At 39.3% G+C, this 72,089-nt stretch overlaps 1 protein-coding gene and 1 pseudogene across 1 annotated transcript; both read left to right on the top strand.

The window, feature by feature from the left end:
* The first annotated feature begins 17,182 nt into the window (after nt 1-17,182).
* Nucleotides 17,183-32,505, top strand: GSTT1 (glutathione S-transferase THETA 1). Its single transcript, XM_087686640.1, has 7 exons — nt 17,183-17,443; nt 17,618-17,691; nt 21,699-21,759; nt 31,285-31,338; nt 31,424-31,503; nt 31,622-31,827; nt 32,069-32,505. Exons 1-7 carry the CDS (start codon nt 17,376-17,378, stop codon nt 32,267-32,269), a joined length of 744 nt encoding a protein of 247 aa, XP_087542766.1. The 5' UTR covers nt 17,183-17,375; the 3' UTR covers nt 32,270-32,505.
* Nucleotides 32,506-52,478: 19,973 nt separating this feature from the next.
* Nucleotides 52,479-56,170, top strand: LOC148030330 (serine acetyltransferase 3, mitochondrial-like; annotated as a pseudogene).
* The last annotated feature ends 15,919 nt before the right edge of the window (nt 56,171-72,089 follow it).

Genomic DNA, 72,089 nt, shown 5'->3' with positions numbered 1-72,089 from the left:
CATTGTCCCCTATCAAAGAACTCATAATGCATTTTACCAAAATCAAATATAGGCATAATGTCTTTCTAATGAATGTGGAATAGCAAGAAGAGATAAACTTGAGAGATTACATATCTAAGTTAAAAACCTCTATAAGAGACTTCCAATAAAGGAAAGGTTGAATACTAAGGTTATCATTAAGGCTTGGATGATCAAGGGAATTCATAATGTAAGAATTTATGAGATTGTGGCAAGAAATTCAGCCTTGGATCTATCCAACATCAACAATGTGCCACATGAAGAAATTTAGATTGATAACATCTATAGGAAAAGTAACAGCTCAAACAAAAAAGGTTGTTATAGCTAAATTGGTTGATTATGTCAAACTAAAGTGTTAATTACCAATGATTGATAAGGTTAAGCATTGGGTGGAGGGGGTACTTGTTGAGTTGCAAGAAGAGAAATCAATGGAAGGCATGAGTATGATTGGCTTATCCAATATAGAGCCTTTATTAGCCCCCATTAGTCCCCATATCTTCGAGAATACCTGGTTTGGAACCACTTGTTTAAGAAGAACTTTAGGGCATAACCTTATAACAACATAGCCACAATGTGAAGACTAGAAACTTCCAATTAAATCTATGCATTATTGCAACCTTGGCCTCCACCAATGTAATAAACATCATGCAATCCTTCTTATGGAAGCTCTAGGAGACTTTGTACAAAAGGTGATCATTGATACTAAACTGGGAATTAGCATTATACATCAAGGATTTCTTGAAGCTTGGGGAAAGCCTCCAATCAAGGTGCACATTAGCTAATTGATTCAAGACCCACCCTACTAGGAGTACTAAAAGACAAGTTGACATCAACTATAGGCATAACTTCTATGTTTACTTTGTGCTCATGGAAAATATACATTTTTTCTTTACTTTTTTGACTAGTACAAAAGCTTGATTAGAAACAGACATAATGGATCTAAGATATTTGATATTTGTTGATAGACTTTTCATAGAGCCGCCCTCATTCATATGTTCTCTCTAATTGTTTAATTGTTTACATAAATAAGTAATATGGATCTCATTTCTTCCTTGATACAAACATGCAAGTATATCCCAAGCATGTTTTACATAAGCAAATGTGTGGGATCATAGTATGTTTAAAAGATAATGCAATCAAAGAATAAGCTTGCAATCAAGGCATGAGCTCACACTAATCAAGGCATCTTTAATAGATATTGAAATTGAGGCACAAAGTAGACTATAGAGGCTTTTACTTGAAAAATTGAATGCTATCAAAAAGGAAAAAATAGCATGTACAATATTAGCAATCATGCAAACAAAGGCTAAAAGGAACCCAAATAAAAAATCCTATGATACAAACTCCTACACCCACATTATTTGTCAGCTTGCAAAGGTTCCTCAAATATTTTTCCAATCGGAGGAAATTGAGTGGAGGGTTTTGACAACTCTGCCCAAGAGGTCAAAGCCCATTCTAATGCCAATTGTTGGATTTAGGATTGCAAGAATACACATACACAACTTGGAGGAGAAGATGCTTGAGAACACACAACATGAAGAGTATTGAGAGGTATCAATAGAGAATACTTACAAGACTATGTATGTCCTAGAGTGAATAGGCATATGTATAAGATCAAGGCAAAAAACTCTCCTAAAGAGGGGAAAAAGTGCCCCAATTGTCCCCAAGTGTATTCACACACATCACTCAGAATATAGTAATAGTTTAGGCACGTATACCACATTTATCCCTTTTGCCTAAGCATAGCCCAAAGCCTTGTCCTTTCTTTGAGTCAAAAGTGAGGTTGTTTGCCTCACACACTTGCTTGAATTGCTCTATGAACCTATAGGAATCATGCCCCATTCTATACTTATCTAACTACTTAATAATCAAGGGAATATTAGACTACTCTTTTGCTCCTAGCATGACACCCAACCCTATGAGCAAGGTGTCAGTCATGTGCAAACCTTCTAGGAGTGCTCGAGTTATCAAGTGGATTTCTCTAAACAAGGTTAGGCAACATATCAACAAAAGATCTAGCTAAACTCATTCAAGACAAGTCTCCAAATGTTATATATATCTCTTTGCATCTCCACTATTTGTTCATGTGTGATTATTGTGAGGTCTAGTAGTCTCTTCAAAGTGCCCTTGCCATCATCCTTCAAGATCAAGAGTCTTTTCTCCATTGCTTCTTGCATCATTTTAGCAAGAGCAAAGTTTGCAAAATTATGAAAGTTGTTTAGGGACTCTTATAGGTCTTATTGTATGTCTCTCAAATCATTTTCCCTATCCATGGTGCTAGCTTTAAGTCTAGTCACTATTACTTGATCAATGAGTTGGATGAGTACCAATTAATATAAGAACTAGGGTGGCTTCAATTTTAGGTTCCTCTAGAAGCTTTAATCTTAACAAGCTTGTGTTTGTGTGTGATTATGCTATATTCAATCCTTGTTCCCTTGTTTGTCCTCGAGTTTTTTCCCTACTTCAATATCATTCTTGTATGATTATTAGCTAGCTTTTTCCCACCCATAAGCCTTGTCATTTTAGGGTGTTTCATCTTTTAGTTCCAATTTCGATTACAACTCAACATGAAAGTCCAATCAATCCTCATTTCTTCAATACATTGTGTACTCTCTTTTTGCAACCCCAACTCATGGCTCGGGTCTAAATAGAATGAGTGTGATGAGTCCAAGTGAGTTGACACTAAATGAGCCTTAACCTAAAAGGTGGAGCAAGAGTGGAAGCACAAGAAGAAGCCAGGGTAGTTGGAAGGAAAAATGCCATAACTTGGGGTGTCCATGTCCAAATCTAGCAAATGAGGTGTCACTAGAAAATAGATACCATGTAGAAGCTTTTTCATCCATAAAGATGACACTTTGACCCAGTTAGGGCAATTGCGATAGAAATTTAATATTACAAGCCATGTTCAAAAATTCATTGTTTGTCCTGTAAGAGTCAAGGAAATGAATTAAGATATGAGGATGGCTACCAAGTAGACTCTTCAAGAGGTAACCCCCCCCCCCCCCCCCCCACTTAATAAGATATTCCAACAATGTTTGGTTTCTCAAAACTTTCTCTCACTTCCCAATGAATTTTTCAAGCTCGTGGATGATAAGACCATTTTCATCCATGGGAGACAATTCTTCCAAGACTTGAATGGCTGAACTCACATACTTCTTTAATTAAGAAACGTGGAAGATCTCATGAATGCGCATTGAAGAAGGCAACTCAAGCTTATAAGCAAGTTCTCCAAATATTTTGAGGATTTAATAAGAAACATGAAACCGATGAGCTAGCTTATTATAGTTGCCTTTTAAGGATGCATATCTAGACTTAGGCATCTTGAGAAAAACCCAATCACCTTCTTCAAATTCCAATGGTCTTATTTTCTCATTAGTATAAGTCTTTGTGACATCTTGAGCTTTATGAATATTTTCTTTGCATTAACTCATCAAAGCTTTCTTCTTCTCAAGTTTACTCTTAGCTTGTGGATTCACGTCTCATTGAAAATGACAAAAAGTATTTGCACCTTATATCCATAGAGTGCTTCAAATTTTGACATGCCAATACTCATGTGATGAGTGGTATTATAGCAAAAATAGCCAAATGTAACCATTGGTCCCAACAAGCTTGAGTATCATGCTTGCAAAAGTGATGAAAATAGACTTCTAAACACTTATTGATGTGCTCCATTTGTCCATCGGTTTGGGGGTGATAGGCCATACTAGGAGTCAATTTGGTGCCCATATGAGAGAATAGACTCCACCAAAAATTGCCCACAAATTTAGTATCACAATCAAACACTATCTTTAGTGTCATCCCATAAAGCTTGAGCATGCTCTCCATAAGCTGATCAACTACTTGTTTGGTAGAAATTCAAACCTTAATTGAGACAAAATGGGCTGATCTTGGGACAAAATCCATGCTTATATCAGTCCACTTCCCTTGAAGAATAGGTAATGGAGAAGTAAGCCATCAAGTAGAAGTGTGGAGTCTTTATTTTGTTGATATGGTAAACATTACATGACATAATCTTTAACGTGAGGAATGCATTTCTTGTAAGATGATATACTTGAAGGATATTTGAGGTGTCAAATAAACCCATCCTTTGTACCATAACAGTCCATTATGCCATGAAAATTTAGGATTCTCTTCACCTCTTCTTTACTGAAATGCTCTCATCGTAGTGATTGCATTTTCATCAAGAAAATACTCTTTCTATATGTCATGGACGTTAATCCCAATGCAAAGAAAGTGAAAAGAAATCAAAGAAAATAAAAAAGATGTAGGACAAAATGGAAAGAAGTGGCCCAACAGAAAAGTAGAAGGAAAAGGGTCAAAAGCACAAGAAGCAAACTTAAAAGTCCAAGGGAAGTGCAAAAGGGAAAAGGTGTACTTTAAATATAAAAGCACACCCTAAATCCTTGTAAAAGAGTGCCAGGCTCCCTCTTGTGCAATTTATAAATATAGATGGACATGGGTGAATGAACATGTAAATAGAAAGGGAAAAGGAAAAGAGGACCTAGGCTAAAATGGTTGGCCATGTTAAAAACGGGATGGGTGCCCAAGAGGAGTAGGGCATGTATAAAAAGCAAAAAGTAAATTAAGAAGCTCATTCTTGTGTGTACCCAAAACTGGCTCTCTTCTTCTTTTTCTTCTTCTTCTTCTTCTTGCTTGTATATGTGCTTGAGAGAGGGAGTGCGAGGGAGTGAAGGAGTGAGTGTGTGAGGGTGAGGGGCCATGGTGGATAAGCTCACCATCTTCTCCTCTCATCTTCTTCTTTTCTCTTCTCTTGTCTCACACATAGCAATGGAGCTTAGAGCTTGGAGCTTAAGGATCGAGCTTGCACCTTGGATCTTGGAGCTATCAGAGATCTTGTGGGAGGAGGCAGCTCGATCAAGCATGAAGGTAAGCTCACTACATTCATAGGTGTGAGAGTGCGTACACCTATGTGAGAGGTAGCCATTGCACTTGGCTTAAAATGCTTGAAACAATAAGCAATCTGGGATCTTGGTGATTGAGTGAGAGCTCCCACATTTTGGTTCTATTACCCCACGACTTGAACCCAGGTCACTTAGGTGAGAGTAAAAGAAGAGAGGAAGGCGACAGTGATGGAGCTAAAAATAGAAAGGGAAATATTCTTGGCCTACCAACTCGAAAAAACACGCCAAACAACCACCTACCAGAGGTAGATAAGTGACCTAAGAAAGGAGTTGGAAGCCAAATAAGTACCGGAAGGAAAGACAAAGAAGAAGGATGTAAAAGAACCCCACAGTGAGGAGAAAGGAGAACAGATGATGTTGGAGGAGGACTTTTTGATCCTCTTGCAACAAAACAAGCAGATACAAGAATACCTCGACTAGCTAAAGAAGATCAAAGTTGGAGTTGGAAAGGGTTAGGACCTAGGCCTATGTAGAGTGCAGAAAGGAGAAACATCAAGAGGAACAACTACACAAGGAACTACACAAGGCTAAGGCACAGAGGGATGAAGTGTTGTCCAAAAAGCTTTCAGAGGTGGAAAACCAACTCCAGGTGTCCCTCCTGGAGCAAGAATGACTGCAGAGCAGCTAAACAGCCTCAAACAACAGAAAGAGAAGATGCTTAAAATTTGGAGAGAGCAAGAACAGATGGTCTCATGATTCTATCTCAATGCCAGCATCTGGGCATGGAGAGGATGAGTGAAAAGGCCAAGGCCTGGGAGGAAAAGACTACTAGAAGACTTAGAGACCTCGATGAATGCCTTGCCTTGGCAAAAACAAACGAGTCATGGCACTAGCAAGGGTGGAAGCAGTGGAGGCAGGTCTTGAAGTCCAATATAGCACGCCTTCCTCAACACGGTCCTGCATGTGACCCAAGCGGAGGGCGAGGATACCATAGAAGGGCTGAGGAGGAAGCTAGAACTTACAAGACGAGCCCTGATATATAGCCTCTATGAAAAAGTACCGAAAGAGAGCACTAGCCTAAGGATGGAGCAACATCAAAAATATATGAGGCAGGCATGACTTTCAATGAGGGAGCTGGAAGGGTTAGGGTTTGGCAAGCCAGAACAACCAGCTCGACCATCCACTATAGACTCAATGGAACTGCCAATAGAAGAAGGGCTAGACTTGAGTGAGGCTAAGACGAAGAAGAGAAGTCACATGAACCTCGCATAGCATGTGCAAGCGCAAACAAAACAATAGAGTGAGAAAGCTACTCTTGAGAGAGTTATGGAAAGGAAGCATAAGGAGAGAGAGCTGGTGGAGCTAGCACAAAGAAGACTCCAAGCAAGGCCACAACAAGTTCTCGAGGTCCATATTTTGCAACGAGAGGAATACTATCCTGTAAACTGGGCCCAAGATCTAACTGTCTCTAGGAGCAATAGGAAAACCAATGCCAACCTTTTGAGTTCTCTTTCCACTACCCTTGTTCCTAATACATGGTTCTATCTCTAAGGCTGGTGAGGCAGGTGATCATGCTTGTGTAAAGGCTAGGAAAACAGATGGATAGAGAGGAAAGAGCAAGACACCCCCATAAGGTGGTGGTAGAGAGAGCCTGCAGATTATTGGCAAGACAAGGTTTGGGAGATTTCAAATACCAGCAGCAGCAGATATGAAGCCCAACCAAAATGGCGGTGATGTGTCTAGGACTCCAACCTTGATGCTTAGATGGCCTTCTATAGCACCATACTAGACGAGCATAATGATCCCACCTACATGCCATATCCATGGAGAATAGGGATAGATTACAACCCAGATATGCATGGTAGGTACGACTTTCCAAGGGTCTACAACATGAATGCAAAAAGTCTAGAGAAGTGCCTAATCTTCACTGAGTGGGATATCCACCCATCTATCACACACTTCCTTGACCAGTTCTCATCCTATCTCGACCCCACCTTTATTACTACATGTAATTATCTTAGGGTACTTAAGATTTTTCTCAACCAAAAGCCCATGATGTAAGAAGTCCGACTCCCACCACTCTTTTTTCATCTAAATGCAGGAATTGATAGCTATGTGATTGCCCGGCTCCTACCTTCTTTTTGCATGGCCATCCTTGAAGATATGAATGATAGCCACTTCACCAAGCACAACCACCCCTTTCTATTAATGACACCTCTAAATGTATGCATTAACATAAAGGGCTACTTGTAGAGCAGACCCTTCTTTACTAAGTCTCTTAGGCCTCCTTGCAGTGTAGCTTTTGAAGAGCATCAGGATAATGTCTAGCATGCTCCCTCCCAATGTATTAAAAGTTTTTTTTTAAAAGGCAATGAAAGTACAAAAGACAACACAAGAAAAGGACAAAACGGAATTCTCATATACCATCTAAATGCCACAAACACTGCACCTAGGGACAATTATATCCCTAGCCCCTCCCCCACTTAACATTTAGGGCACACCAAGTGCAGGACACACCTAGGGAGTTTACACTCACCTAGGGTTAGACCTGACCCCTTAAGTCACACCCACAACACCTCCCCTCCTACACAAACTAGGTCCTCAAGTGTGGGATAACACCACGAGCTCGATCCAAATTCGAGTTCCATTGGCATAGACACCATGCACTGCACAATGAGGTAGACACCCCCAGGTAGTGCACTTCCTTTTCCTTTACAGGTCCATTCAACAACTTGCGATCAACCACTAACATCATCTAGGAGGGAGGGTAATGTTAACCTCGATGCAAAGAAAGCAAAAAGAAAAAAAAAAGCAGGACAAAATGGAAAAAGACGGCCCAGTGGAAAAGCAAAAGGAAAAGAGCCAAAAGTACAAGAACCAGACTTAAAAGTCCAAGGGAAGTGCAAAAGGGGAAAGGTGTATTTTAAATATAAAGGTGCACCCTAAATCCTTGTAAAAGAGCAACAGGCTCCCTCCTATGCAATTTGTAAATATAGATGGACATGGGTGAAGGAACAATGTAAATAGAAAGGGAAAAGGGAAAAAGGACCTAGGCTAAAATGGCCAGTGATGTAAAAAAGGGGATGGGTGTCCAAGAGAAGTAGGGCATGCATAAAAAACAAAAAGTAAATGAAGAAGCTCATTCTTGTGTGTGGCCAAAACTAGTTCTCATTTTCTTCTTCTTGTTGTTCTTACTTGTGCTTGTGCTTCAGAGAGGGAGTGTGAGGGAGTGAGTGTGTGAGCGTGTGAGGGTGAGGGACCATGGTGGAAAAGCTCTCCATCTTCTCCTCTCGTTTTTTTCTCTTCTCTTCTCTTGTCTCGCGCGTGGCAATGGATCTTGGAGCTTGGAGCTTTGAGCTTAAGAATCGAGCTTGCTTGAGCTTGCACCTTGGATTGTGGAGCTATCATAGAGCTTGTGGGAGGACGCAACTTGATCAGGCATGAAGGTAAGCTCACTACACTCGTAGGTGTGAGAGTGCGCATGACTATGTGAGAGGTAGCCATTGCACTTGGCTTTCTTCTATCAAGATCACAATGAAAATACAAAAATTAGATCAATTTGGAAATCCCTCCCCCATCACCAACAAAAATACCATGACTTTCTTGATCTCCTCTTGTAGCCAAATGTAATAAAGCCAATTTCTCACAACAAAGAAATACATGAAATATTTAAGAAATATGGAAAGCTCTGATAAAGATAACCATAGCCAAAGATCAAATTAATATGTTGAAGCATTACATTAAAGGAAAATAGTATGACAGTAAGATATCCACCTCTTGCAATGGTGGAGTAAGGTAGTCACCTTTTAGTTATGGTGGGAGGTCCAAAAGTTAGGAGTTGTTAAGATGAAAGTGATTAATGTCTAAAAAATAATGAGCATTTTACATTTTAGCTTTATATACTCTTCCCTAAACCTATGCTTTATTACAAACCTACCCGGCCTAGTCCTCAAAGCTTGAAAATGATATGCCATGTACAATGGAATATACAAAAGAGCTTTAGAGAACATATACCCATGTTGAGAATGAAACCCATAATTTGAAAAAGGTCTGCCTTAAAGCAATAATTGATAAAGAAATGAAAGAATTGATGTAACATTCACATATTTTTTTAATGAAGCAGTGATAGAAAGAGGATAATCCAAGAAAACCTCTCAAAGAAGTGGAACTAGAAGGGGATCTTGATACATTGCACCTTCTTTGGGTCCACTCTAATCCCACTTTCACCGACTATGTGGACCAGATATTCCACCTCATCCTTCATAAAAGAGCACCTTGATTCCTTTGCAAAGAGTTGGTGCTTTTTTAATATGTCAAAACCTCCCATACATGCCATAAATGCTCTTTCTTGGAATTTCTATATATGAGAATGCCATAAAAGAAAACAAGAAATGTTTTGAACAAGAATGACTACAAAATGTTATTCATAAGCGCTTGAAAAGTGACTCCAACATTTAATTGTCCAAAAGGCATAACCAAGAATTGAAACAATCCCCTTTCAATTCTAAATGTAGTCTTGTACTCATCTTCCTCTTTCATGTGGATTGATGGTATCTAGAACCTAGATCTATCTTGGTGAAAACTCTTGCATCCTTAAGTCCATCCAAGAGATCATTGATGCGAGAAAGGGGGTATCTCGAACATAGATCTATCTTGGTGAAAACATAGATCTATCCAAGAGATCACTGATACAAGAAATGGGATACCTTTTTTTTATGGTGGACTTGTTTAACTCCTTGTAATCAATGCACATATGGAATGCCCTATCCTTCTTCTTCAATAATATCATTGGAGAGGCAAAAGATGATTGACTTGGTTGGATCAATTCCATTTGCAGTAGCTCTTTGATTTGCTGCTCCACCTCATCATGCTCAAACTCAAACAATTGTGGCTTGTTGATAGGTTTAGTATTAATGACCAAGTCAGTGGGTTGATCAACCTCTCTCTTGGGTGGTAATGAAGATGGAGACCAAAAAGTCTTTATATTTTTCTAACAACTTACTCAATGTTGAATTCTTGTTCTTTGTAGTGGGTGTGGGCTCCACTTTAGAAAGAAGAAGAGCAAAACATAAGACTTTGCATTGATCTCTTTTTAAGTTCTTCATAGGAATGAACTCCATTGTTCATGATCTACTCCATGCAAAGTTACTTGTTGCTATCCATCCCAAGAAAACTCCATTTTCATTGCATTCAAATCCATGGTGAACCTTCCAACTATTATCAATTAATCACAACTAAGGACTATGTAAATGGGTTCCATTTCTAAGGCTACAAGATTAGGTCGAATGATACATGATAGTGATAACTCAATAGGAGTGCATGGGCATACTTTATGACTAGCTTCAAAAGCTCCATTGGTAACTTGTACTCATAATAGTGCTTCCATATCCTTAGGTAGTAGCTTCAACCTATCCAAAGATTTTTTATTCACAAAACTATGTGTTGCCCATATCCATAAGAATATAGGTAACTCTACCATTCACAAGCCCTTTGAGCCATATAGTATTTTTACCTCTACTACTACCTGTCCATGTATCATGAGAGATAGTGCACAACATAGAAGAATCACCCAGAATGCCATCCATAGGATCATAAAATTCCTCATTTGCAGCCTCTTCATCTTCATGTGGCTCCTCCAATGTAGGCATCAATGAAATTTGAAATAGCTCACTTTCATTTAATTCCTCATTTGATCCATCTTCTATGATCATGTTGTTCTTAACACTCTTTAACTTGCACTTAGCCTTATGGTCAGGGGCCCACTTCTCCCCACACTTGAAACACAAGACTTTGGTTTACATCTCTTTTAGTTTGTCATTAGACACATGCTTCCCTTATGCATTATTGGCTGTAGATTTCCCACCAAAATTTGCCCTTTTAAAATTTAATTTTATTTCAGCACTCATTGTTTTGCACCATAAACTATAGGAAATGTTGGAGCTTTGCTACTGTAAGAATTTTGAAACCTTCCTTCTTGTCTAAATGGCTCCCTTTGCCGATCGAATTACTGTCCCAACCTTGAAGATCGATTTGAAGGTAAGTTTCTCAAGGTTTTATGCTAAAATGAAGACACTTCTCTTCTATATTTTTGACCATATCTTTCAGCAAGCTAAATTGCTTCATGTATGTTCCTGGACTACATGGAACCAACCTTCAAAGAAAGATATAGATCAAAGCCCATAAATGTACTCATTTAACTTTGCTAAATCTATGATTCATTCTATATACATGGAAAGATTGAGAAACATGTTAGAATACTTCCACACAGACATTCCCCTTTATTTCAAATCATACCACTTTCTTTGAAGCTTCTCTTTTTCCATGGGAGATACAAACACAAAAAGTATTACCTGCTTGAATTCATCTCAAAGTAACAAACTCTTTCCCGCTCTTTTGCATATACCTCCACCAAGTGTGGGCATAAATATGAAGGTGAAAGGTTGTATAATAAATTTTAGCTTCATTGGTCCTATGGTAGAGTGTAATGTGTATTTCAAGCTTATTGGCCCACTCTTTCCATTTTGTAGGTGAAGAATTATCTCCCTTGAAATTTGTAATGCTAATTTTCTTTTTATACTCCCTATCATTGTATGGTGATGGACTAGAATTAGGTTGTCCATATGATTGTTGTCTCCAAGACTCTTTGTCCCATGAATTTTACTTGTGATATGGCTACCCATTGTGGTTACTACCAAACCCTTGAGGAGAGGACTAACCACTACCATGATTAGAGGGCCTTTCAAGTGATTAGCACTTTCTTAGTGCTTGATCATGCATAGGCCTTCTTCCATCATGTCTATATTCAAGATTAACTTCCACTCTTCTTGGCATAGTAGCAAGCTGACTATAGAAGGACTTATAAAAGGGATCACACCCGTGTTCATTATCTTCAACTCTCATGCCCTCTTCATGCCTAGAGTCATTCTTTTGAGTGAATTGAGGCTTATTCTTTGTCCGATGTGTGTCTCTAAGTTTGGAAGATTCTCTCTTCTAAAAAATAGTTGGGTCAAGTAGTGGAGTGGAATATAGGTCATTTGGGGAAAAGTACCAACAATAGATTGAGGTTCTTGCATTTTACTACCCAAACCCTTGATCACAATGATTAGTTTGTCACACCTATTGTCCATCTTTGCCATTGACTTATTTATCAGGTGTATTCCCTTAAGAAGCTCCACATTCATGCTATTAAGCTCCTTAGATAGTTGTTGGCAATCATTGGAACCTTGAGACACATGTAATTCTGCATCCTCTTTGTCATCTTGGTGTTGGTTAGGTCCAATATGCAATCCATTTGGTTCAGATTGATAGGTCCTTACATCCTCAATGATTGTTTCCAAAATTTGGTCCTTTCTCTTATTATTAACCATGCTTGAAAGTTATTGTCAACAGTGACCAACAATTACATCCTCATTTATTGTTTCCAAAATTTGGTCCTTTCTCTTATTCTTAGCCATGTTTGAAAGTTGCTATCTCTAATGACCAACAGGTGCAAAATTGTCAATAACTTTTGATTTAGGTGTTCCTTTGAGGTGATTTTTGGCTCTAACCCTCCTTTTATAGTGTCCTTTTTGTTAGAATGGTAATGATCAATTTTGGAACCAATTTCTCTATACTATCCAACACTCTATTTCAATTGCGTTTTAGCCTGTAAATGCTCTTGGAAAATCCTATAGGGTACTAAAAATAGACATGTAGGTAACATGTACTTCCTATATGACACTTCAATGATGAAGGGTATACTTGTAACTACTTGTATAAACTTATATTGTCATGTCAATGACCTATAAATGCCATGTTTACCCTATTTTTAATCAAGAATCCTTGCAAACCCTACTCCAATGGCTGTAACACTTCTAATAACCAAGAATACTAAGGAAACGTTGAATCTTAAACAATTTACTATCTCTTCAATAGTCCATATCGTTGTACTTGTGTGACGGAAGGGGTATAATGGGCTCCCTACATGGGGTTCGAACTTGAGGAGTGTGCGAATTTCCTCCTCAAGATTGGTTGTGCACCCCTTCAAGATCATTAGTATGTGGAAGGATCACCTCTCTTTTGTCTCATATCCCACTTGACATCCACTTTTCCTCACAAGTATTATAGACATGGCAAGTATATGATATCTAATCAAACATGTATGATATTCAAGGAGGACTGAAATAAATTTTTGAGCTCTTCAATGAAATGCAAGATTGGATACGAACAATAGGCTCAAATAAGATAGGAAATGGATAAGATTTTACCCTTTTAGTAGTGACTCACTACTTTGCAACATTTTTCCACTTACCATCATAGAATGTTTTCAATTATGCTCAAAGAATCATCCAAACAAGGTAAGATCAGTGTTAGGCACAAACAAGTTAGAAATGATCAATTGAGCATCAATAGATCATTGAAATTTATAGGCAGGATAGGTAGATGCAAGCATAATCAATTTTAGTCCTAGGATAGACCATATATGCTCTTTCAATGAGAATGAATGTCTCTTAATCCCTCTCTTCAGCAAATGGAAATGGCTAATCAATTGGATGGAAAGAGAGATTAAATAGATTAGAATCATATGCATCTCCTGAATATCAAGGAAGAGTGTTGATGGAGACCCAATTTGATCAATACACCTTTGTAAGCTATCCATAATCTTCAATGCTTGCTAAAGTATAGCTCCCATGCAAAGATTCATCATTGTTTTAATAAATCGTGAAATACTTCAAGTGCCTTTGGGTGGTATTTGATGTCCAGTATTATCCAATAGTGATAATAATCTCCAAAACTTGGTAAAGTGGTTCAATGCTAGTGAAATAATTGCCCTTAAGCCTTAAGCATAATGCTTGAAGCAAGTAGATGATGGAAGCCCCTTTGATTTGACTGAAATATAAGAGATTTTAAGCCCTACTAGTGTTTGGGGTCTTCAAGAGAGTAAGAATAACTCCATTCTTGAAAGATTGCAATAATCATTGTCTCACAATGCTTGGAGATGCTAAATATATGGTTCTTGAATAAAAGCCCCTTCAATAGAGCTCAAATACTTAAACATTCAACTCATAAACCATGGCTGCCGGCCGTATTGGGTAACACATGATCAACGTCTTGGGACCATTGAACGTACTTCTATTATTTTAGGAGCTTCAATGTACAAAATCATTGGGCTAGCTCTCACCTAGCAACTCGCACATAGATCAATACTTGTTGTATTGAGCACTAAAAAGCATACCCCAACCATGAAGGTTGCATATGCAACCTCCATGACTCAAGTGACTGCACCCTTGCTCCTCAACCCTCCATAGCCTTCGTCATGTAAGGAAAAAGCATGGGTAAGGCATGAGAGAGTACTTGAGAGGAGGAAAAAGGCTTCACTCCCTTGGTCCCTCACTTCACACTCTCACTCTCTTTTCCTCAATCTCACTCTTCCTCACTCACACACACTCTCTCATAAGGACAAAAGCAAGATAGCAAGTGCTAGAGGTTTGAATATAGATGAAGAGCTTGTTCTATTCATTCTCATCCTTTTTATACACTTTTTTAGGGTTAGGGTCTCCCCATCCCTCTTGGGCATCCAACCCACTTTTTAGGCATAAAGATCGGTCATCTCTTATTGCATGCTTTTCCTAATGGTGAGAAAGAAATAGAATCTTTGTAGTTTTTTCATCGTTGTACAAATTGCACAAGATCAAGCTTGGCTTGCGGATATACATGGTAAATTAATACAATTGTTGCAACCTTTTGGCAATTCAAGTATTCAAGTGCTTCATGCACATTATGTTGTGGCTAATAATACAAAAATTAGACTCCTTCTTTATGCTTGCTTGCACATTGCACATTGTCGACTTCTTGGGGTTAACAAGCCTCAAATGAGTTAATACCTCAGTTAGGATGAGAATAGAGCTCAATATCATGGTAAAGTATGAAGTGGACTATTGCTATCCTACTATCACAACTCTTGGAAGGGTTGAATGAGGTCAAAGGAGAGACAAAAGGTCTTGTAAGATCAATATGAAAGATGAGCAAGGATATTTAAAGTGAAAATAAGTTGTCTAGTAGGGAGGAGCAACCAAATAGTGAGTCATGAGTAGAGAATGCCTCTTCTTGATCAATGCAATTAGTGCAAATCTTGTTTGTATAACAATACTCCATGCCTGAAAACTTGGTATAAGTTGAGCATTAAGAGCACCCTTTGCAAGCCATAACCAACCTTAATCCTTGCTTCAAGGCTTATAAGCCATAGCTTCTTCATGAGCTATCCAATAGGGAGGGATAAACCAGAGCAACAAACACATTTTTTGGGTCAAGACAACATGAATCATGGCCAATAAACCTTGCTAATATGGTGCTCCATTTACTCTTTGAGATGTAGGGATTCAGCTTTAGGGGTTTGGAGAAGAGATAAGGTCATGGGATGAAGATCAAAGGCAAGAATCACACATGGAGTTGGAAAGGAAGCTTGCAGAAGAAGGGGAAAACCCTCATTCAAGAAAAGTAGTGAAAACTTTAGCCACTACTAAAGTTTGGCACCCCCATTTTTGTCCAGTCACCACCAAAATGAGCTTTAGTCAGGTCATGCTCTGCTAAAATGGTAGGATGGCCGCCATTTCTTCCAAGTCTTCTTTTAGGAAGCTCCAAAATAGTTATAGCTTACTATAGAAATCCCTGAGTAGTCACAATTTAGTGGAACTAGACCCTATGACTAAATCTTGTACTCTAGTCACCAATCTTCAATGCCAGTGACTAGATTTTGCCAAGAAAATGACATTGCAATAGGATTAAAGCCATGCTCTAATACTAATGTAATGAAGCCAGTTTCTCACAATAAAGAACATGAAATATTTAAGAAATACGGAAAGTTATGATCAAGATAACCATAGCCAAAGATCAAATTAATATATTGAAGCATTACATCAAACAAACTAGGTATATGGTAGCAAGATATCCACCTCTTACAATGGTGGAGCAAGGTAAGCCCTTTAGCTATAATGGGAGGTCCAAAAGTTAGGAGTTCTTGAGATGAAATTGATTAATGTCAAAAAGATAATGAGCATTGTTACATCTAAGCTTTATATACTCTTCCCTGAACCTATGCTTCATTACATTAAAGGTGAAAAGGAACATTACTCGACAATGACTATTCTCAACTACAACCATCGAAGGAGGATGAATTGAGGGAAGGGACATTCAGTTATCATGTAGAGAGTGAGAGGAAGTTGTAGCATCATCATGAGGATGTGTAAGAGTGTTCAACAATGATTGGGAGAACAAGGCATAAGTCATTGGGAGGAAAGGCCCATAAAGAAAGAGTGAGGGGAAAACTCTAACAATTATGGGCTCCTTATATAACAACTAGCCCTAGACCATGGGTGCCCCTGAAGGAGGGCCAAGAAGGAACTCTTATAGAGCCCCTAACCCTATGACACATGCCCCTGCCAACAAAGGGACATGACATTCCATCATTGTTCCTAAGGATACATTTTTTTGCTAAATTAATCACAAATAGTTTAAAATTATTTCAAAAATACCATGGTAAAAACTAATTGGATCACTACGGTCCTTGTTAAGGTAGACCAAAAAAATACATAAAAAATAATTGGGTTAAACTAATTGGCATTTTAGACATAGCAACATGAGTTGGGAAATTATATTGCAAATTTCATATATTTAACTCATACAATGTAACTTTGGAATTATTAGCATCACACCATGTAGCTTATCACTAGTTTGTTTAAATATTAGTATGGAGGTAGTTCTTAGAAGGAAAGCATATTGGTATCTAGGCTCCCTATGTATGTGGGTATTTAGACTCCCTATGTAGATATGAAAGGATTGAAAGTCTCATAGTATCTACATTTAAAAGACTTTGAGGAGTACATTGATGAAAACAGAAGATCCCTTTCTTGAGACTATCATAAAAGGACACTATAAGGGAAAGCTTAAACTATTCTTGGGTGTCAATTGGAAGTAAAGTGGTTGGAATTTAGACTTTAAGAGTTAGTATGTAGACTCCAAGTCTTTTGGAGTGCCTACATTTAACAATTTAGTTCAGTGAGGTTTAATGTAAAATGAATGGCAAATATATTTAAAGAAACCTTTAGAATTTAAAGGAAAAAAATTAAAACCTCGAAATATGTTAAGATTTTAGTTATAAAAAGGCTTTATATATCTGCAATTTACTTCAAAAATCCCTTCAAAATTATGAGTTTAAGGTTTCTTAAACAAGTACACTTGTATTGTTCCTTTTCAGGTTCAACATATAATAACTTGTAAACTTATATTAATACCTTTTCCGGTTTAACGTACATTGACTGTCTGGTTAACTTATTGGGCTGGGACCCTGGTGCTGCTCCTGCTCATTGCTTGCTTCTGCCGTTGGGAATGTCTGATTTGTACATATGACGGAACAGATGACGTCGAGGACGCCTGTCGTGCTCCCTTAAGAAGTATCCGAAGTGAGAGAAGCGAGCCCAGATGTGCTAATCCAACCTCCGCAGCACTTCGCGGACGACCATGGGCAAGCTCCGTCTGTATATCGATCGTTTATCGCAGCCTTCTCGAGCAATACTCATTTTCTGCCTGTGAGTGTCTGCTTGCTTCAATCTTATCTATGCATATGGAAGAAGAAGTGTCCGCTTGCTTTAAACTTATCCATGGATACGGAAGAAGAAGATGAATAAATAACAGAAGGTTCAAAACTCTTTTATCTGCACCTTTGTAGTCCTCCCTGACTGTGTATGCGGTTTATTGAACAGGGTCAATAAGATTGACGTGGATGTGCAGTTGGTGAACCTTGCGAAGGGCGACCACAGGAAGCCCGAATTCAAGGGTTAGTATCTGATGCGTCTCACAGTAAGACTGTTTCGTGCATACATTTCTGGTCTTGTTCTGCTGCTGGATGCTTTCGTTATGTGCTAGCCAGGCTGACAGCTCCAATCTTTTACTGGACTACAAGGCCTCGGAAAGGTCGGTAGTGCTAGCCAAATTCGTTATACAAAGTTATTTGATGGTTATTGTGGGACGCAACCAACATTGTGAAGCCACAACACTATAACTTTGGGTACTTGCATCGCTCATTGGTATCTCTTTTGTAATTGGTGGACTCCCGTCAGTATTTTTCCACTCTTGCACCAAACAACCTGCAATGTGAGGTAATGTCAATACGAAGTTGCTGATAATTCCTTAGGAAGTGGAGATGGGGGGCTCGAGGATAGACGAGGTTGTATGCTTGTAGACAAGCCAAAGTACATCAGTTGTAAAGTCTACAACATATCATCTGTCCTAACTGATATGGTTTACATTTTTGAAGGAAAAGTCCTTCAAACAGAAACAAGCTTTATCATTTGAAACCACTTTAATCTCATCTTTTTGGGCCCATGACAGACAAGCTGGATACTTATTCTAGAAATCAGCAATATTGTTGTTGTTATGTGCATATGGCAAAGCTGTCAACTTTACAGAAAAGTACAGTCTCTCCATGAGGCAGTTGGATGCAGAACATTCAGCTCTTGTACAACTAGTGATTGCCCGAATCCTTCAGGTTGGATGGGTGGGCTCTGGCATGCCAGGCCAGCTACCTCTCAGCAGTAAACACTTCACAACCTTTTGGTTTTTGCCATGTAGATGTTCATTTTCATGGATGCCTTCAGGGAAGTCCATGTTTATTTGTCATAAAGGTTAAGATCCTTTGTAGTCCCTTGATCTAAGAGTAGCAGCCTTGTGTCAGAGGTTACATTGGCACCTCATATGTATTCACACACGTTGGACCAGTCCTAGTCTATAGTTGTACTTTGGCATGGATGTGAGAGTTGTCCTCCTTGCTGTGGATGGAAGCTACCATAGTTGCTCCTCTTCACTATGGCTATGGCCAGTAAATCCCTATATATACCAGTCCTAGGCTCCAGACCTTTATAGTTGTACTTTGGCATCTGATTGGAGAGGGAGACCTTATATGTATTCCCTATATGTACCAGTCCTCGGCTCCAGATGTCTATAGTTGTACTTTGGCATCTGATTGGATAGAGAGACCTTCGATGTGAGAGTTGTCCTCCTTGCTGAGGATGGAGGCTACCATTGTTACTCCTCTTCACTATGGCAATGGCCAGTAAATACTGATGCTCATTGGTCTTGTTCTTTCACTTCTGTGTTACTTCATTCTGACTTGGTATTAGAGGCCCAGACTGTGTTGTCTTAACATGATTGTGGCTCTGTTGATGGTCGCTTGGGCATCAAGGTATGCTTTTGTGATTACATTTTGCATGTTTGCTGTCCTAAGTTGTGTTTTTTGTTGATTTCCATGTGGTGGTTGACCTTTCCGGCTGATGCATGGCATTTGATTTGCACTTCCACTGCTTGTGTCTAACAGTTGTAAGGACGCACCACTGCCTTGTGATTTATAGGTGATACGTTGCTGAGTGCTAGGCAGCTATTGACACTGCAGCCATTGAACACACCAGCCACATACATGTGGCTGCCAGCTTTCCTGCACAACATCCACATACATATAGCTGGCTGCCGCTATGTTCTGCTGACTTCTTGCTACATTTGGGTAGGTGGCATGGCAGCCATCTGGGTGGTGGTGCTGAGCCCTGTTTTTATGGTTCAAGATCTGATGTGCTGTTAGAGTCTTTTCCCTTGGTTGTCTGTACTTGTGATTTTGCATGTGCTACTTTAGTTTTTGTGTTTCAGTTTTCTGCTTGTTTGGTAGCAACATCCATTCCATTGGCGAAATACTTTATTGACCAATGTAGCTTCCTTATGCTTCTCTCATTCTCATATTCTTTGGTCCTATGGTTAAATTATCATTGGGTCCTTCATCTAGCATTTGACATTACTCATAGAGCTTTGACAAAGTTTGTTGGATATTGTTTGGCTTGCTTCAAGTTTTGAGAATGCACTTTTTTGGGAGTTGTTCCAGGCTAATATTCTCTTGACTTATGGAGGATTTTGTGCTAACATCATCCGCCATGGAAAACATTTCTTTGGTGGTAATGAGATGGCCATCATTGACTTCTCCTTTCACACTCTTGACTTGCTAAGGTGGTCACATTCACAGTTCCATGTGTTTTGGATGATTAGATGTTCCTCTATCCTTTGTTCTTAGCTGATTGGTGGCTGAGGTGGAATAGTGTTTCTGGAGTCCTGGTGCTTCAATCATCTTCTCATGCTCCCATTCAAACAAGGGCATGAGAGAGGGTCGTGATGGTGGGCATGGTGATGCTCCCATTTGGAGTATGGATCCCTAGAAGCTGGTTACATGGCCTTGGGAGAGCCATGTGAGATTCTCTAATACTGATTGGACTGCATCTCCACTTGCTGCTAGCTAGAGGGGGCATGTGTTGGAGTGAGAGGGCCTTTTGTTGCTGCTCCTCATAGTGTTTCTACTTGGAATTGAGGACTTGCGGAGGTTAGCTTTCTTTGTCTACATCTGGCTGTTGCTAGTGCTCTCTGCAGGGCTCATGATGAAATCCTTGGATGATGTGTTGTCTCCAAGTTCAAACATGGTTCTGTACTTGCTTTACATAAGGAACCATATGGCATGTTGATGCTCATGAGAAGAATCCCTATGTGTTACATGGTGAGCTTCTTGAGAAATTGTCTTTGCTGTGTGACAACATGGTCAACTGTATCCTCTCTTTCCTACATTGGTGGGACATCACTTCATGGGCATGTATCCCACCACCCTGGATTACAGATATACTAATAGTTTATGGCATAAGAAAAAGTCACTAAAATGGTGCAAATAACTTTCAGGAAGATTTGGAAGAGTAAGCTTTTAAGCTTTCCTTGTGGCATTGCTTGGTGTTTAGGTATAATCCTTGTTGCCAGAAGAATGGCAAGTTCTTGGGGCCTCATGAAATCTTGTAGTCATAGAGCTTTTGATGATTCTTCTTTTAAGCTGTGTGCGCTTTTCAGAAGATCCCTGCAGGAATTCTATGACTGTTGTGCACTTCATGGATACGACTAGGAGCAACATTCTGTGTTTTCCAGCAGTAGTTGACATTCTTAATGTCTATGGTCATCTTGATATAGCCTTCCAATTCTGTATTTATGTTTGTACTGGAAGCAAACAGTTTTTGAAAAAAGTCAGGGATACAAAACACACTTGAATCAAGACCTCAAAGATTTGGAACATGTCTTACAATCATGGATATACACATCCATGATCTGCATCTTGTTTGAAATGGGCACAATATTAGACTGTTGTATTGGTTTCAATTACGCTGCATTTCATACCACGGATGTTGACATGTACAGTGTACTCTCACCTTAGGGAATCTTTCCAATAATTTCTTCAAGATTGCCTTATTAGCAGCAGATTGACTTTCATTCTGTGTTTTGAGTATTAATTTTTATCATTGGAAGGTTATTTCTCCATAAATTCAAAAAAGCTAGAAAAAGTGTTTTACATAAAAAGGGTGTTTCTGTGGTCCAAGTGACTCTCTAGTTCACATATGCACATTGCTCCTTTTTCTATTGAGTTTTCTTGGGTATAGGTCTAGGTATGAGGGTTCACCATTTCTTGAACCAACTGGGGCAAACATATACTTGTTTGGCTCTGAGGGCAATGATATGTTAAACTTGATAGAAAATTACATTTGCCAAGGAAAACTTCTAAGGATAAAGAGATACTTTGCAAAATATGTGAATCTATTTCTCTGTCTCTGTGCCATGGCTAACATTTGAATCTGTTCATTTCAGTGTAGCTATAGATCCAATGGGATACAATTTGAATTTGTTCATTTTTGTGTAACTATAGATTGAATGGGATACATGAACATATGCCTGTGTGTTTGTGCCCATGGCTAACATTTGGATTGGTTTATTTTTGTATAGCTATAAATCCAATGGGCCAAGTTCCTGCCATAGATGACGATGGTTTTCATCTTTTTGAAAGGTATGCATGAAAGAGGTCCCTTTTGTATGTTTTGTTTGGAATATAAGAAACGTATGTATAGATAAGCTCAATGATATTGGAGAAGATTGTTGGAAAATGATGGCCAGCTATGGAGAGAAAAGAGAGACAATGAGAGAGTGATGAAGCAAAAGAGTAGAGTGTACTTATTGAATTGAAAGAATGAGAATGAAAGGTACAAGATAGGTCTAAGATAGACCTAGCTCTAACTCAACTAGAGTTAACCGACTCTTATCTCTAACTCTAAGATTGGTGACACAACTTGTAACTTTAGTTGTGTTCACACTAAGAACTAAAAAAGAACTAAGACTAAAACATTGGGCATTGCCCATAGAATTGGCAAATTCTAATACCCCCTTGCAGTGCCAATGTGGTAAAGTACAAAAATGATCAATCACCAAAGGATAGCAAGTTTAAGGACTTACGAAAACATTGGGCACTGTTCATAGAATTGGCAAATTCTAACACCCTCTTGCAGTGCCAATGTGGTAAAGTACAAGAATGATCAATCACCAAAGGATAGCAAGTCTAAGGACTTGCGAAAAGCCTCAAACTTCTCACGAGGTAGTGCCTTGGTGAAAATTTATGCAACATTTTCTTGTGTAGGAATATACATCAAGTTGATCTCTTCTGCATAGCATCTCTCTTTGATATAATGGTAATGCATCTCAATATGTTTCATGCAAAACACAAGATTTTGTGCCACTGCAATAGCACTTTGACTATCAGAAAGAATGGGTGTAGGACCCTCTGATTGTAAATGTAGATCAGTCAATAATCTGCGTAACTATACACATTCCATTGTTGCCGTGAAGTCTGCCCTGTACTTAGTCTCATAGGACGAGGTAGCCATTGTAGGTTGTTTCTTGCTTAGCCATAAAATGCATGAACGGCCCATAAAGAAACAGTGTCCACTAGTAGAGTGTCTAGTGTTTGCATCACTAGTCCAATTTGAATCACTGTAAGCTTGTAATTGCAAATCTCCCTCCTGGGAAATAATAATACATGTGACTGAGTACCTTGCGAGTATTTGAAGATCTGCTTAACAGCTTGCTAATGTATAGTCTGTGGGTTATGCATATATCTGCTCACATGAGATACTGCATGTTGAATGTTAGGGTGTGTGTCGCAAAGATAAATAAGGCAGTCAATAGCGCGGCTGTAAATTGCAACATCAGACATCTCTTCACCATCATGTATAGACAACTTTAAGCCTAGCTTCATAGGAGTGCACATAGGTTTGTAATCTTGCATATTAAACCTATGTAACAACTTACTTGTTCACATACTGTGATTGTGACATGATGATATGTATGAGGAAATGCATTTTTGAAACCTCACTTAACATGTGGATTAATTTTTAATCACATGATTAAGTAAATGTTGCATATGTGAGGTGCAACTGGGGTTAAAGTAAATTTACGAGTCTGGGACCCGAGGAAATCACGGGATGTCAAAGGCAAAAGTTGCTATAAGTTATACCGCATAGGTACTTGGTGGTATCTGGTGCCAATTGTTGGCCTAGGTCATTCATTTGGCCATAAGTGTCAGTTTGGCGACACTAGAGAAGTGGCGTTTAATGGTACCTAACGCCAATCTAATGGTCAAAGATGGCGCAGAGACACTTCGGAATGGAAGTTGCCTAGCCAATTTATTGGCAAGTTAGATTATTTTTCAGGGGACCAAAATAATTATTAGATTAATTTTCAGTATTTAAAGACTGAAAATTAATATTTAATTATGGCTAATGTTGGAAAAACCATTTGGGAAGGCTGTCACTTGTCAAAAATATCCATGCAAGACTGAAAAACGTCTTTAGAGGCTGGGGAGATGCATTTTTAGTGTATTCAGCCTGCAAGAGAGAGGCAGGAGATGTTGTTGGTTTGATTTGTAGCCATTAGAGAACCTTCTGAGGTAGCTAGGGGTAGGGGAAGACCAATCAACAGTAGGTGATAGCATCTAGAGGTTGTTGAGATAGGGCAGTAGCAGTAAATGATTGATTTTCTTGAATTCTTTGCATCTACAAGCTGCTGTGGCAGGGCAGCAGCTGCATTTGACTGATTTTCAGTCATTCTTTGCGACAAAACTTTGAATTTTCTCTCTCTACAGTTTTCTCTCTCATCTCCCAGCCATTTCACAACCTTGCTTCGAAGATCTTAGCATTTGGATCCTTGAAGGCTGAGAAATTTCAGATTTCTCTATTGTAAATCCTAATTTGCAGGAGAAATTAGGGTTTAGCAGCAACTTCGAGAAGCGTGCTAAAAATTGGAAGCTCCAAGTCTTGGATTTTTCAGGGCTGAAGGTGAATTTAAGCTAAATTCAGGTGGAGGACTAGCGAGCCATTGAATTTCGGGCATTTCCATCGTCTATGAAGTGGGTGAAGGCCAATTAAGTACCCGAATCAAGGGGCAAAATAGATTGAAGACTTGCTAGTCAGTTTGGACAGCAAGGGGAGTTTGGATTGCAAAGGGGCATAGTTGTACTTGTACGTAGTACGAATTGGTTCGTACTATACGGTTCGTACCGTACAAATTTGTACAAAAAAACAAGTTTTTTTTTTTTTTTTTTTGGGTGCGTGGTTGTTGTTGGTGGTGGTTTGGGTTGTTGACTGTTGTTGTTGTTGTTGTGGTGGTGGTGATTTTGTAGCCTTGATCGATCAACCAAGAAAGGGGGTGGAAGCTTGATTAGGCTCCTCATACATGTTTTGTTATGATTTATCCTAGAGCCAAAGGCCATACATAAGGTATTCAAGCAGTTCCAAACGTTTCTAATTGATGTCCCATCATTTTTCACAATATGTTAGTGTCATCAATAAATAAATTCAGCACCATTTGAGAAAATCATCAAGTACCTTAATCCTATTGATTTTACCTTCGTTCACAGCTCATTTTGCACCACCCAACCCAAAGCATTAGTACACATTGCTAATAAAACTAGGCCAGAGGATAGCTTGGCCTAATGTACCTTCTGAGAGTACACGAATTAGTGAATGTACCATCGGTAGCTACTTTAGCCTTAGCAATGCCAAACAAAACCATAACAAAATTCATAAATCTTTTACCAAAACCTTTGGTGGTTTGTTTGATAACTGTTGGTTTCACAAGTCATTTTGGCCTCTTGTAGACGTTAATAAAGCATCTCATGCCATTTCATCTCTCTCTCTCTCTCTCTCTCTCAACCTTCTCTCTCTTAAGCATACATGCCTCTTATTTGTATGATCATTCATGTATGATGTATCCACTCCTATGTATGTACTTGTAAGTTGTAGCGCATGTTGTGCATGCGGCATATGCCATAGAGGTTTTGGCGTGTTACCCTCAAGTATTCATCTTATATACTCCAATAGCATTGCTATTTAGACTTTAAACATCTGTTCTATCATCTATAGTTCAAAATAATGAAGTTAAATTTTTTTTCGTACTAATATCGTACCGTACCTTATAAAATCTTAAGGTACGATGTAGTACCGTATTTTATCGTACCGTACTGTATTGTACTTTTCGTACTTGACAACTATGCGAAGGGGATCAGGAGAATCCCATTGTAAATCAACTTGTTCTTTAATAAAGCTAAAGAAATGCCGAAAGGGGTGCCAATTTTGGGGCCAATCGGGTGTGCATTATCCAAGATTAGTAGGTAAATTTGTATTTTCAGATTTACATTAATTGTTTGCTGCTGTAATTAAGTTGTAATTAGGGATGTACCACCCATCCACAGAAGGAAGGCTGGTTACATGATACCATGTTGATTTTGGGTGAACTGAATCCCCAAATAATAGTGTAGACAGCCCATGTCTGACATAGCAAATGCATGTCTCAATTCAGCCTTGAAATTTGTAAATTTTGCTTCTGAAAGTCTAGTGAGCAGCATGTCATCTACATAAAGAATGATAATTAGCAAGTCCCCCCCTTCATTCTTAATGTATAGAGTGGGAGAAGTTGGATTGTTTTTAAATATGCATCAATTTTAGAGTGCTATGCTCGAGGAACTTGTTTGAGACCATAAAGAGCTTTGTTTAGCTTACATACCATGTGCTCTTTCCCCTTAACCACAAACTGTGGAGGTTGTGACAGATAAACATCCTCATGCAAATCCCCCTTCAAGAGTGCTGTCTTAATGTCCAATTGATGTACCTTCCAACCATAATTTGCAGCCATAGCAATTACATAGCTCATCGTACTCATACGGAATATAGAAGCAAAAGGCTCTTTATAATCTATACTTTTCTTATGTGCATAGCCTTTTAGTACCATCCGTGCCTTGTACCTGTCAATGGTACCATTAGCCTTGCGTTTGAGTTTAAAAACCTATTGTGTGCCAATGGCCTTGTTGCGAAGTGGTAAGTCCACAAGATCCCATGTAGAGTTAGTGGCAATAGAGTCTTAACTCATCCTGCATGGCATGCATCCGATGTACGTCTTGTTGAGCTTCATCCATGGAAGTAGGCTCATCATCATTCAACAATGAGCTCATAAATACATGCTCATCACAATCATCTACTTCCATAAAATCAGCCAAATGGGCTACCCTTGCATCATGTGTTGCATGTCTAGTAGCCCTTCTAGTGCATTGAGCTAAAGGAGCATCCATTTTACTCTCTTGGAGAGTTTGTAATAGCCATCTGAGGACAGTTTTTGGTGCATTAATAGCAGCCCTTTCATGCTATACTGCATCTTCCACTTCATGTGGCAAACTATCATCAATACTGTGCTGTTCAGGCGCATATGATGCAGTAAAAGCTTACTGTATTGTGTTTGTTTGGCCATTTATAGCAGACACGGATTCCAAAGAAAGTGGCAAGAGACCCTCAAAGACATCACCAATGTCATAGGTGACTGGTATCTGAAACTGATAATGTGAAAATGCAGAATTTTCAGCAAATATAACATCCTAGTGATAAAAACTTTCTTTGTGCGTGGGTCATAGAAGCGATAGCTCTTGCTTTCTGAATCGTAATATGTATTTATAGCCTTGTCATTAAGCTTCTGACAAAGCTCTTTCGAAACTCGTGCATAGGTTATGCAACAAAACACCCGAAAGTAGTCAATGTCATGAGGACATGTATTTTTGAAACCTCACTTAACATGTGGATTGATTTTTAATCACATGGTTAAGTAAATGTTGCACATGTGAGGTGTAATTGGGGTTAGAGTAAATTTACGAGTCCAGGACTCTAGGAAATCACGGGATGTCAAAGGCAAAAGTTGCTATAAGTTATGCTGCACAGGTACTTGGTGGTATCTGGTGCCAGTTGTTGGCCTAGGTTATTCATTTGGCCATAAGTGTCAGTTGTTGGTGACACTAGAGAAGTGACACTTAATGGTACCTAACACCAATCTGATGGTCAAAGATGGTGCAAAGACACTCGGGAATGGAAGTTGCTTAGCCAATTTAATTATTGGTCAGTCAGATTATTTTTTAGGGTACCAAAATAATTATTAGATTAATTTTCAGTATTTAAAGACTGAAAATTAATATTTAACTATGGATAATGCTAGAAAAACCATTTGGGAAGGTTGCCACTTGTCAAAAATGTCTATGCAAGATTGAAAAACGTCTTTAGAGACTAGAGAGAGGCAGTTTTAGTGTATTCAACCTACAAGAGAGAGGGAGGAGATATTGTTGGTCTGATTTGCAGCCATTGAAGGACCTTCTGAGGCAGCAAGGGACAGGAGAAGACTAATCAACAACAGGTTACAACATCTATAGGTTGTTGAGATAGGGCAACAGCAGTAAATGACTGATTTTCTTCAGTTCTTTGCATCTACAAGCTTGTTGAGACAAGGCAACAGCAGTAAATGGCAGATTTTCTTCGGTTCTTCGCAAAGAAAGTTTGAATTTTTTCTCTCCTCAGGATTCTCTCTTATCTCCCAACCTTTCTACATCCTTGCTCTAGAGATAGCAGCATTGAGATAACTAGAGGTTGAGAAATTTCAGATTTCTTTGCTGTAAACCCTAATTTGTAGCAAAAATTAGGGTTTAGCAGCAGCCTCGAGAAGCGTGCAAGAAATTTGAAGCTCCAAGACTTGGATTCAACATGGTTGAAGCTGTTTTTAACCTATTCAAGTGGAGGGACCAACAAATAATTGAATTTCGGACATTTTTCATCTCCATCAAAGTGGGTGAAGGTCAATTGATTGCTTAATATCAGATTAAGGACTTACTGGTCATTTTGAACAGCAAGGGGAGTTGGAATACCGAAAGGGATTGGGAGAATCCCATTGTACATCAACTTCTTCTTCAATCAAGTTAAATAATATTGAAAGGGGCACCAATTTTGGGGCCAACAGGGTGTCCAGTGTCCAAGATTATATGGTAAAGTATACTTTCCAGTTTTGTGAATTTGTTATTGCTGTAAAGTGCTTAATTAGGTTATTTATCACCCTATCTGAGGAGGAAGGTTGGTTATAGTCAACCTTGGGTTTCTTGTCATGCCAAGCCTCAAACGGGGTGATCGTCTTTAGTGCCTTAGTAGGTGTATGATTTCAACACATGATTTGCACTTGGACAGCCAAATTGGAGTCCTTTTTCTTCTCTTTGGTTAATCTCTTACGGTATTCATCAATATAGTGACTTGGCTTTTTGCAATAATGACATTTTTGCTTCTTTTTAGACTTTTCTATATCTTGGATAGTTTTTTTTGATGGCTGTCCAACATTACCCTTTTGATGATTTTTTGCCTTTTTCTTTTTAACTTGGAAAGCATAGCCATATCTCCTGAACGTAATGCAATATTCTTCCAAGTCTATTCCTCTTGCAACAAGAGGTCTTCCAACTCCACAAATGTAAGGGGTTGTTGCTCCCCCCTCAAAGACAATATCAAAGAGGTGTGGAAACCAAGATATGACTCTGGAAGAGAGTTTAGTGTGATGTTTACCAATTCAACATCTTGAATGACTTCGTCCACATTGAGCAAGTGCTTGTGCAAGTCTTGTATGTGAGTAAGGCGATTTGTCATGCTATCACCCTCATCCATGTTTACATTGGCTAACTCTCTACGGAGATAAGATATTTTGGCCTCATTATATGGTGTAAACATACGCTCAAGTACATCCCGTGCTGGTTTTGAGGTCTTACAAGATCAGGTATGTGGAATGATTGATCTTTTCACTGACAAGGCAATCAAAGAAAGTGCCTGTGCATTTTTTGAGTTCCATCTTCTCTAATCCTTGGTAGGAAGGGAAGGAGGGACAGCAGCACCAACAACTTGTCCTCTAGCGTTACGTTGAGGTGTTTGAGGTGCAAGATCTAGTCGTTGCAAATCACTTGTAAAATAGTTTCACAAGTCCTTCGCCACAAGAAGGTTGTGGACCGTAAAACTCCTCAATGGGTAGTTTGATCCATCAAGTTCGTTCTCTTGAGTGAGGACTCTAAGGATGTTACTTTGATCATTAGTCCCTTGACGTGCTATGCTGTTAGTAATGGATGGAAATTTGCAGCCAAATACTTCTTTGCTGAAGTATAGATTGTACTCCTCAGAGTACCAAAAATTCCCTTGGGATTATGCAACAAGTACCAAACTGTCACATAAATGCCAAAGTGTGTCCAATTTGACCCAAATTAGCACTCAGCTAAGAAATAACGGCAATGCACTGTTGTACCGCACTTGCCTCATGATGTATATCCTCAAAAGTACAAATTACAGCAACTTAATGTTGATTCTTGTCAAAATTTACTGAATTTTTTCAAACTTTTCTGCTCAATTTGATTGTAATAGCAATTAAATGTTACTGTACCGCTTATTTGTTGCCTTGGAATGCATGTTGTGCAAAAGCCCAAATTTTCTTTCTAAAATTTCAAAGAAATTGAAGAAATTTGTATCTTACAACTTGAATTTTTGTAGTAATGTCACCTTGGGGTGCGTGCCAACAACGAACAGCAGCTGGAATCTGCCTCATGATGTGTGTTGGAGCCTCTAGGACAAAAGCCCCAAATTTCTTGCACAAATGTTGATGAAATTGTTCAATATTGGTGTTTCCAATGAAGATTCACACGTGGGATTGCAAATCGGGCAAAAGGCCCAAAATTTTTCGCAAGAATGTCAAAGAAATTGTGAAATTTCTTTGAATTGGTTGTCAATTTGAAATCTGGGAGTGAAAATTGACCAAAGCCCCAAATTTTGGGTGGCATGAGCTGAGATTTGGAAAGGGATGGCCAAAATGGATGGGAAATTGCAGAAATTTCAAAAAAACCTCTTGAAAAATTATGGTTTTTGCACTTTTTAGGGTTTGCAAAAAAATTGCAGGTAGGAGTGAGAATATGGTGGGTAGAGGTGAGAAAATAAGGGTCAGAGCTGAAAACAGTAGCAATTCCTCCAAAACAGTAGCTCCTTGGGCTGCGTGCCGGTTGCATATGGAACTGTGCGTAGGGTTGTGTGCAGGCTGAAAATAGCAGCACCTTGTCCTTCTCTTCCTCGGGCAGAGAGCTGGTTGACAGCAACAAGACCTTAGGCAGGGAGGCACTGGTTGACGGTTGCTGAACTAAATTTGTGCATAGAACTTGCTCTGATACTAAATGTTGGAAAATGACAGCCAACTATGGAGGAGAAAAAAGAGAGACAATGAGAGAGTGTTGAAGCGAAAGAGTAGAGGGTGTTGATGGTGGCTGAATTGAATCCGTGCATAGAACTTGCTCTGAGACCAAATGTTGGAAAATGACAGCCAGCTATGGAGGAGAGAAAAGAGAGACAATGAGAGAATGCTGAAGCAAAAGAGTAGAGTGTACTTGCTGAATTGAAAGAATGAGAATGAAAGGTACAAGATAGGTCTAAGATAGACCTAGCTCTAACTCAACTAGAGCTAATTGACTCTAGCTCTAACTCTTAAGAGTGGTGACACATCTTATAACTTTAGTCGTGTTCACACTAAGAATTGAAAAAGAACTAAAGACTAAAACATTGGGCACTGCCCATAGAATTAGCAAATTTTAACAAAGACACCATGGACTCGTACAAAGCATTCTTATTGTACACGTTTCTATAGCAAACCAAAGTTTTCATTAGCCAAAAACCCTATCAATTGTCCAATAGTGGCCTTTGCCAACACCATATACTAATGACTTGAAGCCTATGAACCCATAAACTAAAATCTCAAGGTATAGCTGAGTTCAAAAGCTAGTTTTTAGAACTATCCAAAAACGTGTGCAATATAAACTTTACATAAACATTTAGTGGCTCGTATATGTTTGTGTGATGTATAGTAAAATTATTACACCTCAATATGGTAAAGAGGGAATGTAAGCTACACACAACCTTAGAAATCTCATGATTTGATTATCTTAAACATGTCTGGTAGTTCGTCTTTAGCTGTGGTATCATTACTCCCTTGCACTTAAGGCTCTAGCTCTTTGCTTGAGCATTCAACTTTTGTGATCCTAGGACAGCCAGTATGTATCATCCATGTCTCATCTCACCGTCTTCAGCAACAACATTTTGTACTTTTCTGTCATTTTGCGGAACACTGAGGAGGAAAAGCTAACTTGCCTTGTGCTTTTATTTTACTGTTGCAGCCATTCAATTTTGCGGTACTTAGCTTGTGCATATCCCAATGTCAAAGATCACTGGTGAGTGAAAGTTTTTGTGTATTTCAAGGAAATTTCAGTGGAATATTCAGACCTTCGAGTCCACTTAGATCTTACTTTTTTGTAGGTATCCTGCAGATTTACGAAAGAGAGCTCAAATTGACAGTGTTCTGGATTGGCATCACAGCAATCTTCGTCGTGGTTCAGGTGCAAAAGCTAGATGGTGTGCTTTGTCTCAAATTTTCTGGAGCTGTGGACAATGGATTGGTCACATTTTGACATCAACATATTATGCAAGTGACCAGTTTGGTAATTCAATTTGCAGCTGGCTTGGTGATGAATTGTGTTCTTGCACCCGCTTTGGGTCGTCCTTTGGATGCCCGTGCTGGTGCTGAGGCAGAAACTCTTCTAAAGGCTTCTCTTTCAAAGCTGGAGACCATCTGGCTGCAAGGGAATGGGAACTTTCTGACAGGCTGCATGCAACCATCGATTGCAGATCTGAGTCTAGCCTGTGAAGTTATGCAACTGCAGGTATGATGTTGAAATCATCAAATAACTGAATTTTTTTTTGACTGTTCTTCTGTTGAAACTTTGGGATTTGCATGTGGGCTCATCACATTTTTGAAATCAAAGTCCACCTCCCAAAGAATCAGCTCATCAGCAGAATAGGAGTTTCATGAATGATCATTGTAATCTCACTCTCATCATATAACTGGAAGCTCCTGAAGCATCCCCATTAGAAATAACATGCTGTTTACTGTCATTACAAAAGCTCCTTGATAAAGACAAAGTTGCTGAGCTGTTGGAACCAAGGACAAAGGTGAAAAAATGGATTGAATCTGTGGAGAAGGCAACTGCACCACATTTTTCAGAAGTACATGAGACACTGATTAAAGCTGCTAGCATGTATCAGAAGAAAAGAGAAATGGTGCCTGGTTCATCAAGTGGTCCTAGTACTCGAGCAAAGCTTTAGATCCAGGTGATTTATAAACAATAGCCTGTATCTTGCAGATGTAATTGTGGATTGTGCAGGCTTTTCTTTCTGCTGACAAGGATCTGAAAGTCTATTCTCTTGGGCTGAAAATATTGTATAATCAAGCTTGGAATTGCGCTGCTAAGATTGTTCAGCTTGCAGTGTTTATGAGCTATTCCATAATTTTCCATTCTTTGCTTTTAGGTACAGTGATCAATTTGCCTTTGCTGTTAGAAGTTCTTGATACACATTATAAATTACGGTTTGCAAGCAAAGTAATATTATCTGGTTATTCAAGCATAATGTTAACAAAAATGGAATTCTCTGCATTCAAATGAGTGCAGCAATTTGCATTTTAAAGGATGAAAATTTATATAAAACTGGCAGCCTTATTGAACAGCTACAGTGTATTTTAGATACAAAAAGAAGGAGAATATATGAAAATGACAAGGTTAGAAATATATAAAGATTGGGACACTTGAAATTGGAAGTTTGCCTAGTGTTGGCTCTATAACACATCGTGCATAGGCTCTCATACATCTTAAGAACCTAAAGTTTGACAATTTTCTTATAGAGCAATGGTGCAGGTCTCATTAATGCTAAAGTAGATATCAGAACTTGAGAAAGACAAGGTATTAAAAGTAACAGAGGTTAAAACAAGGTGCATATTTTAGTACCTTTCCGCTACCTTTGACAGATGCGATTGGGAGTCCCTTCCATAGATAGGTGCATTGCAGGTACCGGAGGCTACTTAGTCTCCCTTGCAGCAGGATGAGCCTATTCAGATTCCTCTTTGGTACCGACAGCTCATGCAAGATTTAGGTATTTCTCACTTTCCTGCTTCTTCTGCAAGTCCACGCAAATCAGCTTGCTTATAAGTCCAGTCGAATAGTTCACTTTGTGTGCACTATGCTCTTATGTCATAGATCTTCCATGATAGTAAGCTTACTATCGTTGAGGAGGCTTTTGCATATGATATTTTGTGTTATGCCATGTAGGAGGAGCTCAATTCTATGAGCCCTTCATATGAGAGATAAACTTGCCCAAGTCTTCTCCTTGCTTATACTCTAGGTGAAAAATTTGATCTTCAAGGAAATTTTAGAGTTCTTTCCTCTAGCCCCATAAAGCTTTTGAAGCTCCTCCCATTTCTCCTTGGCAATGGAGAGCTGATCAATGTGATGAATCAAAGATTCATCTAGATGGAGCATGATTATGGCTTGGGCTCTTTCATCATCATCTATATTAGTAGGATTGGATGGGTTAATAAATTTGGTTCCTTTGAAGAAGGGCTAGTAACCTCGCTCCATCATTTTGTACTTCAATAATACTTGCCATGGATGAAAGTCTTTTTCGTCGAACATATGCATTTGAGGTTTAACATCGGCATAGGCCATGATTATGATAGGAAGGTCTTACCACAATTGCACTAGGCAATGACAATGTTTAATCCTTTATACAACGGCCAAGAAGTATGGAAGCAAATGAAATGATATTGATATTAATAAGTAATAGGCTCAAATGTGATGTTGAGTAAGATGAGATACGAGTTAATGAAAATGGCTTTATGTGTTTGTAGCTAACATATGACTTTACAATGCTTAAGTACTTAATGAACATGCTTAAGGTAAAAAAACTCTTAAATTTCTCAAAGTAACCGGCAAGTAGTGATCTACAAATTCAACATTAGTGCTAGGAAGTATTCCTGGCTAAGTATAGGTGAAGCATATTGACATTAAACCACCTGCATATCAGGTTGAGTCGTCACCTTTGGTTGAAAATGCTCTAAACTTGAAGCCTTTTGATTTGCAATGAACTCCACAGAGGATTAATCAGTGATTAGAAACCACTGTTAGTAGTGAGAAGAAAACCCAAAAAGGACCAAGCTTTGAAGCTTTGGCTATGGCTGTCTACAAACACACAATTAGCATTTCACTCAGTATGATCTCTAGAGAAGATATTTTTGGGAGCCCTCTTGGGTGAGGATAGCCCACTTGGGGGGCTAACAAACCCCCATGATGGTTGCCAACATTGTGTCTCGAATAGCCTACGCTTCAATTTTCAACTCCACATTGTGCTATTTGCTCTTTTTTAGAGGTAACTAGTAATGAATGTCGCCCTTTTGGGTGCTTGATGTTAGGGTTTAAGGTGATGTCTTGAAGCGGCTGAGCTAGGAAACAACTCTCCAAAAGAAAGCTATGTAAGATATGCTCTCTTTTATTCTCCTCGGGTTCTCCAATAGAGGTGGGTATAGTAGGTAACCATGGAGGTTAAGAGGTATGATGAAGAAATGAAACTCTCATATATAATTGAGCTGAGATGTGGATAGAGGAGGCTCAATGGATTAGAGATGGCTTTGATACCATGTTAGAATAGTCAAGTGGTAGCATGGGAAATTGTGTATGAGGGAGAAGAGAGTTCAAAGTATAAGAACAAAATCTTGCTTAGTAAGTTGCTCACAAGTACAATTGGGGTACTCTCACACACATTGAGAGTGACCGTTAGGGTTGTTTAAATAGCCTTTGGATGGCTAGGGTTAGGGTTTTTCTTGCCCTCCAATCCATTCACACTCATCTACCCTTATCCACCCTTGGATATAGCAGTTCACATGCCACTCAACACATTTAAAAAATATTAAGAATTAACCACATTAGTTCATGAAGATTGTGGTTGGGAGCATAATAATATAAAGTGATATTGCTTTATGACATTGTGAAGTGTGTGCAATCTACTCTAGTGAAGGATGTAGTGTCTCTAATATAGAGAAATTACAAGGCTTTTAAAAAAAGAATTAGTATGCAAGCCTAATATGTGTGGGAAATTGTTAGAGCACAATTGCACACAAAGGCAGACACATTGTTGTTAAGTTTCCTTCAACAAACATAGCCTTGGATGATAAACATTCCCAATTGATGGACAACCATAGTGAATCCTTTTGGGAGTCTCAAGGAATGCATGAAGGGTTCTATCTTCTCTAAAAGGCTAGCACAATATTGAACATAAATGTTAAAGTACCTTATGTATAGGATATACCTTCATTAATAGTAGAGTCTTCATAGGTGCCTTGCTTTTGCTCGATCCTTGGCTATTTAGTATTGGAAAGCATACCTCATGTCATATATTTATAGGAGGTGTCATTATGAATGGAAAAGAAGGGGATTTTACCTTTGTATGTAATGTAGATTTTGGTAGGGGATCTCCCCCTCAAGAAGAGTCCTCTAGAAGAGGAACCCATGTCATATGATTTGAGATTTGGTTATGAATATATTTTCTTCTTTTTGTATGTCTGCTTAATCCATCTCTTTCTTTTTGTATTAGTGTATAAGAGCCAAGAATGTTGAATTTTTCCCATGGATTCAAACACATACACATCAAGACTATGTATTAAAAGGACTCTTACAACTCTTTCGAAGGAGCAAACTACCATTAGGATAATGCATGTTTTATGGAGATCTTAGAAGGTTGCACTTGGAGGGAAAAGAGACGCATTGCATTTTGCAACATGTTGAAAATGCACAAACCATTAAGGAAGTCTACCATGTGCTTTGGTTTTGTGTTTTAGCTGCAAAGTCCTAATGTGTAGTTTCTTCAAGAAAAGAGTTTGCTAGGGACTTTCGAATAATTAGATGACTTGCTTGTTGGAGTTATGCTCTCTTCCTCACTTGTAGGGCCTATGGTATCCACAAGTATGATACACATGTAATAGTTCAATGATTGCGAAATATGATGACTTTTCTCTTGTTCTATATGCACTATTATAGTTTTTCTAGAGAACAATCACAGTGAAGTAGTGTTTCCAACTTGGCATGCTTGGTTGTTTCTTTTGCATACATGCTCAATGGAGTTGTGCTTGAAGCACCCATCCTTCTTGTTGATTATCCAAATGCATTCATACATTGTGCAATGAATATATTATGCATTTGTATTCCAAGGCACATGGAAATTATTGATTAACATAGGGTACACCAGATGTGTGATTCATTAAAGCTAGGTCCATAGGCTCACCTCAATTCTCCACATGTAAGAGGCTCCTTCCTTCACCACACAACTTATAGAGGCCCATTCGATTGGAAATGTGCCTCCATTGGTTGTTATTAAAGGTTTTAAGCCCTATTACTTTGGATTCATATATTGTAACCTATTATCATGTCCTATGTTTAAACTTCCATTGTTCCCTAGTTAAATATACATTAATAGTTCCATGTTAAAGGCTTATGCTATAGGGAAAACAATTTTAAGAAGTGCATGTCTATGCTCCCAACTTGCATGGTATATGAAATTATAGTATGGAAGTCTTATCGTGCAACCAAATCAATTTGAGTTTTGGCAAGTGATTATTATTGATTTGCAACATTCAAGAGGTCTTGCCAAGTGTACGTTGGAACAAAACCTAGTAGTCACTCACGTTGGGTACTAGTCTCTTTCTTTGCAGTACTTGTAGTTTGGTGATGACGAGGATGCGCTCTCTTTTCAAGTTTGTGTTGTGGACGAGGGTTATAATTTTTAATTAATTCTTTGATTGGATGGAAGTGAATTATTATTTTTCTTAACCAAAGTCTTATACTATGCTTTTGAAGCTTCATTAGACTAGTAGAGTGCACTATTCATAGTATTATGATATATCCATCCTAATCAAGGGAAAAATTGATTTCAAGAGCTAAGAAACTAGCAAGAAAATGTTTCGGCCTCCATCTCTCTTCTTGTGTTCTTGAGTGAGCATTCTCTTGTGTGTATGGTATGTGTTTGGTGTATCATCTCAAGCAAGTCCCTCCACCATGCGATTCTTGATAGTCAATAGGGCTAAGGATGATAGCAAGGATGAAGAGACGACGATAATTATGATGATGAAACTGTCAATTGGATTGGATTATTATGAGGAGGATGATAATCTCAAGTTGATGAGGCTACTTTGATATTCATGGAAGCTTTAGTTTTAACCAGCATGACATGTTTTTTTAAAAGAAAAACAAACAAGTGATGACAATAAGAAATAACTTGTTCTTCTTATACAATACAACCTTGCAAAAGGAGAGATTAATAAAAATTGCAATTGTGAAGCTTTTGGGTGACTACAAGCATATAATAGATTCAATGTTTTTTGAAAATGAAAAGAAGAAAATTAGACATGTTTTTTCATATACTAAATATAACAATGCTTTGGTCTTAGGAGGGCACAAGTTCAATGGTACTCTAGAGAATATTGATAGGAAACTTATCTTTGTATTGAAATTAGAAGGCCTTAAAATATATATTTAGGATTTTGGAGAAAGTAGGAATGGAAAATCCATGCTCATATTGTATGAATGGGATGACCTCTTTAGGTTGGACTAACATGGAAAACTTAGGTATAGCTCTATCAAGGGAAAAATTGAAAGGTGGGATGAAGAGCCTAACTACTGAAGGAAGGAAAATATAATGAGAACTATTTTTAAGGTAGAATACATTAATAATCATAATCCAAGTGAAATCATGTCTCATTTTATTTCAAATTGATAGTGTTTACATAATGCTAAATGAAAGTTTAATAAGATAAAAATGCATTCAAACTTAACCTATTCCATCTTAAACTGTTGGATTTTTTCAATTGATTGCTTCTAATCCCTCTAATCTGTGTAAGTCAACTAGTCATCATACTAGCAACAATGCTCTCATCCATCATGCCCCTATCCCCCTACTCATTTTCATGAAATGAACTATCCTTCAATAAAGGCTATGCCTATTGGCCGATTCCTTTCTCATGGACATGACATTGTGGGCATTGGTGGAAATAGTAACAACACAACTTATCACATGGCCTTAAGGATCGTGAGTTGAAATTGGCACAATAATAATTAGGCAAAAACCATGAAATATCCACAACATTAATTATGTGACGTGTGTAGCAATGTTTGCAAATAAAAAAATGTTATGTGACATTTATGACTTCTGTTGCACAAGCAGCGCTTTGAATTAAAAAATGTTGTGAGTTGCATGACTATAGCATATTCTTGTTCTTGTTCTTGTTCTTCGATTGAGGAGGGAGCTAGTGAGTAGAGCATCAAGAGTTAGCTTGTAGGATCATTGGAGCACTATCATGCCTCAAGTTTCATCCTTATTGCAACAAATGATGAGAAAGAAAAGATGAGTCAATGTACTCGCATTCGAGTGAATGGCATTGCTCTTGGTTAATTTGATATACTTTGGTAATGCCCACTTCCTAGATAGATCACAAATGATTTTTAAAGGCATTAGTTGAAGTCAAGCATTGTGCAAGAGGCTTTCTCGAGAACAAAAACATATGATTTTTTATTTTTAATCTTAGTTCCCAATGGTTTTGATGCTTTTATCTTAACAAGAAAACTCTAGGATAGTATTAGCTTTCACTATTGCATTCCAAAGGCATCATAGTGCATAGATTTGAATCCCAAGATATTTATCACACATTTCTTGATTCAACTTGCTACACTTCAAAAGTACTTGACAAAGCAACACCTAAATTAGATGGTAACAAATCGAATATAAAAGTTTAAAATTGATATAGTTTATTAAGAATTGAACCAAATTGATTTTAACATCTTATCTCTTAGGTGTAAACATGCTTACATGCACATCCATAAGGCAAAATAGTGAGTGAGATATACTCTTGGTGACCAAATTTCACCTTTTACATAGTGCTTTGGAGCTTAAGTTTTAGTTCTTGCATCAAGCATCCAATGACTACATGAATATGCTATAGTATATTTCATAGTTATATTGTTTCAACAATGTTTGGATGATCAGAGTCCTATGATTGCTTGGATTACATATAATTGGCATGAAATCCAAGCAATGATATTGATCTAGATAATCCAAAAATAGTGTTAAAGAAAAATGAAATCTAAGTATACTACTAAATGCCAGGTATAGTATAAAACACATACTTACAAGATTAATATCAATCTACCATGCCCAAAATCATAAAGTTTGTTGGAACATCTCATGCACAATGTCTTAGACCATATGGTCTATACCACACATACGTAGAAGGTTTGTATTGGTCTCCTATGCCCAATTTCATAAAGTTTGTTGGAACATCCCATAATGTCCTAGCCATATGGTCTATAGCCTTAGCATTGAACTAACCCTATATAATAATGGGCTCGATTTTTCTAGGGTCAATAACATAGATACATAAACCAACTTATGTATCTCTATGAGCAAGTTATTAGTCTCTACATGGTGATGAATCAATAAATTTTTTAAAAAATAATGCACATAGATAGTTAATATTATAAACAATAATAGTTACATTGCCATTTTAGGCCAGTCACCTCAAAATATAGCTAAAGCTTCCTTAAAAACCTTGTAGGCATTGTCAAATTTCCTAAACCCCTTCAAAGAGTTGCAAGTATTTCTCCCCTAATTGTCAACCACTTGTCCATAGGGACTAAGGGAATCTTGATTCTTCCAAACCATCTCTCATTATGAAGCTTCCAAGCCTTGTGGCTCACAACTGCTCGTAGAGCATTCCATAGTTTCTAGGTATGCTCTTCCTTCCCACCTCTATCCTCAAAAAAGAATTAATGTAGTATCCATTCTTTCATCAGAGCTAGCTCTCTTAACCCATGCTTAAATCTACCTCCACACCCTTTTAATCTCACAACATTTCCAAACCAAATGTCTCACAGTCTTTGAGATCTTTTTACAAAAGAGGTATGACTGAGGGATACTTAGAAACTTACTTAGCCATTCCTTGGTTGGTCATTACCACCTTTCACAGTAGGAAATTAAATTTCTTTGATGGCATAGAAGTCCAAACCCTTTGAATTTTCATGTGCCAAGTCCTCTACCTAGTTCAAGGGTTCCACCTTTTTCAATATTAGGCAACATGCATCACCAAACTCTTATCCTATTTGGAAAATCCTTGGATCATTGTAACTCTAGAGGAGTTTCCAATCGATGCCACCAAAAACCTAATGAGATTTCCTTAATAAACTACTATGGAAGTGGGCCACTCATATTTGACACTATTCATAAATCTTGCGAATGAAATCAACTTCATTCCTCCCAAGTTGAAAACTTATTGAATCCTTTGTATAAACATGAAATGCATTTGGTTTTAGTCCCAAACATCCTCCCATCAGACTATTCCCTTGGTCCAAGATTTTCATCAATCTAGGCTTCTCTCAACCAAGTGTTAGTTTTTGGACAGTGGCAGAAAGCTGGACCTCATGGACCATTGCCAACACTCTCAATGAGGTTGGGGCAATGTACATGGGGTCATGTATTGATGTCCAAAGGGCTTTCCTTTGCTTAGTGAGTGTCATTAGTTGGTGGCCAATTTTGCCTGCCAAACTTTGGTTGGAGTACCATTTCTGTACAAAGTTGCCTTGTCCTTTCCCTTTTGATTTGATTGCTTCAAGTTTTTCCTTGTTTGTCTCACATTGAGCAATATAGATTGAGGGTATCAAGCACAATTCTCTAGCTATGGGCTTTGGGATGTTCTTTATGACTTCTTTAGTAGACGAAAACTACATAGCGTGAGCAAACTTGTTGTTGCTTGTCCCAAGTCAAGGGTTCAGCTATGAGCTTTGTGTGCTCTGGTGTTGGCCTTCCAATGTCCACATGGACATACACATGTGTTATGGCTATCAGCTTTTGATCAAGATTTATCATGAACTTCATCTTTGGTTCATTGGTCAGATGTGCCATCTCCTTGACCAAATCTTCGAGAGATTTCTCCTCAAGCCTAGGTTTTAGGTGCTTTGGAAGTGCTAGAGGTGTTAATAATGTTGGTTGTGACACCTCTCCCATAGGTGAATTGCTATAAGGACACATTCTGCAAGGGGCGTTGTCACGGCCAAAGGCTATGACTGCTTGGTTCTTGATTGGAAGTAGTAGTAGCCAGTTCAGTGGATTGGCTACTGTTGGTGGATTGTGGTGCCAAGTCCTTAGGCAGATCGAAAGTGGTCGTGTCTTTTGTTGCCCTTTGAGCATTCACTTGTGCAAATCGAGCATCAATTTAGCTAGCCATGGTGGATTGCACATGCATATCCCTAGGTTGAGAATTAGGGGGGCTGTCATGTCCCACTTCTTGGATAGTTGGAAACTTAGATGGAGATAGAAATTGGGATTGAGTAGTTGTAGTTGACAACTGCTGTTGTGCTTCCTGTGTCCATTTAAAGAAAGAGGGTGTAGGAGATTTGAAACTCCTAGGTGGACTTGGCACTGGCTGGAAGATTTGCTCGTGGCAGTTAGATGATTCTATCATTTACTTTGTTAAGCAGTTAGCCTTATCATGATCAATGTTGTGCCTATGGTGCTCATTATCCTCTTGGGAAGTCCAAGGCTCCTTGGGCACTAGTGGTCTCTATGCACACTTGAAAGTTACATCTGATATCCACTTGTTAAGCACACTAGGCTGAGGATCTACCTTTCAAGCAGTCATGTTTGGTTTTTTGATTTCAATTGTGAGGGGCTTAGTCACTTCGATGTTGTTGACTTGAGGCTTGGATTTTCATTTAGTTTTCCTCCTTCACTTCTTTGCTTTTGATATGATCTCACCTTTAGCTAATAGAGGTGGTTTAGCAGAGGGGCTTTGGCACCCACATCCATCGGTTACTTGCGTAATACCCTTGAGCACGTAGCAACACTGGATATCCATTGTGGTGTTGTACTAGCTCTCCATCGATACCTTCGTCTATAAGGCTTGGGATTTTTTTGTGGTCTTCTACGATGTTTGTAAGTCCAAAGCCTATCATTGGCATTGTCTCCTGACCTTCTAGTTTCAAGCACGACCTCACTCACTAGTTCTCTCTGTTCAACATGTGCTTGTATCAACTCTTTCAACAAGTCCTTGCTCTAATTACTAGGCTTGCCTTGTATGTCAAAATGTTCATTGTCTTTCCCTTGGGGTTTGATGAGGTCGCCCTTGCTAAAGGTTGTGATTATCCTCACACTTGGTAGTGTCAAGTTTATCCTTTGTGCTACATAATCAGTTTCACACTTCATCGCCCTTTTGAAGGGTCGTCCTAGGAGGGTTCCCTTTCCACAATTAGCACTATTTGGAGGAACATGGAATGGGATATGCAAGCTTTGAGTTTCAATAGTTACAAGGATTTTGCACTTCCCTATAAGTGCTATGGGTGTACCCTGTAAGGATTAAGAGTTGCATCAGTTGGTGTGAGCTTTGGTTGGCCTAGAGGGTCCATGCTTCATAGGTCAAGATATTAAAATCAGCTCCTTCATCGATGAGAGCATCGACACCGTACTCTCTTTTTGTGGTGAGTTTGATCCTAAGATAAGAAGGCGGTACTGTGTCTTTATCTTCTGGGTCTTGGCTTATAAATTCAAGCCTTCTGATACATACCTTTGAGTCCCCAATTGCACAGCTAGATTTGGATTCTCTATTGATATCTTGGGTCATCTGTGTAATGTTGTTCAAGGTGCATTTGTCATCAAGACTATCATGTCTAGTCATCCTTGCAATAGCTTGATGTTATTGCATTCTGTTTTGACTAGATGCAATCTGGATGCAACCTATACATGTTTTTGTGGTATGGCCTTTTTGCCTTTGTTGGCTAGATTGGCCCATTGAGGTTCTAGGGTCTCTGTTTGTCTTTGTTTGGGTATGGGCTTTTGGTTGTTGTTTTGCAAGTGAGAATCTATGCTTGTGCAAAGCTATTAATACACAAGGATCTAATTTGGAGGACTTGTCACGGTGCGTGTTTTCTCTCCAACCTACTTGGGAGAGGTGCGGAGGGGGCCTCTGCAGGGGTCCAGGGGGTAGTCCCCCCGGCCCGCAGGGCCTTTACGCTAAACACCATGCACAATTTGAAGGACTGTTTTGAACTACTTGCTCTAGATTTTAGCTTGGTGATAGATCTATGATGTGCTTTTGGCTCTATATGGTCTCTAGGTCAGCTTCAAGGCTTAGATGTGTCAAATTTGTATTCTATTCACCTGTCCGATTTCGATAGTTTTCTGTTCGATTTTCAGAGGTCCGATTCTCCGGGGTCTGATGATCAGAATCAGATGTCCGATTCTAGGTGGTCTGATTGGGCTAGTTCGCTTTGATGAGTGGTCTGATCGGATAGCTTGGTACAATTCCTAAGATGGTCTGATTGTTGGTCCGTGTTGCATGTCTGACTAGAATGGGTGTCCAACTGGGAAGGTTGCCCAATCGAAGTGGGTGTCTAATTGGATGTGGGGTTTTGGTCCAATCGGATCATGTGGTCCGATTGATGGGTGGTATGATTGGATAGGTGGGTGTTTGATCGGATAATTGGTCCGATTGGACCAAAGGGTATGGTCGGACTCTCGTAGTTGGACGGTCCAATTGCTCGATTCTGGGAGTCGAAGGAACTAGGACATAGTGGTTCGATTGTGAACCCGACGGCACAATGCGATGATTTTTGGTTGATTTCTCCTAGCGCTCGTTCACAGCCCCTTGTCATACCTTTCAGATCACATCAATGGCATATAAAGAATATCCTTACGCACCTGGATTGGCCAAAAACACCAGAATCAAAGTGCGTGATCCCCTCTGTGATTAGTAGATCTCTCTCTCTCTCTCTCTCTCTCTCTCTCAAGCTCTCCTTAATCTCTCAAATGTGAAGTGAGGTCTTCCTTGCCACTCTTGGCCTCATATTCCCCTGCCTAGGTTTGCATTCATCTTAACCTTGCTCCTCTTACCATCATTTAATCCCATATTTTATTTTTTATCATTCTTTCCTTTGTTTCAGCCTGTTATATAGCAGCAAAAACCTTATTGTGTGCTCACAATGTTTTGCTCCTATCCTACCTAAATGCAAAAAAAAATCACAAAGAAAACACCTACACTACTCCAACCTGCTTTTTTGAATCCAAAGAACTAAAAACCTACTTGCCAAGGAGATTGAATACCTCTTCAAACTCCCTCGCTTCCTACCTATCTACCTCAAGCACCTGGTCAAGGAAAACTCTACTTCAATGCTCGATTCGAAACATGCAAGCACTCAAGGCTTGAATCCATTGGTCCTAGCAATAGAACCAAAATGTAGAGGCGAGCACAAGCTCAACCGCCAAGACCCACGGATCGCTTATTGTTCAAGCGTTTCAAGTGGAGCACTAATGGCTATCCCTCACATAGCCGACACACTATCTCTCTCTAGAAGTGTAGTGAGCTTACCTCCATGCCCGATTGAGTTGCATTCTCTCCCAAGCACTTCGGTAGCTCCACTATCCAAGGGCAAGCTTCAAGTGAGCTCAATCCTCAAGCTCCACCCTCCAATCTTGATTGTTGCGAGCAAGAGAAGAGAAGAGAAGAAGAGAGGAGAAGATGGAGAGCTTCTCCACCATAGTCCCTCACCCTCACACACTTAGTCTCTCACACGCTCACACACTCTCTCTCAAGCACAAGCTTAAGAAAGCAAGAATAAGAAGAAGAAGAACAAGAAGAGGAGAGCTACTTTTGGCCACACACAAGAATGAGCTTCTCATTCACTTTTCAACTTTATATACAAATCTCTAAATCCCTCTTGGGTGGTCATCCCCTTATCCCCTTTTTTACATGGCCGATCGTGGCCTAGGCCCTTTTTCCCATTGTCCTCCTATCTTCCTATCTTCCTAGCTTCCTTCCTACCACCCATCTACTTTTACAATTTGCACGGGTGACAGCTCAACGCTCCTAAAATAAATCATGGTGCACCTTGCATTCTTTTAAAAAAGTATTGACTTGTGCTTTTTCTTGTGCGTATTTCTCCTTGATTTAGGACTTTTCTACACTTCTTGTGTTTCCATATTTTTCTTGGCATGCCTTCGCCTTCCATTTCACTTTTGCCTTGGCCCTGCCTTCCACTTTAGATTTTCTAGATTTTCCACATTGTTCATCTAAGGGTTAACAAGGACATTGATAATTTAGTTTTTCGGAGGGGCGAGAAGAATGTAAATCACGTTGAAAAAGCCAAACTTGATCTTCAAGTTTGTATGATGGGTGTCGCATGCGAAGCTTATCTACATTTCTATTATATTTCTCTTAAGCTTGTTTGATTTGTGCTTACAACTCTTTATGAAAATCAAAGAGATATTGAATTAAGATTGTAGCACTTGGATTCTTATCTTGTGATCTTGCATGATTGTCTATCCTTAGGTATTGATCATAATTAGCAAAGAAATGGTGTGAATTGAGTGGAGACATGGGAGAAATTATTGTATGCAAACTTAGCAAGGGGTAATAGGTCCACCCAATTATCTTGATATAGTTGATTGTGCATTTGTGGTATTTCTCTAAGACTTGATTCACTCTTTTAGTTTATCCACCAGTTTGTGGGTGATGGGATGAAGATGGATTCAGTTGTACTCCCATAAGTTTAAAGAGGCTCCTCCAAAACCCATATATAAACTAGTGGGCATGATTGAAGACAATATCGTCAAGAAACCTGTGGTGACCGATATACTTATTCCAAGAAGAGGCTTAATGTTCCTTCCCCATTGATGCTCAGTTGTACTCCCATAAACTTAAAGAGGCTCCTCCAAAACCCATACATAAACTAGGGGACATGATTGCAGACAATATCATCAAGGAACCTGTGGTGACTGATATACTTGTTCCAAGAAGAGCCTTAATGCCCCTTCCTCGAGGGGGTCACCTTATAGAAGCCCTCTATATAACATGCGCTCAAAGGATACTTTAAAAACCCCTTTTAAATTTTTTTTCACCATTTTATATACCCCTTTTATGAATTTTGAAGGCAATAGTTATACCCCCTCTATAAATCTAAAATTCGAATCGAATGTGCATTTTCATGGCCCCTTCTGTATAATTCAAATTAAAACATGATACTACAATATTTTAGCCATGGAATTCTCACAATGATCCAAGACGGATATCCAAACACAATGTTAATATTATGAAACTTTTACAATAGCACTACAACATAGAGCTATACACAAAAGACTCCAAGATCCACATGTCCAAAGCACTTCTATACATTTGGATTGTGTAGTATGATAAAGGTTGTATATTATAAAAAATAATAATACATAAGTATGTTGACTTCATTGCTTCCATGGCTAGCCATCTCCATGCATTATGCTGCTTAATAATCCCAAAAGATCAAAATGCCACAAAATTGGTCTAAAATAAAAACAAAAACAAATTCCCTCTCGTCAAGCACTCACACATCAATAGTGTGTGCAAAGTATATAGCATAACTAAAATCAAAAGAAAAAGATTAGATATTACTTACAATATATGCAACATATTTCAACCATGATGCAATAGTGATACATCACCTTAATACTTCAACTACAAAAATATAATTCTATCAATGTAGCACATTGCCATATGACTAGTTTGAAGATATCTCAAAAGAACTCTTATGTTGCAATACTTCAGCTGTAAAGAGTATACCCCAACCTTGCCAAGTTCTAGCTTGAATGTCCATTACCTACAAGAAAGAAGACACTACAATAAAGGTAATGACCTTATTTAGAAAGGCAATACAAAGCTTATCATAGATTAAAATCACTTACTTTGAGCATGAAAATGATTACTTAGCATGCTTGAGAAAGTAATTAAATATCTTATAATCATTCTCATCTAGTTGGTATCTATCATTTGATGCATTGTATGTTAAATTTGCCAATGCGATGATTGACTCTATAGCAATCATATTCAAGTCAGTTAAGTCATACGTGAACATGCATTGTCATTTTACCCTTTGGTACCAACCAACCTAAACTTCTATCCCTTGAGGTCGATTTGTCAAATCAAAGCCCCGTTTATAATCCACATATATACGTCCTACTTTCTTCCTCATCTTTTGGAATCGGCCAAGATACCATGTGCCACGAGACTTATCCATTTTATTTAAGTTTGTGGCTTTTCAATCTCTCTTTGGATGCTTGCTACTACCTTGATATTGTGTATCATACACAAAATATACAGCACAATCACAACCTATCCCAAAGAAATTCACATTGCTTGATGATTGTGATTTTGATTTGTGAATGAAATAGAAACCTTGCCTCACTCTTGTCAATCGATCTTTTGACAATGTTGAATTCCCATTCAATTGGCTGACCAATGTGGACTTAAAGATATACTTTCCATCAACTTCTACTATTGGGTTGATCTTTTGTCTCTTTGCAATAGTGCCCGAGTCATGAACTTCATCCAAGAGCCCATTGATTTCATGTCGAATCTCACTAAGAGCAATGATCTCATCATCCCCATCTGGAACCTCTTGTAATTGCTGGTCAACCACTTGGTTGTGCAAAGTCATCGTACTCATCAACCTCCCCCATCTCAGCATCTAGTTTTGACCATGTTAAATCTATATCCTCCCAAGGGTGTAAGTTATCTACTTTGCTAGGTTTCAATCCCAATGACTGACACAACATTTGTGCTTGATGCAAGCCCTCTTTCAAGGCATCCACTATTACATCATCTGAAGACACACATTCATAGTTGCCTAAATCTACTTCTACAATTCCATCTTTTTTATTCATCACTTCCATATATGCTCTTGTTTTTTATGAGCATTTGAGAAAATCAATCCATTTGAACTACATTCATGCATGGAAATCTTATTCAAAGTACCAACACTATGCAACAAATCTCCAAAGTCAAAGGCTCTCTCTTGTCCCATCATACCTCCAATTTTACTAAAATAAATTTCAGCTGCATCCGATCCAATGAGATGCAATGGACACTTGAGAGTAGGATAAAAATCATGAAAAACCTTTATGAGAAGCAGAACAAAATGGCATGAGAGTTGAATATCTGTGTGGGCCTCTCTACTTATGAAATTTATCTTCAAGTTGTACATTGCATGTTGATGTATCCACAACATCCAAAGCTTGAAGAAGAAACTAACCTTAGTTGCCATCACCACACGATCCTTCAAGTTTAGATACGGTGATAGGAAAACATCAATGTAATCATCCACAATATGAAAATATGTCACAGTTCCTTATATACTTCTCTCTTTCTTTTGTAATTGTCTCATACAACATTGCACTTGTTTGCTTGCAATCCTTTGGGCAGCTGCCCAATTTTGACGATCATTTCTTTGTATATCTCCATCCTGTAGCTTGTGTTTATCAATGGGAAATGAGTTATAGACCATTGCAACATGATTGAGTGTAATCCAAACTTTACCAATCGCAAGTTGTTGAGTAGGGCTATCAAGTGGACTAACAAGCTTTTTTCCACAATGTACAAAGTCTTGATCATGTAAACCATACACATGCCCTTCCACTGTTCTCCCTCTCAATTTCCATCCACACAAATTAATAAAGAGTTGGTCGCTATGCTCTCCAAGGTAATCTTCAAGCATGAGCTTGCGCCATCTACTATCTCCATTTGAAGCATGCCCAATTATTGGACCTATTGTATCCTTTAGCTTTGCACTCCATAAATGCTCCACAAGATTCCATTGATTTCTAATAAAAACACTATCAAAGTGCTTACATGTGACTTGCACTACCAAAGCTAGTAGTGGAAGACTCTCATGAAGAGGGTTTACTGTCAAAAGTCTTGCATAATTTCCCACCACATGATCTAGAAAGGCATCCACTATCGTATTATAACCTTGTGACCCCTCTCCCACAATAATTGTGTCATTTGTAAGGCATTGGTGACATTCTCCTTTACTTCCATAGAATCCAATATGAGTGTCATCCTTTGCATTCCACCTGCATAAAAAAAAGTTTGCTTTAACTTTCAATATCTTACAAACTTTCTTTACATGAATGAAAGTAAAAAACATTGCAAATTACAAGACATTAGATCAATTAAGCTCACCTTACGTGACCTTTGATGGCTGTCTCATCTTCAACAATGATAATCGACACCATTGACATTACTCCATGTTTACTTTTTGCATCCATGTATATCTTACTCATTGCCTCAAATATATACTTGTGCTCTCAAGGCATGAAGTGAATTACTTTCTTCCCTTGCCTTCTTGTAGTGCACATGGATGGCCCTCCAAGGTTAGTACTCATAAATTCATGCAAGCGTGGTCTACCCCAAAGCTTAACAAGCTCAAACATGGCCTTTGTGGACTCATTGAATTATTGTGCTTGTTTTGTTCGTACTATATTCTTTGCTACATCTTGAAAAAAGTCCCACAAATCTTGTTTACCTCCAAATTTACCTTGTCAATGGGCCTCAACTATATTATTACAAAAGTGCCGCACATCCTTCCTGTTAAAGCATTCAAAGTTTGCTTCTTTCAAGGACCTAATCCTCAAAGAAAGCATGACAATTCTTGCTTTTAACCACCACATCTTTCTCTTGGCTTCTTTCAAGTCTTTCTTGGACTTAACTGTTACATTTTTCAACTCTTCAGTGCTAAGATAATCTAATCGCCTTCCTCCTCCTGTATTCCTAACCCCTCTCTTCTCAAGAGCAATACTCTCTCTGTATACTCTCATGTGAAAATCATCATAAGTGGGAAAATTTTTACAATACTCACAAGTAAAACTTTCAAAGGGATTTCCACCACATGAAATACGAAGGCAATTTATGTGCCTGTAGCATCCATCTACCTTAATTTCAAGAGATTCGTCATATAAGATAGCTTTTGTATATGGCTCTGGATACCATTCCTTTCCTATTTTAAGGTCATGTAGAATAGATTTTATGTTGATGTTACATGCTTTGTAAGGCACAGTCCTTTGCCATAATCCCCAACAGAGCAAATTTAAATCACAAGAAGAAGGCATATATGGGTCACCCGCACAAGTAGAAGGTCCTTCTGAATTTGTTAGTATGGTACTTTCTTTGGTTGGGTGAAGAAAAGAGCTCAGTGACTTTTGTTGTGGATCTACATGAAAGAGCTTCTTTGATCGCCCTATAGAATTTGTCAAAACTACATGGTTGGTAGATGTTTTTTTGGATATAGCCATGTTGTGAGACTTTGACTTGATATGCTTTGTGAGAATCGTATGCAAGTCTGATCTTGGAGGGCACAAATGCAACCATTTCTTATCATACTTGCATACAGCTCTTACTCTCCCTTTATCTTTGTAGTCATTCAATGTTACCTCAATAAGCTCAAAATCAGATCCTGTGTGATTTCAAGTCAAGACTCACAAATTAATATCCAAAATGATTAGAAATTAGCCCTAATATACACATACAAAAGTGATTTTAAAACAAACCCAAACCTTACTAAAGCTGAACTCTTTCATAAACCAGTAATTGTCGTATATGAAAATAACATTTTATTGGAGGTTTCAATGGTTAAAAAGATGTCACTTGCCTTCATGAGTGCTATTAAAAATATCCATCTCCTCTACTATAGCTAAAACTGCAACCATATTATCTTCATTGCTTTCTTCTACGTCTTTCGAGCTAGATGTCGCTCCCACCTTCAACCCTTGATTTGTCAAATATCTTATTTGATGCGCTTGACCTTCTAATATATGGGTTCTCATGAAATTAGAAAGACACGAGTAAGTGGATTACTTGCCAATGACTCCCAATCCATAAGGAGCTTCACATTCATGGCACCATACTCGAGCCAAGGGTGCACCATTAAGATCTTCTGTGGCAAGCTCAAACCTATGATCTCTTGGTGGGTTTTGCTCCCTCAACTTCTTGCGAGTCTTCTCACATTGGTTTAACCAACTTTCAAGAGTAGAATTTGAAATCAATGTGCTCTTGATCATGCTTTTAACATGGTTTAGGTTGTCACCTGACTTGTGCAAACTATGATCACCTTCATTGCTTGCATTGAAGTTAGTGTCCTCGAGAGTATCCTTCAAGCCTTCACATATGCGTTTTCTAGGTCTGCCCTCATCCCCAACCTTATCTACCATGCTTGAATCTCTATTTATAACAATAAACTTGACATTCTCTACATGCCAACGTTCTTCTTGTACTGGGTTTAGGGTGCAACCACTGTCATCATCTTCATCTTCAATTATGAATTTAAAGGGACCAGATATAAGCTCATCTTGTGTAATCTCTTGTTGTATTGCACTATACGTGGAATCAACCATAACTCGGACATAACCCAAAAGTTTCTCCTCGCTAGACCCATAATCAAAGACCTTCATGCGAGTTCTTGAAGCCATGAATGATCAACCTTATAACCAAATACAAAACAAAAAATAATTTAGTAACTTCTCATATATAAAAAATACACTAATATTTAAAAAATAAATTAGAAGTGTTTCCATCACATAATACAAGCATCAATTTCTACTCATTGGAAAATACACCCCACGCTTTTAGCTTTTCACTATTAAAGCAATGCATCTAGTAAAGACTTAAATATTTATCTAATAAAGCCTATCCATAGAAAATAAAGTACATAACATTAGAAATGATAACAAGATATAAAATTCACCAATACATTCTACACACTTGATCACGTTGATGACTAAGCTTACAAAACTAGGGTATTTTTCACAGGAGAATGTTTACTTGCACTAGTGGAGGTGACAAGTTATTGCATCACTTCAAAAGCAATAGTTTGTTGGGGAAAGTTTAAGAGGTTTCGTATCATCTATAATTGCTGGGTACACTTGGTCATTAGTTTTTAAATCATTCATTCATAATGTATTATTGTTCTCTAATCATTAATAATTTAAAATGCAATATGAATACGATGTGAAAATCATAGTTTTAAACCATTGAAGTAGTTCTCTTTCTTGCACGTTCGTGTGTTTACAATAACAATATATTTCTTTGGCAACTTTAAAAAATCGCATGTATACAACACTCCACTTGCACAATCATATTTAGCAAAGAAAATAAGAGAGATTGAAACTTTGTATATACATTAAATGGTTCATTAATGTTTCACATATGCTAGCTAGAGACTATTTATAGATATAAAATCTACACCATGATACTAAATATGAAACAATGTGGTTATTAAATTTCAAAACTTGAGAAAGTCAACCATGCAAATTGCTGACAAGACACATAAAGACACATAATCTCAAAATAATTGCTCTTGAAGATGCACATCCACATAACTAACCTAATCTTGAAGCACAAATTACAAGATGTATTCTATAGAGCATAGAGCTTTACAAAAAATATACAACTATCCTTGGTTTCATAAGTCATAGAGACTCCAAAAATTGATAGGTTGTTTTACAAAATACAAGGAGAGATTACAAGATGTGGGATGTTCAAAAAGGGTGAGCTAGAATAGGGCCAAGCTCTACAAGTGATCTTTCTACCTTTACAGGATCAGTGCCGCACTGTGCTCTCAAAAAGTCATCGAGATCTGCAAAGGACATTTGCATGGCCTTATCATCTAACAACATGCAATCCCTTGCCTTGAACTCTATTAAGTGCATGATGGATTCATCTGGGGTATCTCTCGGCTCCCTACACAACTGCAGACGTTGGCCTAAGCACCAAAACTCAACGAGACAGACAACTGCGTGTATATCTGACTCCCTATACAACCGCAGACGTTGGCCTAAGCACCAAAACTCAACGAGACAAAAAACTGCGTATATATCTGACTCCTTGTTGTAAGCAGACTCACACAATGGATCATAGATCTCAGGAGCAATCCATGGCCTTCTTTTCCTTTCCAATACTTCTTTCCGTTTGGCACTCATCTACGATATGCATGGGCTCATTTGGTCCCCCAGATGGGAAGTTGAGAGCTCATCTTTTCAATACTCCTTTCTGTTGGCACTCATCTACAATGTGCATGGGCTCATTTGGTCCCCTAGATGGGTAGTTGAGAGCTCGTCTTTTCATACTAGAAATAAACATGAGACCCCAATCTATGATGCCCACCCTGGGGGTGTTTTCTTTGGTGAAATCCAACACCATGTTCTTGGCATGTAAGTCCAAATGGATGATACTAGCACTATGCATGGCCTTCATCCCATCCACCAATGCATGAATAATGTTTGGCATGCTATTGATGATGCCCACGATCCTAGCCCTCTCCTCTGCAATAGGAACCCTATCAAGATCATGTCTGAACCTCATTGATGGCTTATGGAGGTGCTCGATGGTTCTCCTATATTTACATTTTTGAAAAGGGCCCCACATCAATATATCATCTATTGTACCACCATTGAAAAAGGGAAAGACCATAACCCAAGGGGACTCATAAGTAAAGGAAATGCATGGTACAATGGATGCATTGACCTTTTGCATCCCATACTTCACTTGGAATTGTTGCAGCTTAACATTGTTGAATCCCTTGTACATTTTGGCGCAATATGTTAAATCTAAAGGAAAATAAGTAATATTATCTATAGTAACTTGGACACACTGTCCAAAGGAACCTTCACCAATGACTCTATCTAGCTTGATGGTATCAAAGGGAATGCCAATCGTTGGTGCACATTGGTGATTCCTCAATGTGCACAACATAATTCCTGCCCCTTATGGATTCTCTCTTTGCCTTGCCACTAAAACTGGGTCTTGCATTTATAGTGGTCTTTAGATGCTTTGGTAGAGAGGTTGTCCCATACAAGTCCTTTGCTCGCTTTAAGCATGCCACCTCTTCTCTCCACTTCATGTTCCAAAAGACTAACCTCTCCTTCAATGCAGACACTGGTGCTAACTCCTTAAGATCTTCAACCATCTTGGGTGCATTCCCAAGCAGTGTACGACAAAGATGCATGTTCTTCTCGGGATCCCAAAGTGTGTCAGTGACTAGGTGCGAAAGCCCTTGCTACTGCAACATGATTTGCATGGATGTACATGTTGAATCGTAGAAAGTGACATAGACAATTTCATTACTATTGACGAGTGGTATTTGCTCTTCTGTGCTGGATGATATAGCCTCTATCAAGCAAATGCGTAGTGCTTTGGCAATGTTCAAGGCCATCTTCACAAATTGTAAACTCTTTACAATAAAGAAAAGAAGTGTATAAGCATAATGGCCACGGATTAAGCTACCAATTGTAAGTTAAGCTACATAACTTTAATATAAATGTATGACATATAGTCTTTGATTAAGAATACAATTGTATGATATCAATCTTAATTTATATTGGTGCTGCATATGAACTTCAATTGCATGATACCATCTAAACATTGAAAAGGTAACACAAATTACATCAAGTCATAACTTATAAAAAACATACAAATGCAAGAACATGATAGATAAAAAAAAAACTACACATAGATCAGGACATTTTTTGGCCGAATAGATGACCTAAATGCCCATCGAACAATAGCAAACAATTAGTGTATCTGGACATTAAGAAACCGAATACACGATCAAATGCCCATCACTTATTTTATGTGTAGCTTGTCAAGACACTATTTAGCCAAATTCACGACCAAGTGCCCATCTACACCCAGGGGGGAAGGGAGGGTATCACAACCAAAGTGACACCTCTATGCTGAGTACACGACACAGTGCCAAGTTAATTGTGACATACTTATCAAAATACACTCACTTGCCGATTTCACGACTAAGTGCCTATTTGACAAGCACCTTTTGGCCCTACGAACTCATCACAAGACAAACGTATTATGATGCACTCATCCCCCAAGAAGCACTCATTCCTTGAGACCCTTGTACATAGTGATGATTCTAATTATGTGTGTATACCTATGTTATGCATTCAAGGAGGCAAGGGATCATTAAGTGTTAATCATAGAAGTACATATACATAAATACATAAATCTATTAAATAGAAGTACGCATACATAAATACATACATAAATCTATTAAGATACTAGTACATAAGTAATCTTTTAAATTATACACGTTACTTTGCACATTTGTCATAAAATTCTTTTTCACAATCCTCTTCTTATCCCCCGTTTCTCTTAATCAAAGGGATTTTCATTACAATTCTGAAGCTTTTAAATCAATTTGTAGGTCCTAGTGAGGGTCTAAGCAATAATATCTTATCCTATTTTCAATATTGTAGAAGTAAATCTCCATTCATGCTAATTCAACCAAAATAGGAGAGGTGCACGCTGAATATAAATATCAAAACACCAGTCCGAGAAAACCATCTATGTTGGAAAGCATTTCTTTGTAACATATAATGGACCAAGCATCTCAAAGTAGATGTCTTAATTATTCTTAAAATAACAACACAAAGTTGGATTGTTGAAACTACGCATACCTCAAAGAAAATGAGGATGAGGAATATAAATTGTTGGCTTTGAGCACACCCGTATGAGAGAAAGAAAGAGAGAGCATGCACTTGATCAACTAGAACTACTCACCCTTGTGCAAGCTTGAGAGCCTTCTCCTTGTTCTAGGTCACCAAGGTGTACCTACAAATTATACAAAGTAAGATAAAGATGATGGCTATGGCACAAGGCTACACAAGGACATCATGCTACCTTGGACTCTCTGATGCTTTGCAATTTATTTAATGAGATGTTGAAGCATGACATTGATGTACAAGAATCCTTGAGGGCAGATATGAAGGCCGTCAAGGAGAGGGATTCAACACGTGTCTCATATTTGCATTGTTTGTTGAATTTTAAAGGGTTTCGGGCATTCCAAGCACATAGAATTACCCACAGGTTGTGGATAGAAGGGCATGCTCTACTAGCATTGACACTACAAAGCAGGGTTGCAGAGGTTTTTGCTGCCGACATACATCTAGCTGCCCGCATAGGAAAATGTATTTTGTTAGATTATGCCACAGGGGTTGTTATTGGAGAGACAATAGTTGTGGGTGACAATGTGGCTATTCTGCATAATGTAACCTTAGGTGGGACAGGTAAAGTTGGTGGGGACATGCATCCTAAGATAGGAAATGGAGTTCTGATAGGTGCCACTGCAACCATTTTGGGGGACATGAGGGCGACATCAAGGTGGGGGATGGGGCAAAATTGGAGCTGGTGTAATGGTACTCATGGAGGTGCCACTGAGGACTACTGCGGTCGGTTGCCCAGCAAGGCTGGTAGGCCCGAAGCACCAGCCTACTCTCCTCAAGGAGATGCTTAGTTATACCATGGATCAGACATGGTCTGATTATGTGATTTAAGATGCTAAAAAATTCTTTTGTCAAATGCATTTTTTGACTAAATAAATATTTATCTTCCTCTATACAGCCTGTAGGTACATCATGATCAATTGAGGGCTCACAGAAGGTGGATAGGAGACTAGGGCAATGATGGACAGCATCGACAACAGGCAGCATCGAACAACATTGACATCATCATCGACAAACAGGTAGGAGGCATCATCGAATAGCAGCATCGACAGCATCATCGACTTGGTAGTAGCATCAACAGTAGGTAGGAAGGTAGGAGTAGGTGAAAGGCAGGAGAGAGAGAGAGAGAGAGAGAGAGAGAGAGAGAGAGAGAGAGAGAGAGTTTTGAGCTCGGGATGTGCCTAAAATTTGCCAAAAAATCCAAAATTTAGGGGAAAAATATTTAACATCGAAGGTGGCGGCTGCAATTAGGACGATTTTAAGCACCAAGTGAAAGACGGCTTTTAAAAGGCGCCCGAGCGACACTTGTGGATTTTTGATAATTTTTGAGACTGCCTTGCGGGTTTTCAGGAGTTGCCAATTAGTGCGGGATGTCAAGCCGGACACCTAGGATTTTTCAGAGCTTGAATCGGAGCCCGAACGAGGAAATGGCCACAAAGTTGGCAAGATTTGAAAAGGTGCACATTTTTCGGAGCTTGAATTGGAGCCCATAAGTGAAAAAATAGAAATACGTCTTGGAAAAATAAGAAAAAATATAATAATTGTTTGTGGATGTATGGTAGTGGCAAAGCATGAGGTTTGGCCTCAGTTTGCCCTATCTCTTTGTAAAAGTTGGTGATTTATCGCTTTCTATACATCAAAAAAATCACAAAATGAACCTCTACACCTATGCAACGAAAGCAATACCTAAATGTAGGGGGTTGGGAGGTTTGAATGGTGTGATTTGCATGTTGATTGTTGCTGATTTTCTGATGCACATCATGTCATAGAGTTTCGTGGTATGATAATTAAGAGGATAGTAGCACGAGTGTGATCTCGGTGCTATCCTTGCATCGCCACAACGGGTTAGTAAATGCATTATAAAGCCTGATTGTGTACAAGCACATTGCTGATTTGAAAATGATGTTTGAGCACTTTAAAATTATTCACCTTTGCATGTGCATGACGATCATGGTATCAGAATATAAAACCCTGGATGCATAGCACCTGTTTTCAATGCCAATGATCCACGTTTGAGTGTGGAAAGGCATCTTAAGCCGTAAGATAGAGGTTCGTTTCTTGTGGGATTATTTGGTGAGGAAACATGGTATATCTCCTGGAGACATTTAAAATGAAAGAGTGGAGTTTGTTCGTTTGTTTTATATGTTGAGCAGCGCATCAAGGGGCTAATCCTTGTGATGTAAGAGAGCTATAGTGGGGCCGTGGTATTTCTACCGAGAGGTTGCCTCCCATGTATGTGATTATCGTGGTATTTATTACCAATGTGTATGGGTTCTCCCTCCGTGGATTTTATAGAAAGGGAAACATTGGACTACAAAACTATAAAACTATAAATGCATAGATTAGGCTTTAGGGTAGTTTGTCCTTTAGCAGTAGACTGACGCTCCTAGTCTGCGAGGCCGTGAGAGTGTGTTTGTTTGTTATGAGCATGAGGTCCGGCTAGTGCCATAGCCAGTGTCGGTCCATTTTAGGTCCCATCAAAGAGAGAGAGAGAGAGAGAGAGAGAGAGAGAGAGAGAGAGAGAGAGAGAGAGAGAGAGAGAGAGAGAGAGAGAGAGAGAGAGAGAGAGAGAGAGAGAGAGAGAGAGAGAGAGAGAGAGAGAGAGAGAGAGAGAGAGAGAGAGAGAGAGAGAGAGAGAGGAGCCGACAGGGGGATAGAGGGGACCTAATCATCATTTAGTAACATCTAGGAAATTTGAACAATTAAATCACTATCTTTATAGAGAGTGGGCAATTATGACAGAAAACATGTTTAAAAAAAATTAAAAGAATGAAACACCTAATATGCAAAGATGCTTACTTGGTGTAGCAACCTCGAGCAAAGTTATTTGCAGCATTCTCCTTGCCATTGATTAGTTGCTCAATGTGAAGTATGTTCATGTGCGCACTTCATCGATCGTAGCAGCCTCCACATCAACAAACACAACCCATGGTACATGCTTTCTTTCCTGAAACATTGTTTAAAGAATTGTTAAATAAGGTTAAGAAAGTATCACAAACTTACAAGGCACTTACAAGTCACTTGCTAGATTTGCAACCCTCATTGTACGACCTTCTTCTCCAATCCTACACCTTTTCACTCTTTTCTTTTTCAGTTTTCATGAATTTCTCATGGAGTCTTGATGCTACATGATAGTTTTTGTTTTACCAAACTTTTATATTCATCAACCTAGTCAACAACCATAGGGATTACATAGACTATATCCCGCACTACATCCCACACATAGGATGTTCATCAAACACTTCTCATGATTTTGTAAATTTACCACACTTAGCATACATATCCACTAGAGCATTTCTAAGCACAACATTTCCCTCCAACAGCCCTAGCCTAGCAATCTCTTCATGAATTTCTTTGTCCTTGTCAATGGCTCTTATGTCACCACACATGCTTTCAAGGCGCTCATGAATTTCTTTGTCCTTGTCAATGGCTCTTATGTCAGCACACATGCTTTCAAGGCGCTCAAGAAGGTGACTGCATTAAGAATGTGACCCTCCTGACATGGCTTGTCAAAACATTTTAGTGCTTCCTTACATTGCCATGTTGTGCATTACCTATGATAAGTAAACTACAAGAAACATCCCTAATAGGGAGCTACTCACTCTGCCTTGGAAATGCACTACACTTGGCATACATATATTCACCACAAAATTGTCAGGCACACACTCTCTCTCCCACCACCCTAGTCTATTTATCTCATCATGAATTTCTTCACCCTTTACAGTTGTTTTTACATCTTCGCATGCTTTCAAGGCACAAGCAAAGGAAATTGTAGTGGGGTAGTGCCCCTCATATCACATCTTATTGAAACATTTCAATGCCTCCTTCCCTTGCCCATGCTGTGCATACCCTACACTCACCCTACTATTCATGCACGCCAAGACACTACACAGTGCACAGGAAGCTTGCCCAAGAGCTCGTGCACTTCTACAAGTGCACCAAATTTGGTATATGTTTCCACCAAAGAATTGCCAGCATTACATTTCAGCCCAGCCACCCCAATCTAATGATCCAGTCACAAATTTGTTCGCCCTTGTCAAGTGCTCCTACATCGGCACATGCTTTTAAGGCACAAATAAAGGTGACTAAAGTGGGGGAGTGTCCCTCATGTTGCATCTTATTAAAACATTTCAATGCTTCCTTGCCTTGCCCATGTTGTGCATACCTTGCAACAACTATTGCATTCCAAGTGACTACAACTTGGACAGGAAGTTCATCCAACACGTGTTTTTCTCAATGCACCACGAGTGGCACACATGTTCACCAAAGCAACATTATTAACGAGTACAAAATATTCTCCAACAACTTTGATTTGACAATCTCATCACAAATTCATTCACCCTTATTGAGTGATTCTACACAAGTATAGGCTTTCAATGCACATACAAAGGTAACTGAATGTGGAAAGTGGCCTTCTTGCTGCATCTTATCAAAGCATTTTAGAGCTTCATCATCATGGCCATTTTGTGCATAACTTGCAATCAGTGCATGTCATGAGAATCTATCCATGAACAATACCTTTGTTAGGTACTTGTTGTGCTTTTGCAAGAGCACCACATTTAGCATACATAGTTATTAAAGTGCTTGTAGCATAGGGGCTTCTTTCAAGTAAGCGCCGTTTGCAAATGTCCTTGCGTAGCCTTGTGCCCTTGAATAGATTGGTTTGCTTTGCACAAGCCTTAAAAAGTCCCACAACATGAGCAGTCTCCTATCAAAAGATAGCTCTTTTTGAGGCTCCGCTTTGTTCAATTCAAGTATCAACTTCGATTTGTTTTTCTAAGCTCTTCAAAAACCTAGGTTGGATTGTACTAGCAATCCAACCACAAGACTTCTATTGTCACTTTGTGCTTGAAATCTAGAGACATTTTCATTGGCTTGCGGTTGGAATGGGGTGAGAGAAAAAACCATGTCTTTATGATAGCTCATAAGATTTCATGTTTTGCAATGGTTGAATACGTCATGATGAGATATGTCGGGGAAAACTAGCTTATTGTTGTAATTGTCCTACCACAACGAGGGATCTTTAAACTACTGTGTCCATAACGACTCTATCTTCACTTTTTTGATATTTGATTGAATGCAAAGGGCTCGCAAAGGGGAGCTACCAATTGCTAGACCATCTCTCTTACTGAGACTTGTAGAAATGCTACTGGTAAGAATGATGATCTGATCGATGATAATGGTGAATGATGATGATGATGATACCTCCTCTCCTACATCTCTAATTGTAGGAAAGGATGGAGAAAATTTGTCTACTATCAAGCCATCAAGCAGCCATTTGATGGTCTAGTATCAAGCCATCAAAGCGACCATTTGATGGTCTAGTATCAAGCCATCAAGCGGACATTTGATGGTCTAGTACGCCATATGATGGAGAAAAGTTTCTAGTATCAAGCCATCAAGTGGCCATTTGATGGTTTAGTATGCATTAACCTAAAATCAAGGACTCCTTTTTTGAAGGTGACTAAGTATTGTATTATTATTAATGGTGTCAAAAAAGAATCTATGGGTTACAAAATCGGAAGTCATTTGGCCTCCATTTGGCTAGCTAACTTAGCTCATTATTGCTAAAGCGATTCTCCTTACAAAGTCCCCTAAGATATCACCAAACTTTTGGCCATATTGCAGCCTAGACAACTTGCCCATCTCCTTCTCCTAAGAGGAGTTTAATGTGTGGCTACCATATCTCACGTAGTGTAAATCACCTAGTTATGTTGACAAAAAAAGTTTGCGTGCTGGGATATAGGATTTTGGGTTGTGAATAGTTAATCCCCATTGACTCAATTTGGGAAGAACCTCCCTCCAAATATGGGGGGCATGGAAACCATCCCAGAATAAGTGTGAAGGCATTTCACTCCTCCACTGACACATAGGCTATCTAAAATGCCTTTGTTCTTTAATTTTTAACGTATAAAAAAAGCACCTGAAATGAGTTTCTAGTCAAATACTCTATCTCTAAGAGGAGCTGTAATGTTCCAAAGATGAACAAGTGCCCCCTCAATCTCAACATCTGACAATTCAATGCCCCAGATTCTGCAAATGTGGCTAAAATCAAGTCTGCACCTTAACAATAGCTTCTTAACATGAGTGGAAGACGATTGGCTGATCTTCTTGCCTTCTATGCAGAGAGGGGGGTGCTATACATACTAAGATGCAATTTACTACTACACCATTGTACCACTTCTATTTTGAACACTATCCATGATAGTTTACAAGGTTGAGTGAGTTGAGCAACCTCTTGATTGCCCTCCTCCAACATTTCTAATCTGCCTTGATGTAGCCAATGCTTAATTTTAAGGACTCATTTTTTTCCAAGATCCACAACTCTTAAATCATAAAGTGGGCCACTTTACTCAAGATAGTGAGCCACTTAACTTGAGTTAAGTGTGGCTAATTTTTTGGAGCCATGCACTACCTTGCCACACACCATTTTACTAGCATATGACCTAAAGGGAAATGCTAATAAAATTGCAAGGAGAAGGAACAACTATGGATGCTTTGCCTCACCCGACAAAAGCACCTGTGTTGCCTATAATCCTCAAACTTTGAAGTTGTCTAGATTTCAATGTGAATTGATGAAAAGCTATGATAGAATTTGCCCCCCTCCCCCATGCTAGTTGTAAATATTTGTCTCATGAGAATATATATGAATTTAAGTATCGATTCCCCTCCCCCCATGTTCCCCCCACCCATCCCCTTCCCATCCCACACACACCCCCTGCTCCCCCCCCCTGATTCCTTTAAAAAGTGTACTTCTAAAATTTTTTGAATAAAAAAACCCCTAATGTAAATTTTACATGAGGTGCATTTATAAACCCCTTCTGTTTTTGGAAAATTGTAAGTCAACATAATAAAAATACCCTTTCTTTTGAACTCACGTGGTATATTACATGTTCTATAAGGTGACCCCCCTGAGGTCCCTTCCCCATTGATGCTCAATTGTGTAATGAAGTTTGAGTCTAGATTATGGTCACCCGGTGTAATCAAACTACACCTTCCCTCCTAGACTATAGAGCCTTAACATACTTGGACTTGACATAGAGATGTGCTACCATTGTAGATGCATCATTCATAGCATATCAAATAGTGCATACCTAAATAGGAAATATAGAAATAATAAACAATAAGAAGAATGCTCATATATTCTATAAGTTTTGTTTACAAGTTCCATACAATGCACCATAGTCTCCCTTCGGAGATGGTAAGAAAAAATGGATAAGACTTAGACTAGTGAATGCACATAAGGATTGACCATAAGGACCGTATAGAGGACTACTCAAAAAGGCTCAAACTTGATAACCATGGCTGCAATAACATCATGACAATATTGAGTGTCTTTGGATATCTTCATTGATGTAATAGTTAAGTGTCAGCTAAGTAATGCTAAGTGTACATATGTATGAAACTATCTAACTCTCATCTCTTCCTCTCTGCTCCTTATATAGCCTTTTGCCCACAGTGTCTTGAAGTCATTTTGATACTATACTTGGCTACAAAGCCGTCTTCATTACTATGCCACTACCATCATCTTAGTGACACTCAGTTGCCACCAACAAGAGTGGAAACATTCAAGGTATGCTAGTTGAGCTGATGCTAGGGCCAGGAATTGGTAGATTATAAGGAATAGGCAAACTAGGATGAGGAGGAGGAGGCAAGGGCTATAGGCTAGGTGAGGACCTAGAGGAGGAGGAGGCTATGGGAGAGGACTTGGAGGAGGAGGCTGCAGGGGTTGGAGTGGATTGTAGTTCAAATGGTGCTATTGGAGCGAGAGATCAATGCGGGTTGAGTGCGGGGGATGGGGGATGTTGTGGAATAGGAGTTTTGCAGCCAGGGCTTGGTAGTAGGCACCCATCTGAAGGGCCTTCTGAGGTTGAGTCCACTTGTATCTCACCACCATGAGTTGCTATACTTGAGATGTTCAATGTGGTCGTTTTGGTGGGTAGTAGCATCCTCAAGAGAGTAAATGTGCACGGCAAGCTTAGAAGATAGAGCCTCTGCATGCATCAATTTTCCTTTGAGTTGCTCCACCTCATAGCTTGATGTCGGGATTAGGCACCTTTGACTTATGCTATTGTTGGTATTTGTGATCCATAGTGGGCTTTTTTTACATAGAGGAAGCTTGGGCTCTAGTGTGGGGACTTTTTGGTGTGGGAGTTGATGGGACCGGGTGAGGCAAAGCAAAGGAAGAAATGGTACCATGGTGGATCATCTAGTCTAGGATCTTTTGAAAAAATGGTAGTATGTGGTCCCATAGATAATTTTCTTTTGCCCTTTACATCTAGAAAAAGTTGGTGATGATAGTTTTGGAGTACATCAATACACTCCACGGGCAGTATTCCACTGTTGATCGTAGTGTCTCACCAGGCAGAAGTCACTTGGATACTTAGAGGAAGTGCCAATTAAGAAATCAAAGAAGTCTAGGTCAAGGGGTTTTTGTGGTTCTTCATCTTTATTGAGGGAAATGGGCTCCTCTTTGAGTACTTCATGCCTTTTACTAGATGAGGCTAGCATCAGGGTTGTTCTTTCTTGTGAATTGGGTGTTTGCAAGGTATGCTCTTTCTCCTCTTGAGTTAGATCTCCATATATTGAGATAGGCTTTAGGCCCACCATGCCATGATCTGCAACATATGTGGCCACTGAAATGGGTGTTAGGGTTGCTATTGCCTTGCCGTATTCCACAGGAACATTTGGGGAACACAAGTGTGGTGGGGATCTTAGCATAATGCTAGAGTTTGGCTACTAAGCTTGTTGTAAAAGAAGAGATAGTAGGGGATGAAGAAGATTGAGCACCTACCTTGGGACTACTGGTCAACTAGGAAGGGGAAACCAATGATAGCTACATGAAAGTGTGGACTACATATTTGAATCATCATCATGAGGTGATAGAGGCAACATCTGAGAACAAGGATACACTAGTGCGGCTTGGAATTATTGCATCCTCTCATCCTAGACTTTGTGTATCTCCACTTGGAAGGACTCCTATAACTCTTGCAAGGTATTGGAAGAGATGGATATAGATTTGTTTGCATTAGGGTTCCACTGCCACCTATCCGTGCAGGAAGATGGACTCCATTTGTGCTTGCTAGAGCTACTCCTAGATGGAGTCCACAAAAGTCTAGCTGAGCCTCTTGACAAGCCAGAAGGTGCTACCATTACCCTAGGAGTTCCGCCTATTGTGCCATTGCTAACCAGAGGGTCACATTCTCCTAATCAAACTTGCTCTATTTCTGTCTAGAGCATGTAAACCTGCTAATGCATGTAGATTCTTGCTACCACATAGGTGAGGTAGCATTGTGTAATTTTTGGGTAGAATTTTGATGGGATGTGAATATCAGTGGTAGAGGTAGGGGGTGTGGACTAGGCTGGGGTTGAGATAGTGGTAATCCCTATGACAGTTGTGGTAGTTTGATTGGCCATCTATGAAGCTTCCTCCTAGTAGCTATGTTTTTGGTTGTGGTAGGTTTGCAACAATAGAGTATAGTTGGACTTGAAGTCAAGCTTGCTCTAGTTAGAGTGAGAGGCTTTTGTTACAAAGGTGGGATGAGGGGGGGACTAGAGTTGCTTGCAAGGTCACTCCTCACACTAGCCTTGTTTTTAGGGCATCCAACAAATCGAATTGTGTTTACGCTTATATACTCTATTGAGCTATTCATTTAGCTGGGCCTATGCAGTATCATGTGGAGGGGAAGGCAAATGGATGCACTTGAATCAGTGATGGAAATAGGGCAGGGAGGATCCATAGTGATAGTAGGGGAAAAAAGAAAAGTGAAATGTTGGGCATACATGAACCTCAAGGATTTCACATCTGGAGGGTAGGTCGCCACTCTCTTGCACTCCACACACAATCTTTCTGAAAGACTCCTACCCAAGCTATGGTTGGAGTGTTGGGTGGGAAAGACATAGATGTAACTTTATAGGAGATATTGAAGGTTTTGGCCTACAAGTACACTGGCTCTAGGAAAAAATTTAGTACCTCTTGTTTTGATTTGTGGTTGCTCACCATGCTGTTGAGGTGATATTTATTTTTTTTGGAAGGCCCAAAGATAGCTTCCATGTCGAGGTTGGGGAGTTGATAAGGGGCCTTTGACACCCCATCCATGGAGAGGTGTAATTGCTTATACAGGCATTGGTGGGTGAGGTTGTATTGATGCCTTGACACTTTGATTTGCGAGTCATAATTCATCTCCTAGAGGATTAATTTAGCCTCGAGGTGGATAGAGGTGCTCTCCCAGGGAAAAATGAGGAAGGCATAAAGGTGCAGGTTGTGCACCCAAGGCTTGATAGGCTCTTGGTGCTCAAGGAGTAATGGTGTTATCCTATTGAGGCAAAGATAGGAGGTAAACATGGTTGACAGCGGTGGCAAGAAGCTATCAATGAAGGAGAAGGGAAAACAAACAAACTGTGTTGATAGTGGTGGTGAGAAGCTATCAATGAAGGAGAAGGGAAAACAAACAAAGTGTGTTGAGAGCATGAAATGGCAATGATAATAATAAAAGACATAATGGGGAAAATAAGAAAGTTGCTTTTGAGGGGCATTGATGCATGGAGGTTCAAGTGTTTGAATGTGGCCAATGAATGTGTGCCATGTCGAAAACTACAACCACAGTAAATAATGAATGCTATGCACTTCTTGATACATCGTAGCACTATTGGTAGGAGTCATAAGATTGGAATATGATAAAAAACATTTAAAAGGGGCCATGTCATCATAAGTTGTGGATTTTGGATCAAATTCAATATGGAGTTTGTTAATCATTGGAGATTTGAAATTGGACTGAGAGTAATTAGAATTGAGTATGGAGGGGGACACTTTTGGGTATTGATGGCACTCCAGAGTGATTGGGAAAGGGCACACCTATCCATCCTCATAGTAGTGCTGCAATCAAAATCCATTGACCGGATATGCAAGGAGATTTCCTTGTAAATTAGCAAGCTAAAAAGAATTAGATGGAATTGCATGACAAATCCAAAAAGGGCTGCTCCATCACATATTGAGTTTGTTGGGAAGCTTGTCCATCCAACTCTTGAAGACCAAAACCCTTGTCCTTGCTTGGAGAGGTGCTTCTTGGAGAGGTAATTTGCTTAGTGTTTATGCCAAAATTGGACTTTTGACAATAGGTAGGAACTTTGAATCCAATCTTCATCCACTTCTACTAGTTTCTCAATCTAGAATGGAAGGAACTCTTGTGGAAGAAGTAAACCTTCCATAGTAATCCAAAGATTGGAAAAAATGAACTCCAAAGGCATGATTTCCTTGATGGCAAAAGCAATCTTGTAAGGGGTAAGGCATGTTGCCACCTTGAAGGATGTGCGGTAAATCCATAATGCTATTGGGATCTTTGTATCCCAATCTTTTCTGTGTTGCTCCATTGACTTGGTAAGGATTTTGCATAGGGTCTTATTGATTGATTTGGCCAAGCCATTTTCTTGCGGGTAGTATGGAGAGGATTTCTTGAGAATGACTAGGAAGAAGGTAGTCATTGAAGCCACCTAGAAAAGAATACATTTCATGGTTAGCTACCTTATCTAAGATGGTGTCAAGGTATGGAATGGGAAATGGGTCTAGGATAGTGGCAGCATTCAATTTTCTATAATCACACAGATCCGTAATTTCATGTTTTTCTTTAGGAAAATGACAATTGTAAAATCCATTTTCTTGATCTATTGGAGCATCTGACTTGGAGGAGTCAATCCAGATCATCCTTAACCAATTTGGCCATGTGTGGATTCATGTGATACCTCTACATGCAAAATGGAACATCATTCGCTAGTTTGATCATCACCTCAGACATGATGGTTAGAGCTCAGACTCTGGCTACAAGCTTGATGCTATGATGAATTGAAATCAACATAAGGAATTCATAGGGCACAAGCATGGAGAGCGGAGTCCACCACACTATGTAGTACAACTATGTCATGTCACTGCCATTTTGGAGCACGATCATAAGAAGACAAAGTCAATTCACAGTGTTCTCTTACTTTCAAATAGAGTGCCACCTTTTTAGCATGCTTCAAAATCAAACACACAGACAAAAGATATAATTTTAGATCATCATCTCCCCTCGTTATTCATTGCCATGATACTTTTTTCTCTTGTCTTGCTTTTTCTTTGCATGAAAGGTGAGAAGGATCGAAGCTTGCACCCAAGAGCTATGGCGGGAGAGCAAGAGCAAGAAAGAGAGAGACAAGAAATGGGAACTCCAACAGTCACAATGTGTGACCGGGCCTTCCTTTATTCAAATTGTCACTAAAAGAATAAAGAATAAAGTGAAGCTGATGGGTGCCCGCCACCTGTAGTGTGCAGTGGTGATGACTATCAATGTAGTAATACACAGGCGGCTAGGCGGAGCCGCCTTTACCCCCAACAACCTCCCACTTAAAGGTGAATTTTCCCTAGTGAGGAGTGAAAAGAAAAAGAAAAAAGATAGTACAACATGTACAACAGGATGAGGAAAGACATCATCTCATCCCACGCCCATCAACCTCATGAGGAAGGCAAAGCGCTCTGTAGAGAGGCTTTTGATGAGCAAATCTGTAGGATTCTGGTCAGTTGAGATCTTGACAAGGTCAACAGACTTGTCCTCAACTACCCCACGTATGAAGTGATACCTCACCTTAATGTGTTTCGTCTTCGCATGGAAGACTGGATTCTTGGCTAATTGAATAGCACTCATAGAATCCGAATGCAGTGTAGGGATATCATCAATACCAAGGTCAGCAACTAAACGACCCAACCAAATGGCCTCCTTGCAAGCCTCAGTGGCTGCAACATACTCGGCCTCTGTAGTAGAAAGGGCCGTGCATTTTTGCACCTTGAACATCCAAGAAACAACACCTCTAGCACAGGTGAATACATAGCCGGAAGTGGACTTCCTACTATCTGCATGTCCTACATAATCAGAGTCAGTGTACCCCATGACTCTTGTATCCTGGCTACCATAGCATATGCACATATCTACAGTGCCCTTCAGGTACCTCATGATACCCTTCACGACATCCCGATGCTTCTTGCTAGGTGTAGCCATATAGTGTGCCACAACACCAACTGCAAAGGCAATATTTGGCTATCATGGCATACATAAGACTACCCATTGTGGATGCGTAGGGAATCTTGGCCATCTCGGCCCTCTACTCATCTGTCTGCGGACAATCAGCCTCTGTGATACCTTCACATAAGAAGACAATGGATAGCCAATAGGCTTTACGTCTTGCATACGGAAGCGCTCAAGGACTTTATGGATGTACTCCCTCTGTGACAAGTAGAGAAGTCCCTGATGCCTGTTGTGTCTAATGCGCATACCAAGTATGTCAGTGGCTTGTACCAGATCTTTCATCTCAAAGCTCTTCTTGAGCTGAGTCTTAAGAGCATCTAGCTCATCATGAGCTTTCCTTGCTATCAGCATATCATCCACATAGAGTACCAAAATCAATAAAGAACCATCATAGGCTTTCTTTGTGTAAAGACATGGATCCATAGTACTCCTGCTGTAGCTCTGTGACTGCATAAAGGCATCAAACTTATGATACCACTCCCTAGGTGCCTGCTTCTAGCCATAAAGACTTTTCTTCAATTTGTGCACTAGGTGCTCCCTGCCAGGTTCTGCAAAGGCCTTAGGCTGCTCCATATAAATCTCAATGCACGGCTTTCTTCAGCTTCTCCCAGGTAACGGATCCTTCTGCAATCCCTTGATCTCTGCACCATTGCTTCCACCAAAGCCTGGCTTCGTCGGTGAGCTTCAACTCGGCAAGCATAGCCTAATTGGCGGGTGCAGTACCGGCTACTTCAAAGTAATCCTCCATGGATTCAATCCAAATTTCAACATCTGCTTGGACGAACCTGTCTCTCCCATCAAATTCGGGTGGCTTAATCTGCTTGAGAAGAAATTTCTTCTCCTGGATTACAGCAGTACTTGATGTAGGAGGCGAACTAGGAACCTTTACCTGGGGTTGTGCCTGGACAAAGATTTCTTATCATTTTTACTCGTTAAATGCTGTGATTTATATTTCATTTCCATTTCAGCAATCAATCCAAGTAATCTAACCACTCAACTTCTTATCAATTCTCAACGACGGAACAAACATTGATAAAAAGAAGCCTTATTGTATTTATATGGGCATAGCCCTTTCGGAATACAACATGTCTTGGGATGATAAGCCAACTATTTACATTTAGTTTGGGGAGAATAATGTTGTATTACATTAATCTATAGGAACTATATAATAGTATGGTTTTGGGTCATGGATCTTCAAGAATCGCTAACTCATTGGAAGTTCAGGGTATCCTTTCCTTTGGAACCCATTCTTCTCATCGCACCCCAATACTTTAATCCTATCAGTGGGAATTACACGAGTCACTTCCTCATATACATATGAGTTTAGTTCGACCTTCCGACCTCGAATATGTAAAGTTGAATTTACGTGAGCTTCTACAAAAATGAATAGCTTCACGACTTTTAGGTCTTCCAACTACTTGATCCTCTTTAGGTTGGTCTATAGGTATGCAAACTGGTGGGCAGCTATATAGTAGATTCCTGAGGTACCCGTCCATCTTCGTTCCATGTACAAAGGCGATGGATTATAGATACGTTCTAGGATGTTCATCATCTCAACCCTTTGTCGATAATGCGAGGAATGCATCGTAGTCATAAACATGATGCAGAACACCAAGAACCTATTCCATGCTTTATAGTTCTCCATGACACCATTGGAAGTAAGTAAATATTTGGACATCAACATTTGCTTTACTTTATCTTATTAAGATTTCGTAAAAAACAAATCCTTCATTGGTTGGCTCTGATACCAATTGTAGCATGTCCACCTATTATCTTCAGGACACGTCTTAGCAGTCCATCGAAAAGGATGTCTAGAAAGCTCCGCCTGGCACTCCCATGGAATGTCACGGGGTTTAAGGTCTAGGACTTTCCATGTCTGCCATGTAGCCGAAGTATTCCAATCGTTCCCACTTAGGACCGACCTGAATTAGGGTTTTCCCTATTGGTCATTTCCTAACGGCAACTAGCGTCGAACTCGAGTGAACTACTTTACACAGAAACGCCAGGTCCGAAGTGCATTCATGCTGTACTTGGCTCAAGGAGAATGGGAAATGAGAGGGATGCGAAGCTCAACCTCTCTGCCATAAAGCATAGTCCCATTCCGTTCCCCTACTCTAGGTCAACGCTCTTGTTGTTCGTGTTCTTTGAACGATCTTTCTGCTATCCATCTTAATTGAGAAAAGTTTTCAGCCAACTGGGACCACCCATCTGTAGGACGGACCTATGGCCACATCCATCGCACTTTCCTCAGGCTATTTTAGTTATTTTAATTACCTAACACATTCAATTAAACATGTATCAATCAGCTTCCTTAATTAGCCCGTTAGGCACTAGTTCCTTCACGTAATCATATCACTTGACATAGAAAAGTAATGTCAAACAAGTTTATTTTTAATAGTTTATCATATTTATCTTTGAAATACATAAAGTCTAGCCCGTAGGCTTATCCACAATCCGCCCGAAGGCTATCCAGCAATCCACACGGATCACTAATCCAAAATTTCCCCCTAGACTAGTATGCAGGCCTCGAGATCCAATCCCGAGTCATGTTAGCCTCTTGTGCAGGGTCTGAAAGGCAAGGGATTTACAGCCAAAGCCCCCCTGGTACCCAAGCGTCCTTCTGCTCCAAGTAGCACTCAACGGAGAGACCTCTCATTGATATCTTACTCTCACCAAAGATGAAATCAGACACATGTTCCCATGGTATATATGCATATGTAAGAGTTTTGTAAAATCAACTAGGATCAACCTTTACAGTCCAAATCAAAGTTGAAGCATCAAGCAACTCCTATGGTTGACAAAGACAAACCATACACACAGGGGAAACTTGCATGTGTAGGTGGCCTAGATAGTGATATCTAGGACATTGTTTTTTTGTGCTTAAAAGTAGAGACCTAAAAGTGCTTCAAGTCTCAGAAAAAATCTTGATAATAAAAATCTCATATTGTTAGACTTACCAAAATACTTGTTTCTCCATTTAATAAAATTCATGATTAGTTGTAAGCTTGTTGCATCTAGAATAGACAACTCCAAACCACACACACACACACACACACACACACACACACACTCTCTCTCTCTCTCTCTCTCTCTCTCTCTCTTTATCTAGATACACATTGAGCAGCTCACTTTAGGGATGTATGACTGATATGGATCAGAGATCATTTGGCCGTTTTTTGGGAGAGGCATGGCACATCAGAGAGTAGAGCACACAGCGGGTCCCAGTCAGAGAGGGGCCCACCCAGACGACTATTACACAGTTATTTCAAACAGACAGAGTGAGAGCTACTGTACCAGCCTCCAGCCAAACCTCCAGGCTCACACTACAACAGGCTAAGGACCAGCGTACCCGACACCGCATGAGGATCCGTGGGTTTTGGGCCCCACAGCCACACCGACAGGAGATCCAGAGGATTCTTGATCTACATCGACAGTAGAATGAGATCCGACGACACTCGACACATTGGATCTCAGATCTCCAGTTTGCTCTTTCTCCACCGCCGATGTACCACATCCTGCATCCAGGAGGGATCACCTACTATTAGCGACTTCGACGACTACTACTACATCCCGGGATAGTATATCTCCCTGCATCTGTTACATATACACATCGCACCACTTTATTACAGCCGACAGTTGTTCCCCTATCACAGCGGACATTTGTTCCCCTTTTGTAGCCATTATCTGGAGTACCAGAG

Source organism: Lygodium microphyllum, chromosome 10, assembly GCF_053477565.2.
Source record: "Lygodium microphyllum isolate KBCC chromosome 10, Lygodium_microphyllum_v1.1.10, whole genome shotgun sequence".
NCBI classification, from domain to species: Eukaryota; Viridiplantae; Streptophyta; class Polypodiopsida; order Schizaeales; family Lygodiaceae; genus Lygodium; species Lygodium microphyllum.
This window is presented reverse-complemented; position numbering and strand designations above follow the sequence as displayed.

What these genes read in the sequence shown, in the direction of transcription:
- GSTT1 (XM_087686640.1), top strand. Translation starts at nt 17,376, where the DNA reads ATGGGCAAGCTCCGTCTGTATATCGATCGTTTATCGCAGCCTTCTCGA. An exon ending in CCCAATGTCAAAGATCACTG is followed by an intron (nt 31,339 to 31,423) that starts GTGAGTGAAAGT and finishes ACTTTTTTGTAG; the next exon opens with GTATCCTGCAGATTTACGAA. An exon ending in CAATCTTCGTCGTGGTTCAG is followed by an intron (nt 31,504 to 31,621) that starts GTGCAAAAGCTA and finishes TTCAATTTGCAG; the next exon opens with CTGGCTTGGTGATGAATTGT.